The sequence below is a fragment of the Amblyomma maculatum genome, chromosome 7, assembly GCF_055883805.1.
Source record: "Amblyomma maculatum isolate TAMU_Amacu chromosome 7, ASM5588380v1, whole genome shotgun sequence".
Taxonomy (NCBI): Eukaryota; Metazoa; Arthropoda; class Arachnida; order Ixodida; family Ixodidae; genus Amblyomma; species Amblyomma maculatum.
Window position 1 is genome coordinate 26,817,622 of NC_139350.1, and position 72,089 is coordinate 26,889,710.

The 72,089-nt window shown below is 46.2% G+C and overlaps 1 long non-coding RNA gene and 1 pseudogene across 1 annotated transcript; one reads left to right on the forward strand and one right to left on the reverse strand.

Annotated features, from left to right (window-relative positions):
- Positions 1-4,606: 4,606 nt before the first annotated feature.
- Positions 4,607-28,493, reverse strand: LOC146182853 (uncharacterized). The gene is made up of 4 exons (XR_014708433.1): positions 28,105-28,493; positions 22,811-22,945; positions 12,324-12,494; positions 4,607-4,691 (listed from the first exon to the last, which is right to left on the reverse strand). It is a non-coding gene; the product is annotated as an uncharacterized LOC146182853 (long non-coding RNA).
- A 15,044-nt stretch (positions 28,494-43,537) lies between these two features.
- On the forward strand, positions 43,538-55,562 carry LOC146182854 (protein argonaute-4-like; annotated as a pseudogene).
- Positions 55,563-72,089: the final 16,527 nt, after the last annotated feature.

Sequence of the window (72,089 nt, forward strand, 5' to 3'; positions counted from 1 at the left end):
CCGAACCATGAAAAGGAAATAACAAGAATAAGATTGGGATGGAGCGCATTTGGCAAGCACCCGCAGATTACGACTAGCAGCTTACCGGTATCGCTCAAGAGGAAAGTATACAACAGTTGCATCTTGCCTGTACTCATCTATGGGGCTGAAACGTGGAGGCTAACCAAGAGAGTTCTACTTAAGTTGAGGACAACCCAGAGGACTATGGAACGAAAAATGGTAGGGGTAACATTAAGAGATAGAAAGCATGCAGAGTGGCTCAGAGAAATAACTCAAGTTACCAACATTCTAGTAGAAAAATTAGGAAGAAATGGACATGGGCAGGACATGTAGTGCGAAGAGAGGATAACCGATGGTTGCTGAGGGTAACAAACTGGATTCCAAGGGAAGGAAAGCGTAGCAGGGGGCGGCAGAAAGTTAGGTGGGCAGATGAGATTAAGACGCTCGCAGGGGTCAAGTGGATGCAGCTAGCACAGAATTGGGTTAAGTGGAGAAATATGGGAGAGGCCTTCGCCCTGCAGTGGGTATAATCAGGCTGATGATGATGATGATGAGTCCCAAGTGCACATAATCGGGGATCGCTGCTGTTCGGTGTGCAGCCATCTGTGAATGTTTGCGGAGGGTCGGTAGTCTTGGACAGTTGGAAAACGGCAGCGGCAGTATCTAGCAATATGGCCTGCAATGCCACACCTATAGCACACAGGTTGAGGGCGCCAGCGATCAGCATAAGAGTCCTCACTAACAAAGTCGCGACGTTGGTTGTAGCCAGGCTCTCGCTGCTGATGGACCATGTTTCCAGAGTAGGCAGGCCTCCTTTCCATCGGCTGGTGGTCGTAACGCTGAGTAGAGCTGCGCCGATCGTCCATATGCGAAGTGCCAATAAGTTGAACCCACGGAGTTGACAGGGCGGCAACATTTGCCTGCAGTGCACAACTCTGCCGCACATATTCATCACCCCAGATGGTGTCCCTGGATCTTGACAATTCCTCACGTACAATCTCTCATATATCAGCCATTTAAACTGAACGACAGGCTTCAACACTTGCTACAGAGGTGACATTGGCCAGTCTTCAGAATTTAGGTGTAATTCGGCACAGCTTGAGAGCCTCAAATGTTCTACAATGCTTTATAACATCAGCAGTGGTGCTCAGGATCTCCTTGCTAATAAATTATATACGTCTTCCGCTATTCCTTTCAGGAGGTGGCCGACTTTGTCTTCTTCAAGCATAGTGGGGTTGACCAGCTTGCATAACTTTAATATGGCTTCAATGTATGCTGTACAAGTTTCTCCTGGTACTTGTGCCCGGTGAAGCAAAGTCTGTTCAGCGTGCTTCTTCTTTGCAGGCTCATCCCCCAAATTTTTCTTGATCTCGCTTGTAAAAGTAGCCCATGTACTTAATGAGTCCTCGTGATTATCGAACCAGTCGAAGGCAGTGGCGGCAAGGAAGAACACTACGTTAGCCAGCTTACTAGCGGCATTCCAGCGATTGTATTTACTCACTCTTTCGTAGTGTTTCAGCAACTCATCAATGTCCTCCTCAGGTTTTCCACAGAATGTTCGCAGCTCTCGAAAATGGGGCCAGTTGTTTGCCGCGGATGATCCTGGCTGTTCGGTACTGCCGTCTTCAGTCATGTCTGATGGCATTGGTGGTAAGCCAGCGAGTCTATGGCTTCTTCGCTGGATGGAACGGTCCATGGTTGCTACCCAAGCACCTCCTTCTCACCAAGATGTTATGTGCCTTGTATACACGGGGGGTTTATTTACAGGGATCGGTCCAAACAGGACTGCTGCGAAGCGTACAAACGTCCCTCTGCCCTTGCTCTTCCTCTTTCTTCACCGATCTACCCGACCGTTCATCTTCTGTCGACGTTTTTCGAAGGCGCATGACAATATTATTTCTTTCAATTTACAAAATGAACTGTCTCGATGGCACCATTATACTGCCTTACGCAGCTCGTGCGCGTCGCCAGCACTTGAATTTTTTTTTTACTTCCACCATGCAAATGATGTCGGCACGCGGTACAAGATGTTCACAAAAAAAAAAAAAAAAAACATTTGGGCTACTCGCCTTAGACGTGGGGGTTCATTTGGAAATGCGCCACCCATATTTATATTCATTCATAAATATGGTTTACAGAGATGTCAGGTGCGAATTGCTGTTGCATACATATATTCATTGTCTTAGAGTATTGCACCAGCTAAATATTAAAGGATGACTGCTTTCGTAGGTGCAAAGTCAGTTTCTTTGAGAACCGTTCTCTACATTACTTTGGGCCGCGCTACCACTGTGCATTTCTAACTCAGATTTTAGACGAGGAGTTTTAAAAGTAGACTGCCTCCGCAGTGACAGCACACTTTGTCACGCAGTTCTTTAAAGCACTGGCTAACGTTTCACGACCAGCTATTACTTCTGGTGCGCTGCGAAACGAGAAAAATGTTGCGGTAAGTTGTATTTAGATGTGTTTATATAGGTCGCCCCCAACCCATACCCCCATACATTTCCCGCTGTTTTAGAAATACTTTGCTCAGTAATGAGATTTCCTACTTTCACGATCTGTTCTAAAATGTTCATGGTTGCTCTGTACCAAATGACATCATAGGTGCTTCGTGAAATGAGAAAACTGCTTTAAAATCTTTCGGTTCTATGTATTCCTCTGGGCACTAACCCTAATTTTCACCCCCAGTCGTCCACGCCTGGCGATAGAAGTGCCACCGCATCGTGCTTACGTCAGATATCAGTGTTGGTATATATGCACAAATCACCTGGTGACGTCATGACCACTCGTGACCGTACATCGCGCGCCCCTTGTTGAACACAATCATTCCATTGAATGCATCAAAGTTCATTGGCATTCTATAATCTGTTTACGGGAAAGGCACTGTATCTGTCACTTGCGGAATCCCACTATCATCCTCACGGTAGACAAGGGGAATTATGATGAGCGTTTCATGATCCATGGCGTGGTGCAGTTGGTTAAAGTGCTTGGCTTGGGATCCAAGTGATGGAGGTCCGGTTCGCGATGGAGTCAAGGTTTATTCATTTTTATGATTGACTAAAAACATTATAAGGGTTCGACGCTGCTGAACCGAATATGGAGCGAAAGCTTTAGATGTGGTTGACAGAGCGTTTTTTCCTCAGCCCTTATATAAAGCCCCGTTTTAACCAAGCCGTATGAACGTGCCTTAGTGGACTATAGGGATAACATGAATGCCAGGATCCCGGCAGGCTAATTTTGACATAACCATCCCATGTGAAACAGACCCAAGTTAGCAGCTCCTGCCAGGGGACAACGGACACGGACACGGCACTCAGCAACGAGCGGTTAGATCTGGCGTACTATTGCTTTCGCAATAAAGCTTTACTGAGCAGAGTAAGGGAGGGGGATGTGTAGTTGGTGCACTCTCGAAAAAATGACACCCTCTGCCGACAGCTCCGTCTGACAAAGATGAGGTATTAAATACTTTCGCCTTATTAAATAAGTACCATACAACAGTGCCACCTACGACCAAACTCAACTATTCTTACTTCTCTCAATAAAGATTTATGATTTAATGAATGACGAGAGCTTCCAAAAATTTTAGTTAACTATATTGCCTCGGGTGGCAGTTTTAACTCGCAAATTGACTCTTCAGCGCTAGAAGGAACCAGTGACCTTATAATTTATAAGCTGCTGCACGCACACAGAAACACACAAAGTATGCATTAGCATAAGCGAGGGCGTGCACATGGTTTCTTTGTGTCTACTTGACAGTGGTAGAACTGTAAAGAACATGCGTGTCCAGAGGTTTGAGCCAGTAGCTTGCACTGTAAAAAAAGCTCTACTTTACGTAAAAACCTGGTGGTAATGCGTTGCCGAAGAGTTTTTCATATGCTAATTACGGACCATGAGCAGAACATACGAGAAAATCTGTGTGCTTGGTAATGAGAGGTTTCGTATAGCGTTCACGGAACAAAATTGTTTCTCCAAAAATGCTTCTGTTTTGTTTCATATGACGATTTCTGTATGCTTGGTACTGAAGTGTTCCATATAGCATGCAATGGAGAACATTTGTTTTCGTGAAGAAGGGTGCTTCAGTTTTCTAGTCAGTGAAGATTACATAATGTGTATGTGTATTATCTCTGTAACAGTCATTTGAGCTGAAGCAGAAATGACCTGAATATTAACATGTTCACTACATAGTTGGTCACCAGTGAGTCACATAATTTATTCATGATTTTTAGCCACAAATACTGGGCATTATGATTAAGATGTAGGAGAGTTTATCGAGAGGTATACAAAGAGACCTCACAATACAACCTGCCCAAAGATTCAACATATGATCCAGTATTGTGGCAACATGGCACCAATAAATGACATGACCCACCAGTGTATATGTTAAACAGCAGGCTGTTTGTGGTCCAACTCAAATCACTTCATTAGAGATGCAATACCCATAGCATTATGTAATCTCCAGTAACTAAGCAGAAGCACCTCTCCCCCCAAAAGCTGCTGAGTGCATGCACACATCATATAAACATGTGCTGTTTCCAACAGTAACTTGCAAATCGTGAATGTTTATGGGATAAGTGTCACATGGCATATCCAAGTGCATGCACATGGGAAATAACATGAAATACCAAGCGTCTTTATTTCTAAAGATGGCATGCAATAGATATGTGTCGTGTCTTGTACTCTTCTACATGGCCAGGCTAAAAAAGAGCAGAAAAATGCTATTGTTAGTTGCATCATTTCATAAATGCATTGTAAAAACAGTTGTGATATCCAGTGCGATAAAAATTAGCGCATATAATTCACTAGGCAGAGATGAAAGCCTTCACTATATGACCATTCACTTACCTATAACACTAGTTTATACCCTCTACATGACTTGAAGGCATATATAAATATTGTACCAATAACTATAGTTGGGACTATGCTATTCTCTACACCAGGAGTGTACTATTAGCAAACAATGAGAGAAATGAATTCATGATAATAGTGCCTGACCAAAGCACATGCATCCCAGCTTAGATAAAGTGAATCAAGAACATGGCTAACAGATTTTGCAAAATCAATGTAAAGAGTATCAATCTACAATAAAAAATTCACATGAAAAACTTGTGTTGAATTTTTTTGCACAAAGCAGGATGGAAGCTGCGAACAGAAAAAAGAAATAAGTTAAAATCATGACGGGAAGAGTCATGTAGATAGATAACATCCTGAAATTGTCCATGCAAAATGCATGTTAGAAAAAATATAACTGAGGGATCCGAACAGCTCTAGGCATTAACGACACCACTTTGCAAAGCTTCAAAAAGTCGGAGGGAAAAAAATAGTGGCTGAAAATTAAAATTTGGCTAACATATTATAGCCCTTTTAAGCAGCTTAGGTTTAAATAACAGCACATAATGCATGAGCTCGCATTAAGTTCATGAGTTCGTAGATACAATGAGAAGTAATAATTGCCAGCATCCATGAAAACGAGGCCTAGGCAGTAAGTAATCATGCAAAGCTAGTTCAGTCCATGAGCACATAAAAAGTAGGTATTCATTTAAGAGCTTGGCAGTCAGATGGAAGTTAGAAACTAAAATGATTAGTGAAAAAATGCAAATGAGTGAATACCAGTGATTAGCAGATCCAAGAATTTTGAGGCTTACGTCAAATGTTGGCTAGCATGTCCTGATGAAAGAATTTTCTTCCAGAGCATTACAGTGAAAAGTTTATTTTTAAAGCATATGCAATAATCTTGTCATTAAAAGCATGACTTTTACTTCATGGAAAAGTTGCCTGATTATCTAACAAATTTCTGGCAGATAATCAAGACCTCATTGCATCACACTAAATGCAAATTGGGGCACATATATACTAAGTGGCATTTTATTCCTGACGGACTGTTCGTAACACTAACTACTGCTGTTAACTGAGACCAACAGAAGTTGCACTAGTGTTATTCCTCACATAATGTGCTTGAAGCTCCCAAAATGCTTTGTGGTCACAACATTGGCATGGGAGTGGAAAGATTGAATGGCATTGTATTAAGGCCTCTGAAGCATTGGCATTCAACCTTGTCTCGATTAGGTCTGGCTGTGAGGCAAGAACAAGGTCAACAGAGTTCATGCGCCGAGTTGGCAAGCAACCTTTTCTGCAGTTTCAACACAAGGCCTTAGTACAGCAATGACAGCAGTCACACATGCCCATCTGAGGAGGCTAATTTTTGTTCAGAGAAAACACATTTATCCCCAGTATTAATTATACCAAAAGCTTCCATTATTTGTTGCCAAGGTTTAGCTTTGGCACCAGCCAGAATTGTAGGCTTTGTACAAAGGTTCACTTTTTTTCAGGAATGTACCATTTCATATTTTTTTGCCTAGTCATGTTCATACAGTCTGCTGTTGATGCACTTCCCCATTTGTACAGTGTGCATACAACCGCAGCTCAAACAAATGCTGTGCCCAACCTAGTTAAGTTTGCGGGCTTCACCCAGAAGCAAGATTCCGAAGGGGCGACCAAGGTCAAGGGACAGCTTTGCGCGGGCTGATTTATGACGGTCGCGCAGGGGACTGCTTCTCGGAAGTGAGCCCAGAACACATGGCAGCGGGCGACACCACCGGCTCTCCGTCCCGTGCCGCCAGAGAGGCAGGGCAGTTAGAGCACACAGCGTAAGCGCAGTGGTTGTGGGTTCGGCGCCGCTAACTGCTATGTCTCTGGTTTGAGTGGAGAGGGCGCGGGGGCCATAAATCCCGAAACGCGGCGTAACACGGGCCTGGGGAGAACGCGCGGCAGAGGGAGCCGCTGTTGACATGCCTTCCCGGGAAGACACCTGTACGTCCCTTTGAATCCACCGCCCGCGCGCAACCGACCAAGGGCAGGGATCGGAGTGTTTGGGCCTGAGGTTTGCATGTGTGTGTTTATGTATTTTCGGAAGTGTAACCATCAACGCCGTTCGTCTTTGCAACTGCTTGGCGCCTTTTGCGTGGCAGGATTTTGGAGAGGGAGAAATCGCAGATGTATGTGTTTGTGTGCGCAACCACTCGCTGCTTAGTGCGTGCTTTGTGTTTGTATTACTTAAGGGGGGACGCGGGCTTTGAAAGTCGAAAAATCGCGAAAAAGCCGGCTTTTCAAAAAGTACATATCTTGGCTGTATATGTTATAAACTACCTTTCCTATAATTATAAACGCCTAATTCATCGTGGAACTGCTTTAAATTAAATATACAACTGGGTGCGGCAGCCCCAGAGTCGCGAGCGAACGGCAAAAGTACCCGAACTTCGCGCGCGCGCCATTTCTCTGCCGCTGAACTGAGCGCCGCCATCTTGGTCTTGTTTTGTTTGTGAATGCTTGGCCGTTTCCATACTGCCTTCGCCAGCGGCGTCCGCGGCGTACCAGAATCATGGCTCGCTTGTGATTGGGGGCCTCTTGGGGATTGTTGAGCTTCCCGCGCCTCGAATTCGGGCTGTGATTGGACAAAGCGCGCGCTCCGTGAGAACGCGGGGGATCGCGCGACTGCTATTGGCTGCTGCGCGCGCTGACGCGGTGGCCCCTCCCCGGCGCGTCGTCTGCTCCGGCTGCCTACCGAGCTGGCGTTCTTTGTGCGCTCGCTGAATCGCTTCACATTTCACCATTTTGAGATCGCCGTGATCATCGCTCGTTACGAATTCTGGTGGCGTGTTTTGAACGGTTATGTGCACTTTGTGGATTATTGCACGGTCGGCCACAATGCGCGCTAAGAAGTTCAAAACACTGCATACGTCGTCGTTCTGTGAATGCCGTCCGAATCGCGAAGTTAGCGAAAAGCGTTGCCAGCGGGCGCAGAGACGTTTCTATTAGTGCTGCTTCTGCTACATCACTACTAGACCAACTGCGCTGCCACTTCCAACAGCGTATCTTTCGCATCAACGTAAGGAGCCGGCGTTTGAAGCGTGCCTGCTGTGCTGACCTTATCAACCTCGGCTATCTCGGCCTCCCGTATCGCGTCTGTCATCGCAAGCGATAACGCGTCGTCAGCGTCGTCCGCTGTTCGCATGAAAATGCACTTTCCGAGGGAATCGGGGAGGTGGAGGCACAACGTGCTGCAGTGAAAAACACACTTTAGACTTGAAAATGCTGTTTTAAACTTCAAGGGCCATTTTCTCAGAATGAATTTTTTTCATGGTATGGTTGCTTATTCCCGCAGTATTTCTGGAACCGCTAGTCGGATTCCCACCTGGTTTTTTTTATTATGTGCCTGAATAAATTTCCCAGGGCGAGACAAGCTCATTTTTTCAAATTATTGAGCCTGGAATTTATAATAAACAATCAAAATTAGGCTAATGCAAGTCCAATTAGTGGCACTAACCTCAATGCACTGCTAAAATTTTTCGGCAGGGAAATTTAAAAAAAGGGCTCTGTCTTGCCCTGTGGTACCTATTCAGGAACCTTCATAAAGAATTTCATAGTGCCAACACATTTTGCAAGTTCACCAGGCATGGAACAAGGAACCCATGTTAGCCATTCTGATATACTTCTCTAACTTGAGTACCAATGTGCGCAGCTCCATGAAACTTTGCAGTTATTCAAATGGCTGTGCCATGAGTCTACCCTGAAAATTTCATTCAATTATCTCAAGAAACAACAAAGTTGGTATTCAAAGGTAGCCTCCCCCCTTAACATGCATTGGAGAGGGGTATATGTGGCATAGCGATTGGCCAGCCCATTTTGAAGGACTGCATGTTATTGGCCACAGAGTGAATAGTCATTGATTGGTCAATGGACTAAACTCGAATTATGGGTAACGCTAAAGAAGGAGCATTGGACAGTTGGACTCGGAGGAGAATGGGGCTCGGAGCAGAGTTGGGCTGAGACGAGAGTCGAGGGCAGATGGGCGGTTCGAGCAGGGAGGCTAGGCTGAGAGAGGTCTCAAGGGACTCCGGCCTAAAGTGTAGCAGGAGGCCAAGGCCTGATTCTGCTAGCCTTTGACCTCCGGTCGTTCCCTCAGGTGCAGTTAGCCCTCTATGTTTGATGTCGCATCCGACGACATTATTGTAAATATGTTGATGTAAAAAATGTAAATAAACGTGTACAGACCGAGAAGGGAAGTCGTCATCTCCGCACCAAAATGTGTCGCTGAGCCATGGACGCAGTGGTGGTCACCAACACCACTCGGCACGAACGAAGGCAGTAGAAGAAACAGCAAGAAACACCTGCTGTACAAGGAAGCCCATCGATTCCCCACACCTTCGCCCGAACTGTTTAACTGGCACAGTCGGGAGGATCAGCCCAGCGACTTCCTGCGGAGTGGCGAGAGATCGACGACGCCTCAGACTGATGTACACGGAGGGTGGCACACTACCTCGGTGAGCCAAGGCTGACCAAGGTCGAGGTGCCTCGTAAATCGACGCTACCGGCCTAGAGAGGCAGCTGCAGGGAGCGACTCCAGAGAGGCTGCGCGGATCCGGCGTAGCAAAAAAGGGCACCAAGACTGACTTTTTGAGTGGCGACGACCGATGCTGAGCCTGACGTGCTGATGGTGTCCAGGCGTTCGACGGATCAAAAGCAGTGACCGCACGGCAACCAAGTGCGACGGACTGACACTAGCTGTATACAGGTGGGTCCTTGTCCTGTTTTCTCCGAGTTCACCATGGTCGTAACTCGGTCAGACCCAAAAGTCTACAGAGACAGCTCTGATGGCACGGGGCAAAGCTCCGGCACAACAGCTTCCGATAAGCGGGGGCAGACCTTAAGCAGCACCATTACTGGCGATCATGATCAAAGTTCTAGTAGTGTGTCGGTAACCGCGGATCTTGACAGAGGTCTAACATCAGGAGGAAACGACGCAGCTGTCAGACTGCGAGAAAAAGAGCTGGAGATTGAAGCTCTGAGACTCCAGGTGGAGTTAGAGAGATTAAAGAATCAAGGCGGGCGAGGCGCTCGATCTGGATTGAGTCGACATGCAGAAGGTTTACGCGCTATTCTCGCACCAATGCCAGAGAGAGACGAGATGGCTCCAGCATGGTTCCGAAGCGCGGAAATTATGCTTCAAAGTTGCGAGATTCCCGAGGAGGTACGCGGCTTGATAATTGTCCCATTCTTAAACGAGAAAAGCCGCATGCTGATAGCAAATAGGCAGTAAGCGGAAGGCAGTCCTACGAGGAAGTGCGTGATTATATTCTGGGTGAGTTAAAGCTCACACCTGAGGAATATAGGCGCAGGTTATATGCTTTTCGGAAAGGCGGCGAAACATGGGGACAGTTTGTCACGAAACTAGAAGGGTTGCTTGATTACTACCTGCGTAGTAGAGACGTAACAAGCTTGGAAGATCTGCGGGTGCTACTGATTGCAGATCGCGTTAAACAGCTAATGGAGGAGGACATGCGCACCTATGTCTTACAGCATGAGACAGGGGAATGGCTAAAAGCGGAGGGTGTTGCCAAGTTAGCACAGGGATACGGGGAAAGCATAGCTTCCAAACGCCTAAACTCTCTAAAGGTTTCTAAGCGAGTAAGGTTGATTCACACAGCCGGCGGGACTCCGTAGGAAAAGGAAGGTTCCATGGGATCGATGGAAAGCCGTCTTTTAAGTGCTTCACCTGCGGTGAGATGGGTCACTACCAATGGCAGTGCAACCAAACGAGGCCTAAAGCAATAGTGGGTGGGCAACGCGCCAAGGACTCCGTACCGGTAAAGCTGACTGCCAGAGTTGCATGGGATGTGAACGAGTGTGCGGCAACGCCGACAGACGCCGTTTCTACGTCCAAATTAACTTGGGTTGAGCTGTCTGCGGGGCACCCATTTACGGCTTGTTTGGACTCAGGGGCTGACATTACCATCCTGAGAAGGGATGTCATCCCGGCTGAGGCAGACATTCAGGGTGCAGGTAAAGTTCGCCTTAAAGGAGCATTTGGTAAGACAGTTCCAGCCGATTTCATGTATGTCCCACTGAGCCTGTCTGCTAATGAAGAGGGCGTAGCCTCTCAGCTTATGACACTGTGCGCAGTAACGAACCATTTAACGGAAGGGATAGATGTGCTTCTAACCCCAGATGCGTTTGATGAGCTGAGGAAAATTCAGAGACAAGCCACTGAGCTAGTCGTGCACATTGTGCAGGCAGAAGAGGCCGCCCGTGAAGCGGTTGATGAGAGCGTGCGTCCTAGAGAGGTAGCCGAAGACCAAGCGATAGGAAGCAGCCCTACGGGTGTTCAGGATGAAGCGTTTGCACCAGAATCATCGGTGCCGAACGGGGAGCAATGCACGGACACGCTCGCAAAAGAGCAGAGAGAAGGGCCTCTTAGCATACTGCAAAAGACGTGGACCGGAGCGTGGGAGCCCCCTTTAGCAGGAACTAGAAGCTTTAGCAGGAACTAGTTGAGATCATATAACTTAATGTCATGAGAAATTCAGCACTGCTTCAGCTTTACTTTTGAGCAAATACCTAAGAGCCACATTTGATCTTACTGATGTCACTCCCTGTTCCAACAGTTCAGTGACTGAGGGCATGCAAAATAAATAAATAAATATGCTTTTGCATTGGCATTTTTAATGTTTGTTTTACTTGACGCAGCTTCAGTGTCAGTTATCTTTCAATCTACCTTGCTGGGGCACTTTTTAGCCAGCTGACCAGCCAATTTTCTTGTCAACAATTTTGAATTATTTTTTTTTTATTTTGCGCTTTCTGATGACAATTCTGCCACAATGAAAATTCCATATTTTACTGCCACCTGCTTTTTGCAGGTAGCTCATGAATTTTTAAATGATGCCGCAGCTGCTTCATTTGGGGTATCTTATCTCCATTACATTACACCCGGGCTTTTTGCATCCAGCAACAGGCTGCCAATTTCAATCAAGCAGGCATTCATCTTTTGCCATATTAGTGACGTATGTGCTGCAGTAATGTACCTGCTTCCTAAGAAAAATATAACTGAAAGTTGTGCTTCACATGTGCCACATGTGTTTGGTTGTCCTTGTCTTCTTTGCAGTAGTATCGACCTTCTAGAAAGAATGAATTGGCTGACAGCCAACCATATTTTCAAATCTGTGCAAGATATATCAAGAAAAGCCAAGCTAGGATGGCGTTCTGTATGAATCATAGCTGCAATAAAGGCTTTTTAGATGAACTTAAGGGAGCTGTCTTTCGAGTTCATGGTTTCAGTTGGTTGTACAATGACAGCGCTACAAAGACATATGGCATGTGCACCAAAGCAATAAAGGAATGAGTCATGAAAATCTGTGGTGGCAATCAGAAAGGCTAAAGAAACGACATTAAAACCACAAATTGAATTACTAATCTGGACACAACTGGAGCAGGGTAGGTAACAAACCTAAGTTAAAGAAGTCTATTGCATGGCCACATTCATTGTAGGTGCATACCACATTAGTCCCAGAAGAGTGTTGGCTTGTGTAGGTGGGGCAGTCTCCAAGCAGTCCCCATGCTTTGTGGATGGCCACTGGGAACAGCAAAGCAGCCATACCCAGATGATAAGTGGCGGTGGGGTTGAGGGTGCGAAGCAGCTGCAGCTAGGCAAGGCCTCAAAGCAGAACCTGCATCCAAAAGGATGACTTCAATATCTTGCCTCAAAGTAAAATATGTTTATAAAGAGCTGCTATTTAATGACATTTTACGCAATTAGTTATACATTCATCCTTAGAGCACAGCACAAGATATTACGAACAGTAGATAGCAGGTGGTCATGCCCATGCTGCAAATTAGCCATTCAGAGTATGATGTGGCAGTATTTCACACATATAGCCGTCTTTATTTGCTTTTTAATATTCTGTTAAATATTTTTTATAATTTTCACTTTTCTACAGCAATACTTAGCATAACCAAACATTTTCTTTCTATTCCGAGAAGTTTGAAACTTTGAAAGCATTTTTCATTTTTTTCAATTATTTCATGCCAATAACTAAATTTTATTATTTAGCCCCATCAAGCATTGGCTTTTCATTTTATGAAATTTGCCACCTCTGAACCCCTTTCTTTATTTTTTTACTTATTTCAACAATTACAATGATTTGATAAATTGTCAACTACAAAACAATTATTCAATTTTCTAGAACCACAAATTGCCATGACATGGTTTTTTTACGCAGCCCCCGATTATTTCTGACATACTACACTGTTGACGGCTTTTCAATCAAACGAGCAGTTTAAAAGGATGCTACAGACACTCAAATATGCTATCAAAATCTAATAAACGGCATTTGGTGACACTGTCGTCGCATATCCGGCAGCAATAAATCGAATTATTGCTGAGATATTGCAATAAAAAGTTGAGGTTTCTTTTGTTCCCGCTGGTTGAATTCAAACTTTCTCCTACTACGTAGTAGGGTAGAATGATGCACACTATGACACAAGAGGAGACTCCGTGATTGCTAGCGCGCTGGGGAGCGGAGAATACTTCGCAGGTGCGTGTCGAGTCATGATCTTCATTCGATACGCACTTAGGGTAGGCGCATCTGCAACTCCGAGCTCGTATTTCAGGCCGCAGGCGCAAACCAAACTATTCGAGCCTGCACAAAATGCGTGAGCCGGAACATAACTGAAACTGAAGTGGATGCCCATAGCATCGTGTTAGCTGAGAGGCTAGCGGCCTCTACCGACAAGCCGACAAAATGAGTATAGTTTTATATTTGCCTTGCAACATTTGCGTTGTCTTTTTGCCATCGTTTATGTGTGATAAAAGCATGTTATCATATTCGAGACAAAACCGACTACTGCGTTCAAACAGTCAACGCAATTCGCATCTGTCAGCCTCCGGGATCCCTTGCGCATCACGTGATTTGTAGTTGCAAGCCTCGGCTGTTTCAGCTGTGGCGGCGAAACCTGTATTCCTGTTCTTCCTCCTTACTACCTTATACCAGCTCTGTTTTCAGTAAGCGTGGCTTTTTTGAAACTAGGAACTGGCATTCTATGGATGCAAGCCCAAATCATTTTTCTCTTTAGTGTCCCTTTAAGCAGTCACTTAAAACATTTGCTGAAGTCGTCTCTAAGGAAGCAATATGTACTAGTGAAAAAAATTCTAAAGATGGCTTTGACCCAACCTCTTTCCTCTAATCATTCAGCCACAAGCCCTTTGAAGCCATCATGAGCAATAATAAAGATAGGGGCACGTCCATGATTCCCAAAAATTGTAGGCCTTTGTGTATTGGCAGAAAAGATAATTGCTAAATATGCGTTGAAAACTTCCTGTCCACAAGAGAGTGTGTCGCACGAAACAAATGTCATAAATCAAAGAAGAATATATGGTGTGCAGTTATGCATCTACAGACACAGAAAGCAAAAAGGGTAGCAAGAAAATGCTAACTGAATATGTATGTCGTTCGAAGTCCCAGGAATATGTCTACCATCTCAAAAATCTGGCACTGGAGCTGTAATGAAGCCTGCTTCTGGTATGAAAGATAATGAACATTAATTCGTTCCCCCTTATATCTCTGCACGATGATTTTCTTTTCAGATGTTTTGCATGCATCAAAAACAATTCTCCATCGCTTACTAATCCATGCATAAATTGATAAACCTCAGTTTGAACTCTGTGCTCTTTGTTTTCTGGCTTTGCTCACACTTTTTTAAGTCTTAAAGATCATCAACGGGGCCGAATTGCAAATGTAAGGCCTTACTGCTATGCATCACAAGTCCATAAATAGCATGCTAACAGCCAATGTTATCACTGAAAGTTAGGTCAAGAGGAATAACAGGTTTTTGCAGAAAAACATGTACTATGTATCAATTTTTCCAATAATAAAGCCAGCTAGCTATTTCTGCTTAGAAAAGCACAATGCGTGGTGAACCACCGGTTGTTTCCAGAGGAAGAAAGTTCAGACACACCTTGTGTGTGTGCAAACTGATTCATAATTGCAGATAAGTGGCTTCCTCTTACTGACCTGCTTACAGAAAACCACAGTGGAACCTTCTTAATGCTTAGTCCTTTTCCCGCAAAAAGAAAAAAATAAATAAATAAAAAGGAAAGTTCCCTTTACCTGCGGGTAGCTTTGCTCTGCATAATTGAAAGCCAACTTGTCTGGTATACTATTAACCACAGGCTATATGTCGGTACCCACAGCTACTACAAAATGGCTAATAAGGAATGCATTTCTCAAAAAGAAAGCAACACTGAGCCTCATGAAACGCTGTCAAAAAGAGTTTCAAATTATTGTGAATGCCACAAGCCTGTTCACTTCAAACTGAAGTTTAAGTATAAAAGCAATCACTGTGTTTTGCTATAATCATGGCAAGTGATTTGGTATTACGACGGATTAGAGAAGAAAAACAGTATTTCCTTAATAATTGAAAAAGGAAACAATACATAGGAGTTATCTCACTTGTCCAGTCTTTCATACATCTAGCAGTGAGCTGAATGGCAGGCCCCATATCGCAGCTTTAAACAGGTGACACGCATGTACAATAGATTCAATGTGTTTTGTTAAAACAACACCACACAATGCAACCTCACCCATGCATATACAGTCGCCGACCGATAAATCGGACGCTCATAATTCGGACATGCTCGTTTATTCGGACAGGTCTGCGGCACCGCCACTGGCCCCATAAACATGATGTGTAAGGACGACCGATATTTCGCACAGCCTCCGGCTCTATATTCGATAATCCGGACTCTAAACAGGGTGCCTCGATGCGCGCGCTTCCCCCGTCGCCGTTCCTAGTTAAAAAAAAAAAAAAGAAAGAAAGAAAGGAGACGAGCGCCTTCCTTTGGCGCCTACTCGCAATAAGCGACTGTGGCCTCCGTGATCGGCGAACGGTGCGCCGTCGGCATTGCTGGAGCTGATCACGGAGGCGGCGGTGCGACAGGACAGTCGCGACGGGAGAACAGCAGGCGGCGCTTCACTCCGCATGACTGGCCCTCGGGCATGTTTGGCCTCCCCGCGTCTTTGCCATCGGCCACCAGTTTGTGCTCGTTTGTTCAGTGCCTCGTGCGTGAGTAGCGTTAGGCTAGGTTCTTTCAAGTGACCATACGACAACGTTTCTCTTGAGTTTGACAACGACAGGCCACGGCAAATGGCGCCAACGGTGCCTTCGCGGTCCGTGCCGACGGCGGCGAAACGTGGGAAATACACGACGCTGACAATGGCGAAGGAAGCAGCCATAATACAGCAAGTGCTGAGCGGCCGTTCTCAAGTCGAAGTTGCCCGTGAGTTCAACATCTCCAAGCAAACGATATCGGACTATATGAAGAATAGGTCCAAGATTCTTGAGGCCACGGAGAAGACAACAACAGCTGAACAGAAAAGGCTGCGACAAGGCCTTTACCCGAAGTTGGAAGAAGCGTTGAACATCTGGCTTAACGCTACTGTCGCCCAGCGTGTTCCTGTTTCTGGCCACCTTTCGAAGCATAAGGCTGAGACACTCGCACTGCGGCTTGGCATCGAAGGATTTCAGTTCAGCGACGGTTGGCTCAGGAATTTTAAAAAGCGGTTCGACCTCGCCTTCAAAAAAATGTGCGGTGAAAGTGGTGCAGTGAGTAGCACACTGGTCGCAAACTACCGCAGTGAAAAACTTGAAGCGCTGCTTAGTCGCTACTCGCCAGACAACACTTTTAACGTCGGTGAGACTGGTCTCTTCTACAAGCTGCTTCCAGACAAAACACTTGCCCTGTCCGGAGAACCTTGTCACGGCGGCAAGTTTAGTAAGGAACGCCTTACTGTTGTTGTTGGAAGCAACGCTTCGGGGACGGAAAAATTGCCGCTGCTGGTAATCGGCAAGTCAAAAAACCCTAGATGCTTCAAAGGAACAAGGTCTCTGCCTGTCTGGTACGAGGCAAACTGTAAGGCATGGATCACTCAACACTTGTTTGAACGGTACCTACGCAAGTTGGACCAGAAGTTTGAGTCGCAGAAGCGCAAAATGCTGCTGTTTTTAGACAACTGCAGTGCCCATGCCCCGATAAGCAATTTGAAAGCGATTGAGCTTGAATTCTTGCCGCCCAACACTACCAGTGTACTACAGCCCATGGATCAGGGTGTGATCAAGGATTTAAAAGTGCTCTATCGTTCCCGCCTGCTGCACCGCATGGTGCTGTGCTTGGACAATCAGAAAACATACAATGTGGATTTGTTGTCGGCCATAAGCATCCTTGCCGATGCGTGGAAGGCAGTGTCGGCGGACACTATCAGGAACTGTTTCCGTCATGCAGGATTTGCCTTCGGTGCTGAGCCCGATGCCGCAATCGCAGAATCCCCGCCTGATCTGCCGCCTCCTACAATGAGCTCCAATGCAGAAACCATTGACGACCTGCGCGGCTGCGGCTTGCCCATTCCTGCCGCCGTTACATTTGAAGACTTCGCAAATGTCGACAGCGCGGTGTCGTCGTGTGCCGAACTGAGCGACGACGCAATAATTGATCAAGTGCTCCCTCCGTTGGACAGTGACTCCGACTCTGATGAGGACGTTCCGTGTGCTGTGGAGCCCTCGCACGCGGATCTGACTCGAGCTTTTGCAGTCCTCTCATCAGTGTACAGTGACAGCATGACACTAGAGGACATACAGACAGATTTGGTTGCACGTAAGCGGAAGTGCGTGCAGCAACGCATCGACAAATTCTTCCCGAAACAGGCACCCTAAAATGTAAATAAACAGGTATTTTTTGCTTCATTCGTTTTTTCGGACATTCAATATTTCGGACTGGTTTACATTCCCCGTGGAGTCCGAATTATCGGTCGTTGACTGTATTTGACACTTCATGAAATGCAACGTCTATACGGTTGGGAAAAATAGACATACTGCTCTAATTGCCACATAATGTGGAAATTCCGACCACCATTTCGCCTCCAGATAGAGGTAAATATATAGACCTTATGCAAAACTGCTGCCATCTATCGGACATTCAGCGAACCGGGCTACGCGATGACATGTTCAAGGGTTGAGTGCATCGGCTGTGCTTACGGCTGCTGCCGTCGCTTTAGCTGCGTGTTTGATTTCATTGTATTTGTTCGCATTCAAAGCAAAAAATGACGGAATAATAGACGAGTGACTTCTCCACGCTGCCGACATTCCAATTTTACTTCGTGAAGCGATACTCCATTGCCAAAACTTCTTGCGAACGGTGGTAACAGCTACAAATGGCAAAACCTTTGTTGTTGCTCTGGGGCATTCCTTGATACGCTACTCAAATACGCGTCCGTGAAAATGCAAAACATATTTATATTGCCTACGGGTGTAAAAGATGTCTGCGATGTAATTACGCGTACACGAAAGAGCTTAATGTTGTTTCTTTTTTTTTTTTAATATTGGACTGATGCCTAATAAACACTGCACTCTGATGGACCTTCACAGTTCCCAGTGAAGCGCGCGCACTACTGTTCCCATCCTCTGTCTGAATGTTTAGCAGCTGATGTATCTCGTTAGCGTGCAATCAACCATATAGCAGATGATATATTCTATATGTTAATGACTAAAACCCCCAACCACGTGAATTTGCCGGCGAAACGCGAGAGGTCAACGACGTGATTCCGTGCGCGCTGATCCTCCTCAGATATGTATAGCTCCTATTGCCCTCACATCGTGGTTCTATTTCGTGAAAATCAACATATAGCAGATACTGCTGCCTGCATGAAGTCACATAGCAGAGGTCTGCCTATACCCAGATGCAATGTCAAGCTCCTTCGTGGATGAGTATTCGAGCAGTGCTTTGTGCAATGCGCAGTCTTTGCAGCAGTCTTTCTCCTCTCTAATACCGCATTTTTTTCTTTTTCTTTCCGTAATTCTTGATGGAATTGAAATATTTCAATTGTTTATCGTTGTCCATGTCAGGGATGAGCTTAGAAAAGAAACGGGGGGGGGGGGGGGGCAAACGAGGTGTAATGGCTTTCTTTGCTTGTGAAGATATTGAATGAAAAAACTAATCGCACTGCGTTCTCATGCAAAATTTGACACTAGCGACATTCTTCACGAAATCGTTTTGCGAAAAAGTAGCCAACATATATGGGCTGTCTAATGTTAAATGGCGGGTTTCTTTCTATAGCTGCCGAATATATTTTGCAAAGTCCGAATTTATGGGGCGTCCAGTCAGTTGACACCTGAAAGAACACAAAAGTGTTTTCAGTGTGAAGCTGTGATACATGAGATTTTTTTTTGCCATAATGCAAAACAACAAACATTATTTGCCAGCAGCAATTCAGGGAAGTAGTAGAATGTAACAAGCAATGGGCATACAGAAAATGGGATTGCTACATGTATAGGGCTGCATACTTTTAGACAAAATAAAGTTGGAAAACGTGTGCGCTCATTCTTGCTTCTACTGCGATAGCCGCAGTAGCAAACCTCACTGCTAAGTGCGGTAAGGCTCACTACAAACGATATTACTCTGTGTCAAATGGTTGACAGTTCCAATCCCTACCTCGTTACACTGTTTTCATGGCACGCCATGAAGGTTAAACAAGAAAAGGCATTATTCAGTGATATGGATGGGAGAGAAGAAAACTGGCGTGGTCCAAATTAAGGCGTAACTCCTTTTCGATGCACCTCACACAACTCGTAGAAAAAAAATCTCGTTAATAAAAAAAAGCAAACAGCGCAGTGATCACCATCACTATAGCAACAACAATCATGCAAACCCACGGTAGACGAGAGCAGCTACACGGTAGGGGCAGTTGCTGCCCCGCATATACTCTGAGTCACTTCTTTTGCAGGTCGTGTTCTGGAGATGTATTTCAGCAACTGAAGCCTGGATGCAGCCGACTATATTTAATTCATCGATGAATCGAATGCGTAAAGACGTTAAAATATCTCGCTGAAGTTTGAGAGCAGTCGGACGCCTTTGAAGTGCCGAAACATGTTCTATCTGGATACCTGGACGTATACATACGGGAGAAATTTGTTGACAGCTTGTATGCATGAAACCTTAAAAGCTGGGATGAATTGGCGCGACAAGGAAATCAGGAACAACACTCTTGCACATCTTCTACGCGAAAAGGCAATGTGCAGTCCGTCTACAGGCAAATTTAACACACCGTGGGCAATATATTTCGTCTGCCTTAGCACAGAGTACTGATTTGCAATCTTCCAATGCACGCTAAATAAGATATTTTACAATTCAGGCACGCCGTTGATCGAAAGTGTGCCTAGCGTGACAATCACGCAAGAGCAGATTAACACAAGCCTCAAGAAAAAAGAAAGCTCGAGGGATGTAACTTGCCGATTCTTTTCTTCTACACCCTTATTTTAATTGTGTGTACAAGGGGCACAACAGTATGTCGATATTACCGACTACAATGAGCATTAACGCAGCCGGCTGCGCAGCCCTCCATGCCGCTTGCCGCTCCTCAATGCAGCTACCCTTGAACACGGCGGAAATGTGCGCAGCTGCCGATAGATGGCAGCAATTTTGCATAAGGTCTATAGGGATGAAGATATTTGAACAGCTTCAATCACTAGTATGTACAGCCTAGCATGTTGGTTCATAATACAGAATACAGCACAGTAGTAGCAGGGACAAGAAAGACACATGCAAACACAGGCGCTCACTAAGACCACTGTCACACAGGAAGTTTCAATGCCCATTATGTCGATGGAAATTGAACTCAGTGGGGATCGGCCACTTCCACACAGCGGTTTTCAATGACGCTTGAACGCAATCAGTATTGACTCAAGAGGTTCAATGCCAAGGAGCAGCCTCGCATTCACCCCAAGATAAAAAACAAACTACAAAATTAAATAACAAAAAAGCAAAATGTCTCCTGAATTAAATTACTGACACTAGATTAAACAGTTCGTCAACTAGTTTTTCAGGAGTTGAAGTAATCGCTCTAGATAATATGCGCTGTTCAGATGTAAACAAACTGACGATTTTCTTTTAAGGAAGCGCGGCATGCTGCAGCATTTCACTCATGTTCACCTTTTACCATGCTTTGCGATAGCTAAGACCAAGAAGAGCCCATATGTGCCTTTAACGATAGCAACTACAAATGCAGCGAAGACAACCATCGAGCAGTGTCAGCATCCTGGCACAACATGAATGCGGCAAATGCAAATCGTTTGTCGTCGTTCTGGCATTGCTCGCCTGCAGAGCATGTGGGTTATGCCGTGCTCTGATGTATTTGAATACCCTTCTCTGAACGAACTTTCATTTAAAAAAAACAGTTAGTATGATATCCACCTGTTTTATACTTTTTTACTTCATATTTTTACTAGATGTTGTTACCCACGGCTCGGTCTGTCGGATCACACGCTCACTACTCAATGACCATTGAAATTCACAGTGTGGCAGTGGTGCATCTGGACGACCATCGAAAATGTCAATTGCCATTCCCTCAATGAGCATTGATATTGCCTGTACAACAGAGGTATAAGATGGGTGTCGGCAGGTATCTTTTCTAGGGGGGGGGGGGGGGGGGGGGGGCAGGTTGTTTGGTTCAAAAGTGAGATCAAGTTTTTTGGAGTTGCTTTAAACATACTTGAACTCCACCTTTGTGAAGTGAGGTCTTGGAGAGCAGGTTATATATAATTCAAAAAACCTCAAACAGAGATCGAAATTTGGATGAGGTAAGCAAACACTGCAGCAAGTGTAAGAACTACACACATGCCTATGAAAGAACAGCTGTTCGACACAAATGCTGTGACACCAACACAAGACTGATGGCAGAAGCTCAGGCCATTTTAAAATTTTTAAGTGTGTTACCATGCCGTCCATGCACTTGTGTGGAAAAGGATTGTACTTTAATGTTCATGACCCTGTTAAACATTACAGGGAAGGAGTAGAGCAAAAAAGTAATCATGTAACAGTTGCATGACGTGTTTGTTGTTTCTTTTCTTTGTATTGTCTTGGAACTGGTGGCTCTGAGAGCCAGTTCATGTCTATTAACAGCGTTGCTAGTTCTTTTGTTTACATCAGTCTTCCTCACCTCTATCACTACTGGACTGAATTATTCTGTTTCAAGCAATAATTTTAAGAAAAAAAGAAATGCAACTCAACATTTTATGGGACCAATAAAAACAAAAGTTAAAAGAAGAAAAAGATGATGTCTATGGCACGAAAGAGCACTGAGCAAGGGTTATAGGGGAGCTCGAGTTTGCAAGCCGAGCAAACATTTCGACAAGGGCACTTGTCTTTGTCTGGGCAGCACAATCATCATGCTTAGAAAAATGTCAATGCCTGTCCAAAACCGTAGTTAGTACAAATGCAATAACAAATCTGGCATAATCAAAATGTCAGAAACTACAGTCTAGGCAATCAGACACAAGATGAGCATGAAAAAAACTTTCATGCGATGAGAAACGCAAATCCAGACGCAGAGAAATTTACCTTTCTTTGTAATACCAATCGGTTTCGCAATCCTAGATTGGATGGATCCAGCAGTCAAAAGACAGCCAATAAGTGCATGCTTATAAAGTGATCTGAATACCTGCATCCACAAAATACAGCTATTATCTTGATCACCAACCATAAATTTAAGCTAGCCCAGACGTACATGAACACACATAAACAAACACACAATACGGGAACTAGCATGAGCTGAAATGCGTAGAATGAGACACAGATGTGGGCCAATTACTGCTTAACTTCACATATTTCAATAAAAAAAAAAGACCCAACCTGCCTCCCGCTGAAGCTAAAGTCACAAAAAGCATTGCACACACACGGTAGCATTTTTTAAAATACAACACGACCGTGTCAATACTCATGCTGCAGCCTTTTTGCACCACATCTTCTCGCAACAAATCACCGAGACTAACCCGCAGGTGCCGCGACCCCTTTAGGGCAGTTGAAATGAAGTGCTTACAACACAATTTAGAGGCTGTAAAGACATACTGCAGCAGTACGATACAATATGTCGTCTCTCTAACTTGTCTTACTTCTTAATGTGCACAAGTACTTTAAATTCAGATTGTAAAAATTGCTTACCTCTAAACACAACAGCGTAATCAGGCAGACAGCTGTTCACCTTTATCCAGGTTCAGCAAACATACTGCTTCATATATGGCAGATCCAGCTTGTAGTCGCATTGAAAAGAACTGCCCAGGCCTCCTCCTTCCGATCCTTTCAAAATGGACACAGAACACCCATCCATTAGACAGAGCACAGCGCAATGATGCTAGCAAGACTTGAAATGGCCCTTTAGGTGGAATATCGAATTTTGACAGCACTACACGAGCGAACGACCTACTACAGAATTCGCACGCTGAACACAGCAGACTTTATGACGGTTCACAATCGAAGAAGCAATTCGAACAAATATTGAAGTTTGCCGACGTCCGGCACAGTGAGTAATGACAAAGACGAGGCAATGACTAAAGTGACAGGGCACAGCACTTTAACAACAGCGTTGAAGGAATGAAAAACAAAAAGTGCATTTAGTTTCGGTTCCGATTTCACTGGGATAAAACACAATAAGACATTTTGCTTAAAATTTAGTTTTAAACTTGGGTAAAATGTCGCATCAATGCATTTAAAAACCACTCTGATTATAACCTATGTTGACAGAATCATAGTGCACGGCGCTTTTTGCAGTATGCCGCAGTAGCAATGGTGCCTCTTCGCAATTGGCTCCGTCCCATCTTGTGGACACTTCAGTGCACGAACCATTCAGTTTCACAGTGCAGAGAAGCTTCCTCAGAAATGCCCCTTTGGACCATTCTGCCGATGCCCATGATGATTAACAGCCCCTTCCTGCCAGTCTAACATAACATGCTCACAGGTGCTCAGAAACAACTCTTCTCAGGTGCATGGATGGTGTGCTGACACACTAATCAAAGAAATTTTAAAGGCCTGAGCATTTGCTATCACTCATGTGGGGGTGTCAAAGCACTTGTAGGGAACAGTTGTTCTTCCAAGGGCAAGTGTGCAGTTCTTACACATGCTGCAAATTTGGCTGAGTTCACCCAAGTTGACCTCTTTCAGATCCTTCTAGTCTCCTGCAGCCTAGCGTTTAGACACCTTCCTCTGGCTGATATAGATATTTCCACATGAAAGGGGAATGAAATACATTTTTTTATGCAGTTTAGCTGACACGGGCAATGTTTGGCCACACAGACGGGTTCTACTATGCGCTCAGAATTACCTTTTTTTGGACAACATGCTTTTTTCATGCTTTTTTTTTTCAATGTTTGAGGGGAAGCCTCAGTTTCGCAAGCCGAGCCAATATTTCGACAAGAAGACTTGTCTTTATCTGCAACCAGACTAAGACAAGTCCTCTTGTCAAAACGTTGACTTGGCTTGCAAACTGAGGTTTTCCTCAACTCCTGCTCAGTGCTTTTTTTATACTGTGTAGCTATCTTCCTCTCATTCTGCCCACTCAGTAAAGACAGCATCATAGACATCTTCTTTTGAGAGTTTTTTGCTTTGGGTTGCTTCCTAGGTTACTTTGTGATATCAGAGAGCTCTCTGCTATCGGCCTGGTGCGCTGCAGCTTTGGCCATATGTGTGGCGCCATCTGGTAGGCGCCGTCGAGAAAGACAGCTGTCTGGATCCGTGGCCGTGGGTAGCATTTACGCTGTGTTCCGATTTGTTCCTGGTTGCCCATTAGAATAAAAAAATAAACACAGACTGAAACAAGAGCCTCCACTTACTGTTGTCTTTATGGTCACTTCCAACCTGATATCGCACCCATCGCTTTTCGTTTCGGCTGCGCATTTCCAGTGTTCTTTTTTTTTGTTTTTTTTTCAGGACTGCACGCTAGGTTTTTTTTCAAGCATGCGCATGACCAATCGCTTGGTTGTATCGAGCACGCGGCATGCAAAAAACAAAAAAAGCGGGGTAGTGTTTTTTTTTTTTTCTGGACTCAGCTGAAGCCCTAAGAGTTGTACTATGCGTGCATGCTTGGAACCAGTGCTCGGCATGTCTTCGGACATGGCCTATGTGTTGTAGAGAGCGCGCAGTCTTCCTGCCCAGCCGGATGTGTTTTTTTTTTAATGACTTCGTAATGATAGTTTCCAGCTGTTCTCGGTGCTCGTTTCTGGGAAGACTAGCCTGAAGAAGTACGAGACATAGAGAGCGAAGCACATTGCAGGAGTGCACGCTCTTGCCACGCGTTTATGGCTCTCCGCAATGAGAAAACCTCCTTTAAGACTTACAGCTCGATTTACTGCTGTGTTTATGGGTGCCTTAATAGTTATCAAAAAACCGCCGGGAAGCAACCGAAAATCAAAGTGTTTTCGGTTTCCTTGGAAATCATACGAGAGCGATGTGACTCATCGTTAACAGTGGCCCCCGACCTTGCAGATGCAACTGGCCTCGGTGATATTGCGTGGGTTAATTTGCCAAAACCTACATTAAAAAAAAAACGAATTACACATGTGGTGAAGAGACGCCGAAAGGGCCGAATAAAACTAACCTCCAAGCTGGCGTCGTAGAAGGCGCGCATTTTCCGAAGATATCCGAGGGCCCCTCTGCACTATGAAGTTCCTCGAGCACTTCATACACGTGCTGGCTTCGTACAGTTTCTGACCGTGCTCCAAGCAGTTATTCTTAAAATGTCTCAAACATTCTAGGATCGCCACCTCAGAACAGCACGTGCTGCGGAGCTTGCTCAGCTATGCCTGTTTTTCTGTGCACTGCACAGTCACAAGTCACCTCTCGTATTGACGCACCGAGTAGAAAATTAAAACTACGGCAGAACTGCCAAGTGGAGAAAAAGTATGTGCACACATGGCCCGGCGCCTTAGGGCACATCTCCAAATACAACCTGGGCTCGTCCTGTCCTGCGAAAGCGCTTGCTTTTTTTTTTTTTTTTTGAAGAGCTATTCCATTGACTGACGGTGCCCAGCTGTGCTCGGCTCTCGGTTCTAGGGGGTCGAACATATGCCGTCTACACATGCACTGCCACCGATCGAGGGGAAAAGCCAGTGGTGCACATTGCACACTGGCTTGGTTTTTGTTTTATTTATCTACTTACTTTCAAACTGCCAAATAGCGCGAATTCCAAATTCCTATTTCAAAAAGAAAAAGAAGAGCCGCCGGCAGAAGCGCTAGTCAGCCGACGATGTGCTGCGCCCCAAGCGCCGGCGGCCTTCTCCCAGACGACATGAACGAGTAGCGGCTTCCTTTGCTTTGCTTTTGATTTATTTTTCAACACAAACACACGGTACACATGTCTCTTACGTGCGCACGTGGAACGAGGCAGGAAATGGCCGAAGAAAGTTTCGTTCTAACAAGTTTGCTGTCAAGAAGCGTAGACTTCGCATTCACTCCGCCGCCTCTCTCCGACGAGCAGACGTACCACATACGGGTGCGCTGGCGGGAGGTGGCGCCACTTGTTCCGGAGCAGTGGCGCCTCCATACCAGCACACTAGGCCCATAGCAAATAAAAGATTCGCTGGATACCTGGCTTCTTTGAAACGGCGCAGTTGGCTCTGAAATGCAACTTCCTGTTGGCACGTGCATGATTTTTCAGGAGCGCTCATGAGACAAGAATTTATTATGTCTCTTTACTAATTTCGAATGTGCCGAGGCATGCACTAGAACTGGCTTGTTACCCCTTAGCTCCCAGGCTCAGCATACATGTTTAGGACCAAAATGCAAGCACAAATCCAGACACTTAATGTGGCCATCAGCTGGGCACTGAAAGATTACCTTTAACATTCGAAGGCAGACAGTGAACATGGCTACAACTTGGGAAACTTATGTATTAAAACACCCTCTGACATCCTTCAGAACTGCAAGGACGGAATCCATAAACCTAAAGACCATGGCCTACATTGCACTCCGTGCACTGATCCTGAAACTTGCAGTCTCAAGAGGCATATATATCACTCAAGACTGGCGCGACACATGTATCAATACAACATCCACTTCGTTGGGAGACAATATGACCTTCACTTTATGAACAAAGATGGAGATCAAGTTCTTTGGAGTTGCTTTCAACATACTTGAACTCCACCTTTGAGAAGTGAGGTCTCGGAGAGCAGGATATATATCACTCAAGAAAAAACTCAGACACAGATCAAAACTTGGGTGAGGTAAGCGAACACTGCAGCAAGTGTAAGAACTGCGCACCTGCCTTTGAGAGAACAGCTGTTCTGCACAAATGCTGTGACACCAACACAAGACTGTTGGCAGAATTATGTAACAGTTGCATGATGTGTTCATTGTTTCTTTTCCTTGTATTGTTTTGGAACTGGTGGCTCTGAAAGCCGGTTCAAGTCTATTACCAGCGTTGTTAGTTCTTTTGTTTGCATCAGTCTTCCTTGCCCCTATCACTACTGCACTGTACTAATCTGTTTCAAGCAATAATTTTAAGAAAAAGAGAAACGTAAATCAACATTTTATGTGACCCATAAAAACAAAGGTAAAAACAAGAGACAGAAGATGTCTACGGCATGAAAGTGCACTGAGCAAGGGTTATAGGGGAGCCCGAGTTCGCCGAGCCAACATTTCGACGAGAGGACTTGTCTTTGTCTGGGCAGCACGATCATCACGCTGAGGAAAATCTGTCAATGCCTGTCCAAAAGCATAGTTACCACAAAAGCAATAACAAATCCGGCGCAATCAAAATGTCAGAAACTAGTCTAAGCAACCAGACACATGATGAGCATAAAAAAAAAAAAAAAATGTTCATGCGATGAAGATCGTAAATCCAGACGCAGAGGAATTTACATTTCTTTGTAATACCAACAGGATTGCAATTCTAGGATGGATGGATCCAGCAGTCAAAAGACAGAGCCAATAACGTCCATGCTTATAAAGTGATCTGAATACCTATGTCCACAAAATACAGCTATTATCTTGATCATCAACTATAAATTTAAGCTAGCCCAGGCGTACATGAACACACATACACAAACACACAAGAATATGGGAACTAGCATGAGCTGAAATGCGTAGAACGACACACAGAAGTGGCCAAATTACAGCTTAACTTCACTCATTTCAATTTAAAAAAAAGACCCAATCTGCCTCCCACTGAAGCTAAAGTCACAAAAAGCATTGCACACACACGGTAGCATTTTTTTAAATACAAAAAGACCGTGTATATACTCATGCTGCAGCCTTTCTGCACCACGCCTTCTCGCAACAAATCACCGAAACTAACCCACAGGTGCCGTGACCCCTCTACGGCAGTTGAAATGAAGCGCCTAGAACATTATTTAGAGGCTGTAAAGACATACTGCGGCAGTACGATACAATACGTCGTCTCTTTAACTTGTCTTACTTCGTAATGTGCACAAGTACTTTAAATTCAGATTGTAAACATTGCTTACCTCTAAAGACAACAGCGTAGCCATGCAGACAGCTGTTCGCCTTTATCCAGGTTCAGCAAAAGTACTGCTGCATATTTGGCAGATCCAACTTGTAGTCGCATTGAAAAGAACTGTACAGGCCTCCTCCTTCCGATCCTTTCAAAGTGGACACAGAACACCCATCCTTCAGACAGAGCACAGCGCAATGAAGCACACACACTGAGAAGTTAGCAAGACTCGAAATGGCCCTTTAAGTGGAATATCGCATTTCGACAGCACTACACGAGCGAACGCCCTACTACAGAATTCGCACGCAGAACACGGCAGACTGAACACGGCACGCTGAACACGGCACAATCGAAGAAGTGCTTTGAACAAACATTAAAGTTCGCCGACGTCCGGCACAGCGAGCAGTGACAAAGAGGGAATGGCTAATGCGACGGGACCCAGCAATTTAACAACGGCGGTGAACAAATGAAAGCTACAAAGCACAAAGTGTATTTAGTTTCGGTTCCGATTTCACTGGTATAAAACAGATTCAGACATTTTGTTTAAAATTTAGTTTTACACTCGGGTACAATGTCGCATCAATGCATATAAAAACCACACTGATCATAACCTACGTTGTACCCATTTGATTCTCGTAAAGATAAGGCGGACGTCGCTATACCAGGCAATACAGGCTCATGGCTAAATGCACGTCGAACGCGGCCACATTCCGCTTGCTACACGTGAATGAATCTTATCCTCTTTGATATCAGCTAGCCGCGACTCTCGATGAGGTGCTACGAAGAGTGCATCCGTTCTAACATAGATCACGGTCTTCACTCAGGATTGTGTACGGCAAGCATCGCTGTCACGCACATAGCTGCAGGCGACACGCACATTCACGAGCAGCTTTTGCTTCGCACTAAACTCTCACCTCGATCTGACCGTAATGCGAGCGAGCTATTCCTAGCATTTACGCTGTCTTAGGTCCTGCATCGACCTCCGAAGATGTAGCGCCAGCACAACACACGCACCTCGCCGTGCGGAACATTCGGCAGTCCAATCTATGTGAAATGGCATTATGCTCATTCCTCACATGCAGACCGAGGAAACAGGATGTTTCTAGCTAAATTCTTCGTTTAAATTCTACCTCAGAGCCGTGGCAAAAGACATACCGAATCTACTAGAGGCCTGCGCTGCTACTGCGGCGAGCTGCACATCGACTCGTCGAGGCGAAGACCTACTGCACCGCACCGCAAGAGTGCACAACTGGAAAGCCGGAAGCGCGTCGAATGATCCGAATTCCCTATGAACAGCAGTGTTCTTTGGTATTTACGGGAAGACTAGACTAAAGTGTTTAGTCTGCATCTTTTTCTCGTCGTTGAATTTTGCTTACATGTAGTTTAAACCCCCGCACGCTCGAGGTTAGCGTGACCCGACTGAACGGCCGCGCAGCTTTGAAATGAGCGGGAGATATGCATGCGTCGCCTGACTTAGGTACGCGGTAGAAAATGTGCGCTGCACATTTCGTTGCAGAAGCTGACTCTTGGAATTTTGCAGAGTGTGCCATGCAAGTGATCGTTGCTACAACCACGCATCCATGTTCCCACGGCTGGACGTATCAATGATCAAAGAGAGGACAGATTTTCACAATATTGGGCGCGAAATCGGTAGCTACCAGTGCTCAGTGTTAGAGAAATTCTGCCTTGATCATGCACAATTCAGTGTTTTAGGTGTGGTCAGTAGCTATAAGTTTGAACAGTTCGCCTTTCAAGTCAGCGGCGCCAGCGAAGGACAGGCGGAGCGATTTTCCACGCTACACCGCTGTCTTGCTAGAAAGCCTACCTAGGCGGCGTTTGACATTCAGCTGCTTTTTGTGGGTCCCGTAATTGAAAGCAACGCCTTCAGAAACGCGTTAAATGTTCAAAAATTTATTCTCTTCAACAGTTTCACTCCAGGCTGTCAAAGCAGGCGGACGTTGATAAAACAGTTGAGCACTCCAGTCTTTAGAGACCTGTAGAATCGCCTTCAGTTTTTAAAATTATTGGAATAGGTCACTTTCTGATCGCTGGGACATAGACCCTCATGACAGCGCTGTCACGTGAACAAGGACCACATCAGACCAAAAGCTTGTCTCATATAACATAGCTAACCAAGGTATACCTTACAGCATTGTGTTGGTTTTTATGGTGCATAAGCGACTAAGGCTACCATGCGCCAAGAACATCGTTTAATGTATTTATTTTGTGTGTAACGACTAAAATGTTCTTTAGGATGTAGCTTGTTTAGGAACATTTTAGGAAACCAAAAATGCAGGAAATTTGCACGTCTCTCCTAGGATCATGCTGGGATGGAAAAGGATCTGTTGCAAAATTGTACAAAATGTTTTCCTCTTATTTTCTTGACTGGCGCACGTGTAAGATATGTTTTATTGTTAGTTAATCTAGACACTCCTTGCATATTCGATTGTCCTCTTTCGTAAGTATGAAGCTGTGTATGAGGTGTGGGTATGTGTTTTGTGAAGATGACTTAAAATGTCCTCCATGTTGTGTATTTGATTACTGCATGATTTCCATTCCTCGATGACAGGTTTGACAAATATAGTTTGTAGTTTATTTCAACGTTTCAAAAATCCTGCCATTTCACTCTCACTTTTCTTTGTACAAGCTTCTTGGTATCTTCATGCGGCATATTCATCCTCTGTAATTTAGCATTGCGTCAAGGTAACCTGGTTATTTCTTTTCATCACCTTTCAAGACAGCTGTCCCGATTTCATAAAGTGTAGGGTTTCTGATGACAGGAACTCCTTGGCAGTCATAGAAATAAATGAGATCCACAATCATGAGCTGTCTAGGGTATGTATGCATATACATGTCCATCGCTCAGTGGAATGGTGTCAGTACGCTGTTAGAACAGGTCTTGTGGTAACAACAACCATTGTCTGAGGTGGTCCTTTAATGGGCATTGAAATGCTATGTAACTACAGGTACTGACAGAACTCTTAATCACGTTATGTGATGATGCGATCCTTGCATGCATATAGGTATACATTTCAGAATCTGCAGTGCACCACTTGACCATTTGCCACCAGTTTGTGTGAAAATGTATTTTTCATGCATGTTAACCAGTATTTAACAGATGAACCCTGTGCACAAGCCAAAAGTGCCACGAGCCAAATGTCACGAGGCCACACGACATTGCAGGAGCTGTTAAGTCAAGCTTGCAAAGTTATATTTCAAATATGTTTTGAGACATTTCAGCTCCGATTAAGAAAGGTTACTCCTAGGCCATGGAGGCATGATTGTACAGTTTGGTTAACGTGAGGATTACAGAGGTCTATGCCAGGTTGTCTACCACATAACAGGGCAGCCTATGACTGTATGCTAATGAGTATATCTGAGATAACAGACATGAATTAAAGAATTAGTAATTAAGTTTGTAGCAAAGGGCATGTCAATTAATGGGAATCCACAGTGGGATCTGTAGAAAAGAGCCAATAACGCTGCCGCACCTTACCTTTACAGGTGGAGATTAGGAGTCTCCCTAATTTTTTCGTCTGCTCAAAACATGTCATTTTCTTCATTCTTCCAGGTGAGGAAGATGTGAAAATGATAGCATCAAAAATGCCAGAGACCATCGTTAACAAGGATGCTGATCCCAGCAGCATAAAAAGGAATTTCAGAAAAGATGGGTGACTAGTAATGCTGGCAACAGTTGAAGCTAAGTGGAAAGGCATGGAATTGAAATGCAAAATATGCAGAGATATGTTGCGAGACGACCAGTCTGTGGTGTGCGACATCTGTCTCCGTTAGTTTCATTAAGTGATTGGCCAAAGCAGATGGGGCTTGTGGTTTTGTGAAAGTGCAGTGTAGTAGAATAGATGCAACCTTACCCATTAATAATTGGAGTGGAGCAAGTGCATTGTTTTGTTATTGTAAGATGTTCATTGTTTCCATGCAAACATTATGAGAAATTTCTTCCTAGAGAATGTTTGCTGAAATGTGAATATAATGTGCAATAAAACTAGTGTTTTCTTGCTATTTACTTTTTCTTGTATACATTAGTTCTGTGAAGGAAACCACAGGCTAAAAGGAAATGTAATGGCATCCATTTTGATACTTGGCCCCGTTGTGCTGGCTCAGTAGTCAGAGGGCTTGGCTGCTGAACCCATAGATGTAGATTTGGTTCCAGCCACAGCAGGGCATTTCAATAGAGGCGAAATAATAGGCCGTCATGCACAGTGCAGTGTCGGTGCATGTAAAAGAACCCTAGGTGGTCGAAATTATACCGGAGCCCTGAACTATTGTGTTCCTCATAGCCGTAGTTATTTTGGGATGCTAAACCAGATATAATATATCACATCATACTCTGAGTAAGAAGCTTTTCATGGTCAGTTAATCATACACTAAATGACCAATTTTTTTCTTCATGGTACAGCAGCTGTTGTACAATTTTACTTTAGCCTTCATGAAGAATATCACACTGGCTCCACATGGCCTTCTGTCGACCCATGCGTCACAATCACACACCCGAGTATGTATTTGTCTAAGGGCACCTATGCACGTGATTACATGCGCTTACGTGCTTGCCACCCTGCCGCGGTCCAACTAACGCAAACCTATCATCATGCCATCACGTAGTATATCACCCATTCTAGGCAGTATTCTTGCCACTGTACTATTACTTGTAATTTCACATTTCACGCATGCAGTATGTAGTACATACATCTTGCACCTCGCATCTCATACCAACTTCGATTTGGGTACATAATGTTGAGATGTCGGTAATCAACGCAGAACCTCCTGGTATTGTCCCGCACCTCCAATAAGATGATACGGGGCAGAAGGCTAGCACAGGAAACCACAACAGGTGATGGGCAAGTGTTCACAGCACAGTAGAGCAGAACACAGCAAGTGTTCAGGCAAGTCCCAACGGTTTCTTCAGCTTCGTCTTCCTTTCGCGTCACTACTGTTAATAGTCCTCTTCTTCAACATCCAGCGACGCAGGGTATATATGTAACAATATGGCTACCATGTTGTTGCTACAACCACATCTGAGGATCTCGGACAAAGTCAGTTTCTCGGATCCGTCCGGTTTTCCCGACGGATCCCAAGGCCTATATCGGAGAAAAATGCGTATTGGGTCCAAGGAGGTTATATATCCTCCTAGGTTGGGTCCGTCGAACGAACCCCACCGGTCGGGTGCGTCCGGCTTTCCCGATGACTTAAACACTTGATCGGGTCCGTCCACCGTACCTCTGAAAAATATTTCTCGGATCCGTCCGACGTATCCCGAAGAAAAACGCACCAGGTTCGTCGGACATACCTTTAAGACCATTGATCGGGCCCGTCCGACGTACCTTTAGCCACAGCCTGGCCAGAAAGGTCAGTGGATGGTGCTTTTTGCAGTACCCCGCAGTAGCAGTGGTGCCTCTTCGCAAATGGCCCCGTCACATCTTGTGGATGCTTCACTGCACGAACTTTTCTGTTGCGACCGTGCGGTTAAGACGGTGCGGTGAAGCTTTCTCAAAACGCCACTGTTCAGCGTAAGCGCAAAGGAATAGGTTAATGACCTGTTTTCACTGCTGGTGAAAATTGGGCGAAAATGACCCCATCTCAATGTTGGGGTACATATTTGCATGGTGACATGACAGGTTTTTTGTTTGTTCGTGCCCGAAAACCTTTTCCATTGAATTTGCACCGTTTTATAACATATATACAGCTGATGGAAGGAAGCCCTGCCTCGGGTGATGTACCTAAAGGAAAATTTTGTGATATCTGTCAGTTTTTTGTAATACTGCTTCGACTTAACATTATGGGAGAGAAGAGTGTACCATGTTTGCGTAATCTGCCTCTAGACAAGCCTGAAATAATAGTTACTGGATCCACAGGATGTACCTGCAAAATGTTTTTGTCAGTCCTATGCCACATCCTGTGCCACAGTTTCCTTGTTTACGGCTCTCACAATATAAATTGAAAAATAAAAGTTAAGGGGGCCTGCACCCAAATGAGTCACCACGAACTAAATCCAATTAAAAATGAAAGATCCGTGGGCCTGACACTAGAGAAAAAAGAAAATTTTAAACTGAACCAGTTCGAATAAAGGGAAACATTAGGCACGGTAGACAGTTTAATAACCCGCGCCTTATGCGTAGCGTTGGTTGGATTTCAGACCCAGAAGCACAACAAAAAATTAATGACAAGGCTCGCGCCGAGAGCGTCAAGCCATAGAGAAAAGGTGTTAGGGTGCAGGAATCCGACAGTCTCGCCGGCAACAAAAGAGATACGGTCATATGCGAAGTCGATCGAGCCAACTTTTGCTTCCTTTTTTTTGTGCCGTAGATTTCGGTTTGCGCTATAAATGCGCCTGTACTAAAGCTTAAATATCACGCTCATGCGTCTCTTACATAAGTTTACGCTTGTTAAAGCAGGCGCCGATACCGACTGTTTTTGCGAAGCAGTAATGAAATCCCGCGCATAGTCTAACAAATGATCGTTACCGCTGTTGGCTTTGAGAAACACACGGAAACCTCGATAACTCAACGATGAATGGACATACATCCCGCTAGCTAATTTCGCACTCGCGTGGTCAAGAGAAGCTGCGCATTGAACAAATTAAGTGACAGAGTTGGTTCAAATTCCTTTTACGGCAAGAAACTCTTGAGGGGATGAATGGAACAATGACTGGGGTCAACAGAATAAACAATCACCGCGCAGATCTATAGACCCTATTCACAATAAGGTTTAGCAGGCGGCAGTTGTGGCAACCCTGCATTGTGGATACACCATAACGTTGGGCGGTTCGAAACTCGGCGCCGGTCTACCAGCGTCCTCCCTGCTGCGCGCCGTTCATTTGTCGGACATTTGAGATGCCGTCTGCAACGCCATCCAACCAGAGCTCGGATTTCACCGACACCGTGTCATGATTCGCCGTAGGCCTTCTCTCTCTCTTTCTTTCCCCCTATTCAATGTTGCGTTGTTCGTGCCATGGTTGCCAGTAAAGCTGCAGTGACGTCACATGAATAATCTCTATCTTGCTCACCTGCTGACAAAAACAATGTTTTCTTTTTCTCAATCTGCGTCGCTCAGAGATCAGCATCACAATCACCCCACCACCATAGCGACCACACCACTGTTGCATAACCCTAATTTTTCAAAACCCGGAACATCATAACTCGGTAACTTCGTAAAAAGGAGAACATATAAAGGTAGATATGCTGCTTAACAGCCATTAAGGGAGGTAGGCAGTGCCGCCACGACCCGTACGCATAGCATTTGTGAATTTGAGGGCTTATCTACATTATTTCGTGAATGCAAACAACCGCACAATATATCCCAGCACTTGGTTTGCAGCGTTTCAGTCTGAAGTGAATTTTGTCGACATTATAGCAACCTCCTTCACGGATGCATTATTGTCGTTCTGTCCGCTTTTGGTCGCCCCCAACACTCTGTTCTAGAATGTTCATGGTGTCTCTGTACCAAATGGCGACATCATAGGTGCCCTGTGAAATGAGAAAACTGATATGAAATCTTTCGGTCGCATGTATTCCTCTGGGCGCTAACCCTAATTTTCACCCCCAATCGTCCAAGCCTAGCGATAGAAGCGCCACCGCGTCGTGCTCACGTCAGATATCGATGTTGGGATACATGCATGAATCACCTGGTGACGTCATGACCAGTCGTGACCGTACGTCGCGCGCCCCTTGTCGAACACAACCAGCATTTCATTGAACGCATCAAAGTTCATCGGGGTTCTTTGATTTGTTTACGGCACTGTATCTGTCACTCGCGGAATCCCACTATCATCCTCACGGTAGACAAGGGGAATTAAGATGAGCGTTTCATGATCCGTGGCGTGGCGCAGTTGGTTAAAGCGCTTGGCTTGGTATCCAAGGGATGGAGGTTCGGTTCCCGATGGAGTCAAGGTTTATTCATGTTTATGGTTGACTAAAGAAATTAGAAGGGTTCAACGCTGCTGAACCGAATATGGAGCGAAAGCTTTAGCTGCAGTTGACCGAGCGTTCTTCTTCCTCAGTCCATATATAAAGCCCCGCTTTAACCAAGCCGTATGAACGTGCCTTAGTGGCCTATAGGGGTAACATGAATGCCAGGGTCCCGGCAGGCTAATTCTGACATAACCATCCCATGTGAAACGAGAGACCCAAGTTAGCAGCTCCTGCCAGGGGACCACGGACACGGACACGGCACTCAGCGACGAGGGGTTAGACCTGGCGTAGTATTGCTTTCGCAATAAAGCTCTACTGAGCAGAGATAAGCGAGGGGGATGTGTAGGTGCTGCGCTCTCGAAAGTGAGACACCCTCTGCCGACAGCTCCGGCTGACAACGATGAGGTATTAAAGGCTTGCGCCTTAATAAATACCATATAACAATGCCACCTGCGACAAAACGCTATAACTATTCTTACCACTGTCAATAAATTTATGAATGAATAAATGACCAGAGCTTTCAAAAATTTTACTTTACTATATTGTTCGGGCGGCAGTTTATAATCTGCAAATTAACTCTGCAGCGCTAGAAGGAATCGGCGACCTTAACATTTATGAGCCCCTGCACGCACACAGAAACGCAAAAAGTATGCATTAGCACAAAGCGCGCGCACACCTTCTTCGTGTCTACTTGAAATTGGTAGAACTGGAAAGAACGTGCGTGCCCGGAGGTTTGAACCAGTAGCGTGGCGACACATGCATGTCACGAGACTAAGATATGCTACGCCATCAAAAGCAGACAAAAGGGCGTACGGTCATTTCAGTGTCATCATTATACTCTCTTTCGACAGCAGGGTGGTATCAACAGCGGCAGGCGTCCGACTCATTCGAATTGATTCTTTTCGTCAACGGCCGACCGAATTCTGTCAGTGCTCATACAAAATTCTGCATTGTTTTCTGGTTCCCAGTCTATACCCAATCTCGTATTTGTAACCTATGCTCCAACGTCTGCGGCAGTGACTGTCTCTCCTGACATCGTCTTTTATTTCGTGGAGGGCACCTCCATTGCTTGTATAGCAGGGATGAAGAAGAACCCAGCCAGAGTCCCGGCATAGTCAACGTCACCACGAGGCATTGGATTTCTTCAGCACCTACGTAGAGGGGATGTCGAAACTTAAAGTCATGCGGGGAGTTCGCAGTGAGTATATTTATTTTATTTCACTCGAGTTTTCCCTGGTGGTTCACCACGTGGCCCCTCCGAAGCGCGAGAGGACACGATGCATTTGAAATGCGCGGGTGTCGCCTTGAACCGCAAATAACCTCGCAATACAACAGCCCGACCGGTTGTCCATTATTTCGAATAATTTTGAGCCTTCTGGTCGTCAGGTTAATTAGTCGCGAGGTTAAAATTACGTACTTTGTTGCAATATTTTGACCTAGCGCGGTGGCGAGGCAGTCAACATGATTGCTGGCTTGGGCGGGTTGATCGAGAATTATCCGACGTAACGAGATCAAATGTTGAGGGAAACTTCCGCGGTATTGCTCTTTTGAAGTTTTCGTGGTGCGAATGCGTTTACGTTTGATCGAACACTCTCTCAGGTTCTTCTGACGTGGCAGTATTAGTGTTCCACCTGGAACAGCTGCTCGTGGTTTATGCTATTTCTTGCGATTCGCACTTAACTTAAACGAGGAGACGAATATATTAGTAACAAGTAGTGATTTAAAGGCATTTCTGTAAAGGTTAGCATCCTTTCGATGCTTTTTGTTACCTAGGTGGACTTGAACCTTTGCAAAAGGATACGTATCGCGCGCATATCTGATTGTTTTCGTGGCCTCACGGGGTGCTCGGTTACTTCGGCTCGAGCTATGGTGACAAATTCCGCTTATTCGTCGACGTGTAGTTTTTCAGCGCAATTGCAGATTTAAGATTCGATTTGTCACGCCGCTACTGTGGCGTATTGAAGCAGCGAATAGTTTTGCTCAAGGATAAATTGAATGGTTGATATCGGGAAATAGTTCCACTTCTGTCCTCTATTACACGTTTCTACTCGCGCACTGGACGATAAATTTTATTCTCCCGTGTGTGCGTTGCCTTGTCGCGAATTTGCTTCTTGCCTGTTCATTGAACAAAACCTTTATAGGCCGCTTTTAGTTTCGGATTTGAGGTCGTTTAGCTTGTTCTTATATATTTTTTACCACATATGTATTGTTTAATCAGTATTTTTAATTTGGCCTATTCCGTACCGCTGACCATATCTTACGCCGTGGTGAAATATGCTCTTTACATTTTAGGACTTGCCCTTAGCGGAACCTTATTTCCATCGTTTTTTTTTTCTTTCTTGCTCCTCCTAGGTTTACTTAGCATATTTACCTTCGCTGCCTGCAAATCATCGTGATCTGTCGCGTCTTCGAAATGCAGGGGCATTACAGGGAAGGCACTCACGACAGCAACGGAACAGAGCGAGCGGTTCCCGCGGATGTCGTCGGATTCCTGCGGGCCTGACGTATCAATATCGTAGCCCTGTCTCCGACTTTCTACATTTTCGACGGGCGCGTGTGTACAGACACCGCCCGCCTTTGGGGTTCAGTGGTGAGAGTGTTCGGCTACTAAGTCGGAGTTTACGGGTCCAAACCAGACCGCTATTCGATGGAGGTGAAGTGCGAGAGGAACTCGTGTGCTGCGCGATGTCAGTGCATTTTGAGGAGGAGAAAAACACTTTATTGGCGAGTGAATTTGGGCTCTTAGAGGGCCACCGCATGGCCCTCACATGTGTCCAGGCCACGTAGGTCCAAGGCACTGGCACCCCGGTTCACACAAAGAAGTTGGATGTCCAGGTCATGCGACGCAAGAAAGGCCTCCCATTCCTCCCACGATCGGACGGAGGGCTGTCCCTTACCCCAAGACACGGTTCAGGTGTCCACAATGAAGTGAAACGCTTACTGCATCCTACATTTACTAAAAATCAATTGCAGGGCTGAAAGCATTGCGTCCCGTACTCTTTATAGCGAAACAAAAAGATAAGACTCCTAAAAGCATAACATGTGGAAGTGTCCACTTTGATCTAGTTCACGGTGAGAATTTGTCCGCCTTATTGCTAATGTCAAACCCTGCAACGTCCTTAAAACCCGTTACCTTTCTTTACCAGGTGATCATCTTGTTTTATATCATAAGTTTTCCGATTATATTTCCACCCATTTACAGTGGACAAAAACTTTTTCTACATTCACAGCATCTCATGACTATTTGTTATTTCCCATAGTAACAATAAAGTATCAGTCTGTGGCGCTCTTTGGTCACCGATGCCCTTGCGCCAATAAACTCAACTAGTCATCACCACCTAGTTTCTATTCCTCTAAACGCAGCATAGGATATTTTATTCTTTCGACCACCTGCACCGTGATCCTATGAACGAAAGAGTGGAGCCAAACTTGACCGTGTCTACTACGACTAAAACCTTTGCCCAATTACCTTCGGAGGCGATCAGGACGAAGTAGCCCATGCCACGAGTAGGTGGGCGTGACCGCACACGCGCAACCCACCTTTCCTGTCTGACGTCACAGAGCGAGTTTAACACTGGCTCGCTGCCCCATTGGCCCTGCCCGGGGTCTTGCCCATCTGGGGCAGAGGCAAGGCACGAGGCACGCTCAGTCTAGCTCGCTTTAGAAGGAGCTCGTTCATCTGCCGGACACTGAAGGCACTGCTGAAGTGAGGCGCCCTGTGTTCCCACCCAACTGGCCAGAGAGCCCCTCCTCGTTGTCGCAAATCTGGGCTCCCACAAATGTGCCGTCTCCCAGATGGAGATCGTCCTGCTAGCGCAGCCGCGAGGCCGCGGGAGAGGTGAGCGCATTTCACGGCCCGCAATTTATTTCCGCGAATCGCTAGCGTTCAGTCCATCCCATAACATCCTAGTTTGCGAGGACGACAGGAGTGCACTGTGCCGCTGCTGCTCCCCTGTGTTTGGTAGGCCCAGTAAAAATATGATGATTCAGCACTTCACCCCACGTTCAGTGTGATGCCTCTTGATGCTGCTTTCAGCGAAATATTATTTCGTCATAGTATTTTCCGACCCTGATGCTCTTCCATGAGCTTTGGTCAGTGGTCCTAAAATTTATCAATCTTTATCACTTGCGTGAGCACACTAAGCCTAGCGCTAGGCTTTGCAACTGGCTTGCCATGCAGCACATTCGCAAATACAGTTTGCCGAAAACACGACTCGACTCGTAGGTCATGCTCAAACGACGAGTATTCCCAGCCCGTTTTCGTTGCAATTCCTGCCTTGAAAACTTTGTTTCTGTCGTGTTTGCGCGTCGTAAAAGGGAGTTGGACAAATTGGAGCAGCAAGGTGTCATCGAGCCGACACAACATTCGCAATGGGCCAGACCACTGGTTGTAGTTTGCAAGAAGAACGGAACCATACGCCTCTGTGGAGACTACCGGAGCACCGTAAATCTTGCGACTAAAGCATCGTCTTACCCTCTGCCAACACCTGGAGAAGTGTTCAGTGTGCTACGCGGCGCAAGAGTCTTCAGCACCCTAGACCTCACCCAGGCCTATCAACAACTGAAGGTGAGCGAAACGACGTCAGAATTACTGACAATCAACACACTGAAAGGCCTGTACAAGGTCAAGATATTGCCCTTTGGCGTAGCTGCTGCCCCGGCCATATTTCAAAAGTTCATGGAGACCGTACTTCAAGGAATCCCAGGAGTTTGTGTCTACCTAGACGATGTCATAATCAGTGGCGCTTCCACGGAAGAGCATGCAGCGTGCCTGGAACACGTTCTTGAAAGACTAGCGGACACAAATTTGCGTTTAAGCAAATAAAAATGCTGTTTTGCGGTGTCAGAGGTGCAATTTCTGGGACACCAAATTGATGCAGAAGGCATCCACCCGACCGAAGACAAAGTGCGAGCGATCACCGAAGCACGGGCACCAACGAACAAGCAGGAGCTACAGGCGTTTCTCGGACTCTTAACGTTCTACGACCGTTTCTTAGAACGAAGAGCTACTGTGGCCAACGACTTATACCAGCTGCTCCGGAAAGATGTGAAATGGACATGGTCGCCACGCCATCAGCAAGAATTCGACGCCCTGAAACACCTGCTTCGAAGGTGTACAGTCCTCAGCCACTATGATGAAAGGAAGCCACTGCTTTTGTCTTGCGACGCATCTCCGTACGGAGTCGGCGCAGTTCTTTCGCAGACTGATGACCAAGGAAGGGAGGTCCCCATTGCCTTCGCCTCACGTACGTTGTCACAAGCGGAGCGCAACTACGCGCAACTGGATAAAGAGGGGCTGGCCATCGTCTACGCGGCGACACATTTTCACCAGTACATTGCTGGCCGAAAAGTGATATTTATAACGGATCACCGACCGCTACTGTGCATTCTGGGGCCACAAAAGCCTATGCCACCGACATTGTCTCCGCGAATGACACGTTGGTGCATCAAGCTCTCAGCGTACGACTACGATCTGATCTACCGCAATGGGACTAAACATCAGAATGCCGACGCGCTAAGCCGCCTGCCACTGATCAAAACAGTTGACGAACCACCTCCGCCCTGAGACGTTCTTATGTTCGAAGCACTGCCAGAACCTGCGCTTACAGGAGGCACAGTTGCAGCATCTACGCAGAAGTGCGCAACTCTACGCCAAGTTTACACAGCTGTTCAACAAGGCAACGTGCACAAACTCAAAGGAAACAACTTCGACGCTTGCCGCAGGCGAGCTACAGAGTTGAGCACCCACCGCAACTGCATCCTATTAGGATCCCGAGTTGTGATTCCGAGAGCTACGCGCACAAGCTATCTTCCTCATCCACGCCGGACACAGGGGCATCGTTGCCATGAAAGCGTGTGCCAGAAGCTATATGTGGTGGCCTAACATCGACTACGACATTGAAACAGCAGTCCGAAACTGCAAGCCTTGCCAAAGCAGCCGGAGCAATCCGCCGAAAGCTCCTCTCCCAGAATGGGAAAAGCCACACACACCTTGGCACACCCTGCACATTGATTTTGCAGGCCCAATTGAAGGCTGCACTTTCCTTGTGCTCGTAGATGCTTACACCAAATGGCTTGAAATAAGGGAAATGCGACAGACGACTTCGGCAGCAGTCATTGACAACCTCCGATCACTGTTCGCAACGTTCGGAATTCCCCGCAAGGTAGTGTCGGACAACGGAACACCGTTTATATCTGCAGAGATTCTCAAGTTTTATCGCGACAACGGGATCTCATCAGTCACATCGGCCCCCTACCACCCAGCGACAAACGAACAAGTTGAGCGCAACGTGGCCGAACTAAAACATGCCCTTGAGAGAGACCAGACAGGGTCGCTGCAGCGCCGCCTAGCACGTTTTCTTTTCAAGCAGCACACAACAGTGCAAAACACGACAGGCCAGACCCCAGCGAAAATGATGCTCGAGCGCGAAATGCGGACGCAGCTCACAGTTATTCTCCCCGAACCAGAAACAGAGACGACCCGGGAAGAAAAACCGATTCCGCTCTGCGGGACACTTGTTGAGGGGCAGCGCGTCCTCGCCCGCCAGTTTCTCAGAAAACCACGCTGGGAGGAAGCTACTGTTGTGAGACGCATAGGCCTGCGCTCTTGGCTCGTCAGCATACGTGGAACAGTGGCACGCCGACACCTCAACCAGCTGCGTGGATTTACGACGCCTTCCGAGAGAGGTCCGGCAGCAGCGAGGACATATGAACCATCCTCTCACAGCCTGGCATCTCTCTCTGAAGGAAAGACTGCACCCAGGCCAGACCTACAAAGCACAGCGGGCAACATCCAGCCTACAAGTGGTCCTTCCCTGTGCGCACAGAGCCAGCGCGTCTCCACGCGTCCTCGCCGACCCCCTGCACGCTACCAGGCAACTTTTTAAGGGGGAAGGAAGTGTTGTGTTCCAAGTGCTGTGCTCGTCCGTTCTGTTGTGACTGGAGCAGTGCGCGCTAATGAAGAGGCCCGCACCCCTCTTAGCGCTTCGCTAGGAGGACTCGCCGCCTGCCTGCGCTCAGGGGGACGCCCCCCACGGCGGGCTCCGGTCACTCTCCTCCAGTTATGGGAAACAAGCCTCATCCCCATCTCCGGCCTCCGTTCCCTCCGTTCTTCGCCCGGCAGTTCGGCCTACGCCTCGGCCGACGCTGGTCGCACCCTCTTATCTAGTGAATAAACGAAGTTAACAGTTTAACAGTAGCGCGTACGTCTTTTCTACATCGACGACGCGTAAACACGAAAGTTTCGTCATGTCCTGCTGCAGTGCGTGTATTGGGTAACAAGTATCATTATCTGCGCACTACTACTGAGTGGTCGTTTTTCTGATCTTGGTGACGCGCATTGGTCTTTCTGCGGCGGGTCTTATTCATCGAATGGTTAGGCTCACCAGTGTTGTCGACGTCGCGAGAACGTAACTTGATTCAATCACGCTGGCAAAATACTAAGGCTCGTTTGTGAAATAGTTGTTTTGTCCTGCCATGTGTCGCAGAACTTTCCACTGAACTTACACACTGGTACGTCTAATGAACGTCAGCGATGCGTTCCTTTTTTTTCCGGGAGGACCAACCGAATGCACACAGGTCTCCCCCTCGGCGCTCCCTTTCAATGGCGCCTCGCAAAGTTCATTCGCGCAAGCCATGCAGCAGCTCGTGGTCACTGCGGCGCCTCCCCAGCTGCGTTCCTCAACCATCACCGCAGTTGCTAACGTCACCGCAGTCGCCAAAGTCACCGCCGTCACCACCGTTACCGCCGTCATCTCCCGCGGCGGGGGCGCCAACCAGGGCAACGGGACGCACTCCGTGGCTCCCACAGAGGGCTCGCCCACCAGCTCCCAGTAGCCCACGGCCACGCCCATGCGGAACGACGAGCTCAAGCTCCAGGTGAGCGGCGTCGGCCCCGCTTGCGCGCATTTGGAGCCCCCCCCTCCATGTAGCATAACCATTGGTAGTGGGCTGGAACAGTGTAGGGCCCTACAGAGGACTGCCAACAAACTCCAATATTAGACCGATGGTTTGTTCTGCCGATGCCTTCATGGGCTGAATGTTTGGTGTTATAGGTCATACGTTAGCTACTGAAAAGTGTAGCTATCTGAGGCGCAAGGCACATTGCACGTGCCAGGATATAGGCGCTTTGGGAACGCACCACATGTGGCCATAAGGTTTCAGTAGAGTGCTACGGGAAATGGTGACATGGGCACTGCCCAGCAACCTGTATTGTCCAAGCATCGCTGCTTGTGTTGTAGCTGCTCAGCTAGCTGACGAGAGGCCCTCGCATGGCTCGCATGGCGAAATCTGGCAGGCGCTGTTGAAAAGCAGTGGTTGCGCCTGCAGTCGGTTTGCTCCTCTTTCTGGACTGGGTAGACTGCGCTGCGATTGACACGAAAAACTTTCTCGGGCTGTCTATAGCTGTTGCTTCCCCTTGGAGAGCGAGGTCTCAAATTATCGAGTTTCATTCGCAATCGAAGTTATCCAAAAGTTAAAATTAAAATAAAAACAGACGGAGCGGACATCTCGATACGGTGTGCTCGCCTGTGCCACTGAGGTCATCAGCAGGTGTGATACAGTCGATTGAGCACTCAAAGACTTTGCGATGGATTCCGTGATAGCCGATAAGCCCCATGTCTAAAGGTCCATATGCACTTAATCGCCAGCTGAATCATAAACGCTCGTGCTTTCAGCTGTAACGTATCTACATTACCAGAGCATTCTCTTCAATTCGCATCAACTCGCTTTTCTGAGATCCTTTAGAAAGCCTTATGAGCAATCGGAAGCGGAAATGTGGTGATTTAGCTGAATTCTGCCACTGCCACGCTTGAGTCTGGGCGCAGAAAAATGAACAACGACGAAGCGCTTCATCCTGACGTCCGTGTTCTTATGCTTCATCTTTGTGCGCTCAGTGCCGCAAGCATCGTATCAAACCAGCTAGTCCAAGAACAAATACTGTTAGACTGCCGCGATTTGTTCCTGTGATGTCTGCAGGAAATCGAGCAGATCCTGACGTCTCACTTTCCACGCCGACTTGCTCAGGGCAGACTGGGCCGGCCGATCCAGTTGACCGCCAACCATTTCAGCTTGGAGATCCGTACCGGAAACGTGTACCACTATGACGGGGAGATCTGCTCCGAAACACGCAAGGAGGCCAAAGTCCCAGAGAAGCGCAAGTACTGCTGCATCAGCACCAAGATAAACCGCATGGTCATCGAGATGCTTGTCAAGAAGTACCGGCTCGTCCTCAGTGGCTGCTTACCCGCTTTCGACGGCCGCAAAAACCTATACACGAGGCGGAAGCTCAAGTTCCGCCAGCGTACCTTCACGGTCGATTTCGAAGAAGACCAACGGATTCAGAAGTTCTTTGTCAAGATCCAATACGCGGCCACCGTAAATCGGGACGCACTGCACGCCGTATTCGATAACCTCGTCAACCAGGTTCCCCAGGAAGGTCTCCAGGCCGTGGACATCGTTCTGCGGCACGGACCATCAATCAAATTGACGCCTGTTGGACGATCCTTCTTCGAGGCGCCTCCGCCAAATGACAACACTGTTGCAGGTGGCCGCGAAGTCTGGTTTGGCTACTACACGAGCGTCCGGCCAGCTCAGTGAAAGCCTATGCTCAATATTGAAATATCGGCCACTGCTTTTTACTAACCTCTGCCCGTTATCGACTTCATGTGCAAGCTGTTCAGCAATGGCCGGCGCGAGATGTCGGCTGGAGACTTCAGGGATCTGCGCGACTACTAGAATGTTCATCTCAACAAGGAGCTGTAGGGCCTGCGTGTGAAGGTTACACACCTTTCCTACCCGCGAAAATACAAGGTAGTGCGCGTCACGAAGGAACCGGCGAAGAAGCTCTTCTTCAGCATGGAAGACGGCTCCCGCTGCTCTGTGGCTGAATATTTTCATAGCCGCTACGGCCGCCTCTTGCACCTCAACCTACCCAGCATCTAGACTGGCAGCGCAACCCATCCGGTCTACCTGCCGCTGGAGGTCTGCACGATTGTCGAAGGCCAGAACTGCAAGAAGAAACTTGACGAGAACCAGACGTCAGAGATGATCAAGCGCATTGCGCAGCCTCCGGCCAAGCGGTTCAACGAGATCCGCCGGTCGGTGCGGAACTTGGGTAGCAACAGCGATCCGTGCCTGCGTGAGTTCGGCATTAAGATCAACACCGAGCCGACTCAGCTGACGGGCCGCGTGCTCGACCTGCCGTCCCTGGTCTTCGAGAACAACTCCGTCGACAAACCCCGTGATGGAACCTGGGACTTGCACGGCCGCTTTTACAAGCCGGCCACGCTGGCCCGCTGGACGCTGCTCTGCCTGAGTCGCTTCGCTCAGCGAGACAGCTTGGACAACTTTGTAAAAATGCTCATCCTCGTCGGCAAGGAGGTTGGCGCACGTGTCGAACTGCCGCTGGACGTACCCACGATTGACGCGAACCGCAAGCCCATGCGGAGCATTCTGCTCGAGGAACAGCGCAAGACTGCTAACCTGGAGATGGTCATCATCGTGTTCACCAAGAACTCGAACTACGCCGAGATAAAGCAGGTGGCCGAGACCGAGATCGGGTTGCGCACCCAGTGCGTGATGGACAACAATGTGATCAACAAGTGCAACGCTGCGCTCATCACCAACCTGTGCCAGAAGAACAACACCAAGCGTGGCGGCATCAATAACGGCCTATTGACTCAGGATAAGCCGGCTATCTTCCAGAAGCCGGTGATTATCATCGGCGCGGACGTGACTCACCCGGCGCCCGGAGACAAGCTCTGGCCTTCGATCGCAGCTTGCGTCGGCAGCCTCGACTTCATCCCGTCCAAATTTCATGCCACCATTCGCATGCAGATGGAGGATTCCGCCGCCACTTCGCGACTGGAGATCATCAAGGACCTCAAGGACATGATGAAAGACATGATGAAGGCTTTCTACCGAGCCATAAGGCACGAGCCGGAGCGCATCACCTACCGGGATGGTGTGAGCGATGGTCAGTTCATGGAGGTCCGCAACCGCGAGATGAGTCTGAAAAGCGAAATCATTTCGCCGAACATTGCCCCGGTATTACTGTGGCCTGAACTCACCCGTAGTTAGGGCGGCATCTTATCAGCTCATTGGTTTATCGAACATATCTACTGAGGTAGTTTATGGTTCTTAAATTAGATCCTCTTCTATGATTCTTGCTTGCGCCAGGTAAGCGCCATCCGACTGGCCTGCCAGGAGCTGTCTCCGAACGAGACGTAAGAGCCGGCGCTGGCGTTCATCGTGGTCCAAAAGCGCCATCACACACGTTTCATGCGCGTTAGCGACCGGGACGGGGTGGGAAAGTGCCGCAATGTGCCTCCCGGCACCACGGTCGACTCCGTGGTGACGCACCCGCTTGACTGACTTCTACCTCTGCAGCCACTTCGGCATTCAGGTGGGAAGTGTCGTGGCATTGAATTCCACTAGTCGGTATTTGCTTGTGGCCGTGTAGATGCTTATGGGATAGCTGAAAGAAATGCTGTTCTAAACTGTGGTCAGGCGGTGTCGCGATAATGAAATGCCATTATTATTTGTAGATGTATCGTAGAGGATAATCGGGTCGCTGAACTGTCCAACGTATAGAAAAACGAGCTGGGATAGCTCAGAACCTGCAGGTTTGTGACATTCTGTCAACTAGCACGATGCAGTGCAACCTGAACTGATGGGCTAATTGGTCAGATGTAGCTTCAGACGACGCAGCGTAACGGCAAGAGGCCAACAAACTTATGTTGTCAGTTCAACGCTGTGTTTGTCCCCTCCTCTCGACAGTCCTCGTGCCGCTATGCTGCAAAACCTGAAAGGATGCATTGGCCACGGGATATCTTAAAACGGAGCTCAGGATGTCTGTTGGTTTTTGGCGCAAAAAAAAACGTCTTTTTTTTTAAGTGAAGGGGGCTATCGCAGACGCCGCGACACACTTAGGGGTAGGCATAGAAATACCGCTCATAGAAATTCACGATAGATTTCAAAGCCGGGTTTCGTTTTCACAGGGCGCGTACAATTTTCTTGTTAACAACCATAAACATCCTAGGCGAGTTTGCGAACATTTATTTCCGGCAGTGAGTTTTCAAAATACCGCCCATATACGGGCATGAGTCGAGAGCGCGACCCATGCAGAGAAATATACGCCTAAACGGAACTTCTCGTATCCTCAAACCACCAGTGGAGATAGCCGACTGTTAAAGGCTGACAAGTGCTTTGAAGAAATGTTTGACAAAGATTCTACTTCATGCCGAGTGCTGTTTTAAAAAACGCGGCTATTGTGAAGCCATATGTACCCCGAAATCGTCTCCACTTCCGCCGGGTGTTTACATGAATTGCGCAGGCTTCTTGTGCCTGATACTCTTCCGCGTGCATTAACTTCCCTCGTAATGCTTTCGTTCAAATTATATAGCAAAGTCAGAACAGTCAGAACAGCATTAAAAGAACCTGCAAAGTCATGGCAAGGAAACAAGAATGCGGCGTACTTACTTTGTCCATGACTTGAAGACTACCGTCAACGTAAACGTTAGTAATATTTTAGCGGCAGTATATTCAAGAGATAAGGTAGCTTGCGCGGCACAATGTTCGAAATGTGGGAGGCTTGCGAGATTGAGAGAACTCAGCTTATTAATCTTTCAAGGATATATGTCACTGTTCACTATAAAATTATCGGAACACAGTAGAACGTTGAGCTAATTGGTTGGACTTCGGACATGACGAAACATGCAGCTGAATTGACAATCCACAGAACACACACACACACACACACACACACACACACACACACACACACACACACACACACACACACACACACACACACACACACACACACACACACACACACACACACACACACACACACACACACACACACACACACACACACACACACACACACACACACACACACACACACACACACACACACACACGCACACACACACACACACGCACACACACACACGCACACACACACACACACACGCACACACACACACACACACGCACACACACACACACACACGCACACACACACACACACACGCACACACACACACACGCACACACACACACACACACGCACACGCACACACACACACGCACACACACACACACGCACACACACACACACACACACGCACACACACACACACACACACACACGCACACACACACACACGCACACACACACACACACACACACACACGCACACACACACACACACACACACACACACACACACACACACACGCACACACACACACACACACGCACACACACACACACACGCACACACACACACACACACACACACACACACACACGCACACACACACGCACACACACACGCACACACACACACACGCGCACACACACACACGCACGCACACACACACACACACACACACACACACACACACACGCACACACACACACACACACACACACGCACGCACACACACACACACACGCACACACACACACACGCACACACACACACACACACACACACACACACACACACACACACACACACACACACACACACACACACACACACACACACACACACACACACACACACACACACACACACACACGCGCACACGCGCCTTCTTTCTCAACTGTTGCTATGTATGTACACATCACTTAATCCTACACGGTCCTCCCATTGACCTAAATATTCTTTCTCTTTCAATAAGAGGACCGAAAGCGTGCTAACACAATCCTCAACACCCCCAGATATCGCCCAGGCTTCAGAAATCTAAATCGTCAGCTTATCCTAATTGATGCTCAAACGAAACTGCATTATTAGGGTGGGCTGAATTCCAGACTTGTCCAATATTGCAGACCGCGTTCACTTATTCTGTCGTTGATACATCTAGCTCCACGTCTAACCAATCTGTTTCTTGTCACAGAACAGGGGAATCTGATATACTATCCCTTGATGACATTCTGAATATCTATTTCGGTGCGCTGTTTTTGCATCCTAATTTATTCCCTTTCCCGTTCACTCGCGCACACATACTTTTAACTTTTTCGGGAGTCGTAGGAATAATTTGAATGCCGTGCTTTTTACCAATTTGTGGGCAAAACCATGGAAATAGGGCGCCAGAGATGTTTTTATTCCTCTGCATCAATTGTGCTTTCTCTATCCTTTTTCGCTATATTGTGGCGCATTTTTCACGAGAGCACACTCTAGCTTTAAATTACCCACCACTTTGCTCGTTCTCTCGGAAAGCGGATCATTATTTTCTTTTCATTGCATGGCGTGCACTCGCGACTCGTACTCCTATACGTTTCCGAAGCTTATGAAAACGCTGTGCCTTTATAATTACTTTCGCAATCTGTTCTGGGATGTTCACGGTTACTGTACCCCGAGTGAAATCACGGGCGCAATGTCAAGTGAGAAAACGGCATTGAAAGATTATGGTTCCATGTATTCCAATTTGGCAGCAGCGGCAGCTCGTGTTACGCACCTCGCCAGCACTCTTCTGTGATTTTCCAGGTTGATCACTATTCTTATACCTTCAGTCCAAACCTGCCGCTGCTGCTGCTGCTGCTGCTGCTGCAAAAAAAAAATTCTTGTTGATGCATTTCTGCGTTTATCGTTCTAGTTTTTGGCATGTCCCGCTGCTGCGCGTGTAGAGGAGTGCTGTCTGAAGAGCACTCACAACTGACATGCTGCGCGTGCGACTTTTCCTTCCACTTGGGCGCTTGCTCGGGTGTGACTGATGAAACCCTCAAGGGGAAGAGAGAATCGTTTAGAAAAACATGGAAGCGTGGGTCTTGCAGGCGGAATACAAGTAATGGCGCAATCACAGGGAAAGCCGACCAGGCAGAAGTTAATATCCCTACAATTCGTTTAGACATAAACAGAAAGCTTAGCTCTCTCCTTTGCCTCCCTGAAAAAGTGGACGGAATAGAAAAGGCAATTGACTTGCTTTCGGATAAGTTCGACAAGTTCAAAGAACGACTCGGTGCCCAAGAGAAGGAAACAAAAGAGCTCAAAGTTCGAGTTACAGTGCTGGAAAGCAACTCTGCTGGGTCTGATTTGACCGAGATCAAGTCTAGTGTCAATGACCTGGAATGGCGTAGTCTGCGTTTAAACCTAGAATTTCTTGGTGTTATTCAGAGTGAACAGGAAGACCTACTGGCTAAGAATAAGGAAGTGGGGGCCGAGGTTTCTCTTGAACCACTACTGCAACAGGATATCATGACCATGCATAGACTGCCCGCGAAAAAGGGCAGAACTCCCATCATTCTTTTCCGGTGTTCTCGTCAGGGGTTGAGGGACAAATGGTTCGCGAAATGGAGCGCCTTCCGTGATGTAGACAGCTCTGTCTTTGTCAAAGAGAACATGACCAAGTATTCGCGAGACCTCCTTGGAACCGTGAAAGAGCAGGCGAAAAGATTTGGCTTCAAATTTGCTTGGCACGTCAATGGCAAAATATTGGTTAGAAGGAAAAAAGGGGACTCCGCCTTTGCCATTCGGTCAGAGAATGACCTTGCTCTGCTAGACCAATAACTCGCCGTAAAATGAAAACTAAATATGGAGTATCACGAATTACTACTTCCCCATAAAGTAAACGGTTGCCTCGACCTAAATAATTTCTCTACCTTACATATCAACGTCCGGTCTCTGCGTAACAAGTTTGATGACTTCTCATATTTTGTTGACAGTCTGCAGCACAATTTTGATGCAATTCTGCTAACTGAAACGTGGGCCGTATGCGATGCTGACTTAGTGAAACTGCCCGGCTATGATCCTTGTTTCCTGAATCGCCCCTCTCGTGGAGGGGGTGTTGCCATTTACGTAAAGAACAGTGGCCTTCATAGCGAAGTATTACCTGAGTTCTCTATAATGACTCCTGACTCTGTAATGCTTGCGCTGAAGACTGCGGACAAAATCGTTTCTGTCGTTTACAGGCCGCCGTCAGGTGACCCAGATAAGTTCTTAACACATCTCGACAAATGTCTTGATTTTGCCGCTGTTTTCCAATACTCTACTATTATTGGTGGTGACCTCCACATTAATACACTTGAACCTTCTAGTATAAATTGCCATTTGAATCACACAATTGCTTCCAATGGTTTTACAAATCTTATCACTACTCCTACAAGGATAACACCGACGTCAATCAGTACAATTGACCTTTTTATAGTAGACACAATTGTCTCCCCCGTCATTTCTGCTGGTACTATTGCTTGTGACCTCAGTGATCACTGTGCCATTTTCGTATCAGTGCCACATGGCTGCTCAGCAAGGTACGTACAACCAAATAGTTTTGCTTATCAATGTATAATTGATGTGACATTTGCCCGATTTCGCGAATCTGTACGCGTTGCAGATTGAAACTGTGTTTTTGCCTGTTCTTCCGTTGATGGATCTTATGAGCTCTTTTTAAGTACTTTGAAAGACATTTACAATACGTGTTTTCCTTGGAAAACAAAGAAATCAAACACGACACTCCGTAAACCTTGGGTGACTCCAACACACGTCAAAATGATGAATCATAAGTCTAGGCTCTTCAAACGCTTTATGTCCACTCGGAACCCTGATCCCCTTACAGCTTTCCAAAAATACCGCAACAAGTTAACTAACGTACTGCAAAGATCAACATCTGCCTATCAATCGCGTACCCTCACTAGCAGGGAAGGTCCGAAAGCATTTTGGAAACTTTTAAATGAATCGTTTCTAAAGAAGAATAAAAATACGCACTTATGTCAGCTTGTGATCGATGGCTTGCCCTATTCCCGCTCTTTGCTGGCAGAAAAATTCAATGGCTTCTTCACAAGCTTTAGACCGAGTGGTTCCGCGGTCGAAGCACTTCGGTTTCTTCAAAATACAGATTTAGGGACTTTTGCTTTTCATTTAACGACCAGCGAGGAAGTTTTTAGTGTTATAATGAACCTAAAAGCTACAAGTTGCACCGATTTCGATGGCTTCCAAATTAAACCAGTTAAATTTGTTGCGGATCTCTTAGCACCATGCTTAAGCTATATCTTTAACTTGCCGCTCACATCAGGAATATTTCCTGCACGAATGAAATATGCAAACGTAACTGTTATTTTCAAAGGAGGCGATAGAAACAAGATGACAAACTATAGGCCAATTTCTATTCTCCCTGTTTTTTCAAAGGCTCTTGAAAAAGTAATGCTTAAGAGAATCGATGCGTTCTTTTCTAAACATGCCTTAATAAATGCGAGTCAGTTTGGATTTCGAAAGGCCAAGTCCACGGACTCTGCTTTACTCTTGCAAAAGTATCGAAGCCAAAAGTTTGATCCTTGGTATTTTCATCGGCTTTACAAAAGCTTTCGACCTTCTTAATTAAGAAATACTACTCTGTAAACTTGAAAGCTATGGTGTCCGTGGTCTTTCCCTCCAACTCTTTCGTTCTTATTTAAACAGGCACCAGCAGGTCGTTTCGATCGATAATAACAAGTCTAGCTCCCTTTTCATTGAATGTGTTGTCCCGCAAGGTAGCCTTCTTGGGCTGTTCCTTTTTAATGTCTATGCTAACGACCTTCCGAGCATAGCCTATCATACAAGTTGTATTCAGTACGCTGACGACACAAGTTTATTTCTCCGGGGATCTTCTGCCGATGAACTAATCAATAGTGCAAATCTGGTTCTTTGTGCTCTCCACAAATGGTCCACAGCTAATGGTTTGGTAGTTAACTCTAACAAGACCAAAGCAGTCTTTTTTTCGTCCCCTTAGCCTGGATATTACAGTAAACAATACTCTGCATCTAGAAAATATCATTATTGAAATTGTTCAAATCACTCGGTGTTGTATTCGACTCTCGCATGAGGTGGTCTGACCATATAATGTAGTTGGAAAGCAAGCTAACTAGATCTGTTGGTTTCTTCTCGAGACTGCGTAACGAATTTTCCCCAAAGCATAAGCTCCTTATTTATCACGCTATAAATCAATCGCACATAAACTACTGTCACCGCGTTTGGGGTACAACATCCAAAACAAATCTAAACATCATACTCGGTCTCCAAAAGAAGGCAATTAGACTGATCGCTGGTGCCATGCTACACTGCCCACACAGAAATATTATTTCCGAAATATAGGATTCATCGTGTACATACCATGTTTGAGTATCGTCTACTTCACTGCCTTAAACTGTCACCTCAATGCTTAACTGACTTCTTGAAGAATATATCTGCACTTAAGCCTTACGAACAACCCTTTCACACTAGAAGTAAACAAATATGGGACGTTCCTCGAACGAGGACGTTATACGCTAACCAGAGCCTTCGTTTTACTTTACCATGCATATTAAATCATTATAGTATATACAACCCAAACATCTTTACCGCCTCAATTAAGGACTTTAAGCTATATTTTATCAATTCCGCACTGTCTCTCTGTACTTTCCGTTCCTTGCCTTAAGCATTATTACAAGAATAGTCACTTCATTTTCATTACGTTTTGCTATGTTTCGTGCATACTGTTACATTATTGTGGGCCGTTAATTTACTGTGCTGGTTTTTAACTTGCTGTTACACTTGCATATATGTGCTCTTTCTGTGCTTTATAATTTTCATGTTATATATGTATATCTTCGCCTTAATGTCAGACGTCCTGTTGCTCTGCCATTACTGGGCCTCGGGCAACTCTCAAGCTATCGTAGCTTTTCGCCCGAGGCCCATTTCCAGTATATTACTGGAAATAAAAATTTGTGCGATGTCAGTGCACGTTAAAGATCCCCAGGTGGTCGAAACTACTCCATAGCCCTCCACTACGGCTCCCCTTTCTCTCTTTCCACTTTCACTCCCACCATCATTCCTTCCCTTACGGCGCGGTTCAGGTGGCCACAGAGCAAGTGTGACAGATACTGCGCCTTTCCCTTCCTGTGAACCAATTATATTTTCAATTTTCATTTTTTTTTTCAATTCAATTTGAGCTAAGCCTTTCACTAGTAGGATCTGCATCGTGACAGAAGCACCACTGTATCTCGCTGACGTCACAGGACACATGTCGCGCATTTTTTCTTTTTGTGCTTCGTTGCGCAACAGCCATTTAAGCTACCCTGCTGAGTGCGATGTGTTTAAAAATGGCCTTACGGTTCGAAATTCCCTTCAGAGGCAGCTACGTTAGGAGTTTGTACTATTGCATGAGTCTTGGGCGTTGTGGTGCGACATGACCTGGCATGAGACATATGACTCGGATTGATCGTCTTTTTCCTATCGCCTCACCGCGGCTGTTTGTGGGGTCGCAGGGCACGAGCAAGCTTTCGCACTACTACGTCGTCTGGGACAATTCCAACTTCACGGCGGACGACGTTGAGAAGCTGAGCTATTATTACCTCTGCCACACCTACGCCCGCTGCACACGCAGCGTGAGCATCCCGGCGCCTGTGTACTACGCTCACCTGGCCGCGTACCGCGCCAAGAACCACGTGATGAGTAAGGTTGACGTGTCCAGCTCGAGCAGCGACTCGTCCGGCAGCAGTGGGGACTCGGTGTCCACCAGCCAGTACGTGGAAGCCGTCAAGGTGCTCGACTCCCTCCAGACTGCCATGTACTTCGTCTGAGGAGGACCGCTGCCCTGTGAGCGAAATTCATTGTTAACATTCCTGACACCACCTTATAAGCTTTAATGCGGCATGGTTTTAATGCTTAGGATATCAGACGTCGTAGTCCAGGGCTCTGGATTACCTTTCCACTATTTGGGGAAGATGTGGGAAGGGGGTTCTGCCTAGTGTCCGCCGCGGCTAGGATTCCATCCTGGTTGCAGGCACACGGCAGTCTACCGTCGAATGCAATGGGTTCCTTGGCAGATCAGCTGTAGAAGAAGCAATCATTACAGGACGGGAAAAGAGCCCTCGACTCGGCGTGAGGATGGTTGAACAAAGGCACAGAAGGTACTATGCAAACTGACCGATTGTGCCCACTGGCGATCCTATCTTTGGCCATGAAATATATAATAATAATATATGCCCTCGACTCGGCGTGAAGATGGTTGAACAAAGACACAGAAGGTACTATGCAAACTGACCGATTGTGCCCACTGGCGATCCTATCTTTGGCCATGAAATATATAATAATAATATATAATGAAATACAATGCAACCACCGGTATTTACGATGTTTCGGCGATGTTTCCGAAATTCCTAAAAATAAAGCCATGTGCTCGGTGCAGCATTCGAGTTCCTTCGGCTCCCATTTAGAATCAGCTGCGCTATTATGGCAGCAAGGCAATAATCACTTGACCGTCATTCATTATTGCGCTTTAAAAGAAACCTACCGGGCAGTGAGCAGTGGACTACACAGAATGTTGGTGCGCAACACTGCTGTCGTTCCCCATTGCGGCGCAATAATAAAAGTGCAGTATTAAATGACAATGAGAGCTACCGATTAGCCCGATTGTAAAGCAAGCGAGGAGCCAAACTATTGGGAGGGCACTCGAGCTCACCTGTCGGGGTATTGGGCGACTGTAAACAATGAGCGTGACAGCGTTAGGCACCCGCTTACCGGCTCACTCTGCTATTCCCCATTCGCGTATATGCACTTTGATACCCGCCCAAGTCTTTTATTCCTGTCTTACTATACACCCACACACATAACCCTTAACACACAGTCGCATAGGATAGCACATTATGTCTGACTTCGAATATCTTATTTTGTTAAACCCAGGATCCCAGGGTCGTGGAAGGCTGTATTCCAATCTTGCCCTTTCATCTCAAAGCTTGAAATGACAGCGCCTAACGATTCTGCCCTCGTGACGTCACACAGCACGACGGCCATTCATTTTGCTCTGTGAAAGCTAAGCTGCCGCAGGAAGTAAACCAAGCACTGTTTTACCACGAGTTACAATGCCTTGACAAAAGCCATGGCGGGACTTAATAGTTATGCAGGATAAACTGAAACGAAAGCTCGTGAAACTCAAGCTGTGAAACTTCTCTCGGCGAGACGAAAGTACACGTACATGCCACAATGCTTCAGAGGAATAACACGTGAGGTTAAATTTTCGTTTCACTAATTGACTTGGTTACACCTGTTTTTTCCAGTTGTTCGGCACCTTTTTTTTTTTCTTTTTGCTCATCGACGTCAAGGGCACTTTTTATTTTTTATTTATTTTAAAATAAAGTGTGTTTTCCTATTTGCATTTCTGCGTCAGTTTATTTAAAAAGCAGTAGGCCGCACACGCGAAGACAAAATTCCTTTTGAGAGCGTAATACTGTTCAAGGTATTTTGTACAGCATTTGTTTTCTATGGCTGCAGTAACGTGTGTCAGACACTAAACTCTGCATGTGGAAGGCGCCGGAGGTAGTTTTCTGCTAACTCTTAAATAGTAGACACGCCCTGCACGTGTCGGCACCGGAAATGTTTTGTGCATGGTTGATGCTTTCTGCAGCTTTATGATGCTTTTCTGGAGCACACACGCATTGACTTCCTCCTGTCGGTACTTAATAAGTTTATTCGGACATTAATCATATACATAGAACATGTCCACGGGAAGAGGCAAAAGGAAGAAGCTGGTGACATACTTCCTGACGCGGCCTCACCACGGGCAGAAGGATGGACAAGCTCAAGGCCAGTTTCACCAAGGCAACACAAAACAAAACATAACCAATGAAAAAAAAACAACTCATAGATTTTATTTGGCATTGTAAGAAATTAGATGAGAACCATGGTACCGAAAGCAAGGAAAATACATCAGTAATGCTGCAATTCGCGACACAAAATGTAAACAAAATAATAGAAGACAAGCACAACAAGTCACATAGATTCCTAAGAAGTGGAAAAAAGCAACTTCATTTTCTTTTTAAATTGAAAAATAGTTTTACTGCTTATAGCATCATCGATTATCGAAGGATAGGCATTGCATACTATACTAATTTGGTTATCTGTATGTTGGGTGCCGTGGAAACACGAGTGGCGCGAGTGGAAACAAGAGAGGTAGCACGCAGACTTGCAGGCGGTATTTCTGTTCACATATCTATTTCTAAATGATGTGATGTCTTGTTTAATTTTATGAAAAATATGTACAGCAACAGAATAGTTATGGCACACAAGAAATGGAGGAATATGTGGGGCATGAATTGAGTGGTCGCCGTTTGAAGCGTTTGTGGAACAAGAGCGTAAAGGCCTTTTTTGCAAAGAAAATAGTCTGTCTGAACAAATTTTGTTGCAAGTCCTCCAGATTAGATTACAGAATACCAGTTGAGAATGGACTAAGCTAAATACAACTGTTTTTTTTTTTTATCTGCAAGGGCAGCAGGTGTCTGATACGATTGATCACACCAACTGACCAAGCTACCTGCAGAAGAACATGATTTACATGGTCACCCCAGCCTAGGTCACTACGGAAAAATACGCCCTGGAATTTACAGGAGGTTACAGATTTAATCAGGGTATCGTTAAGCTGGAGTTGAATGGGATAATCTATAGGCTTATTTCTAGGATGGAACAATATGAGTTCAGTTTTCTTAACATTAAATTTCAGTTTATTCACAGCAACCAAAGCATCAGTTCATGTAGCCTGGAGTTGGAGCGACACGTTCGCGAAGCTTAAAACAAGAAAAGAATGTTCGCGTTATCTGCGTATAAAACAATGTTAGAATAAGTTCAAATATTTACTACGTCGTTTATATATAATATAAAAAGAAGGGGCCTCAGTATGGATCCCTGAGGAACACCGAAGTTTATTATTTCTGATTCAGATACGGCATTGTTTAGTCGTGTGCACTGAGTGCGATTGGACAAGTAGCTTAGCAATAACCTGTGAGGCGTTCCACGAATACCATATCTGTGTAATTTATGAAGTAGAATGTCGTGCTTAACCGAATCGAAGGCTTTGGATAAGTCAAGAAATACACCGACAGTGAAAAGCCTGTGCTCAATATTATTAATCAAACTTTTTTTGATTTCGCTTGTAATACTAAAATATGGAATTGACTGTCGAAATGGCGACCAGGTTGCCCTGTATGGATTGAACCGCTCTCTTGGGACAGACTAAGCACACTTGAGTTCACTACTAGGGGCCAGTACAAGACTGATTGCAAAACTGGACTTTTGCTATATACCATCCGCTAGCGGCGGGTGGAGGTGGTTATGCAATATGCAGAGCAACCTGAAAGTAGTTTCTCGACCAAGGTACAAGAATTCTCGTAGTCGCCGCACTGAGCTTAGCACCTTTGCTGCATACTAGAGTAACAAGGACAAGATACGGGCCCTTTTTTTCAACCGAAGACACAATCCTATGGCGGTCAACAAAAAGAGGCATTCTTTGCGAATTAAGAAATCGACGGCACACCTATTGAGTCGTGGGCTGCATACCGACGAATTGACCTATTTGCAAGGCATTGTGGAGTACTTCGTACCTAGACATCCAGCAACTGAAGATGCTGGCACTGACCACCATTTTCTTCCTTCGCACGGTGTGCTACAAACGACTAACTTGAATTGCAAAGTAAAATTGACGCGGGGGGGGGGGGGGGGCGGGAGGGGACTTAAGGAATCACGAAAGTCGTCGCATTCAGACACTGTTATGTAGAAGCAAGCATCCAGTTTCACACCATTGGCTTGCAGAGAAAAAGGCCCATACAGTCATTGAGGTTTTCAGTCCTTATGGGAACAAGCAGCTAGTGCGAGACAAACATGATACCACTTGTGCGGAAGACGTCCACTGAGATCGTGTTGTGCTCTGTGAAGTCGTACTTTTCTGGTGGCTCGATAGTATTCAGGAGCGCTTTCGGCTTGCGAATGTAGCATCAGAAATTGCCGCCGTCCTTTTGACGGTTTACTTTTTTTTTCAGAGCATCTTGGACGCGTAATATTGACGTCACCGTCAGCCTTAGCACCTGAGGACTTTAGTCTGTGCCACGGAAGCGTGGAATGATCGTTGAAGTAATTGTCGGGATCGATTGAATGCTGGCTGGGAGATTGCAGGAGTGATAAAGGAGTTCAAAAAAAGCCAAAATTTCCGCCGTACAAAGGAAGGTGCCAAAGGTATCAAGAATGTGATAGACGTAGCCGGTATAGCAAGCAAAACTGTTTATTTATACATCAGGTAATGGCGTCCGTTTTCGCTCTGCTTGGCGCGGTCGCCCATGCCGGGGTCTCTCGGCGGTCCGCCTGGTTAGCTTGCCGCTTGGGGTGCTGTCGTCAGTGGCGCCCACAACAAAGAAGGCGTCCCCACCAGCACGTATCACAGGCTTTCCTGCGAATAATTAGAAGATACAAGCAGGATATAAAATGATTTCTGCGAGATAAAGAGGCTGAACATACCATGTGTTGCAAAGAAGAGTGGACATCAGAAAAGAAGAAAATGACGTTAGCAACTAATATATATAAATAACTTTTGATAATTGACTTTTTAACTGTTAGGGGCAGGCATCTTGTTTCAATATTTCCAGCCGGCCATTACTAATATACCCTTATAAGCTCTTTGAATTTCGAACGCGCGATTTCCCTCGATGCTGAGGCACAGCAAATTTTCGGTATATGCCATCAAAAGACGCGATTCCAAAAAATCTGCGCTCTAAACGACGCCCTCGGCGCCGACACCACGTGACGCAATTATCACATAATCTCCTTTTTCCTGCGTAGACTTGAGAAGCTTCCTATGCAGTAAGCTGATTATTATCTGATACTTGACTATGTTAACGTTGCTCATCTGCTTCAAGATGTCTGCCAACACGAGTACAACTGCACTACCGAAACTGTTTCCGTATCTCAGAAAGGCTGCTTTGAAAAAATTTGGCATGACAGCCTTTCGAAGCTAAAACACCTTTTATACTTATGGTGCAATGTAACTATCATCGGATGTATGCAACCTCTCTTTGTTATAAGCACTTTGAACGCGCTGGAAGTCACCGAAACGGTGGGTAGGCTTTACTGGGTACTTCGGCGACGTCTATTCTTATTTAGGTAGCTCTGTTAAGCGAGGGGAGCATGTGAAACTGGACACCTTCGACGTTTAGGTGCTCTGGTTGGCTGAGGCGCAGGGGAGAAACTGGTGTTAAAATACGCTTTAAACTATTTTACCAAATTAGGCTGAAGACTGCGGGAGATGGAGCTGCGGTATACAAAGGGTGAAAGGAAAGTTTTACCTGTTATATGCATATATTTCATGCACTATGCCACAGAAGGTATACGCGTATAGAGTTTTGTGGTTCCCGAATTTCAAATTGCATACTATTTGCCAAACAAAGCCGCTCCATAGTGGCATACCTGCTGTATGCAGCAATGGCAAGCTAGTGGGATGGTCTCCATCGGGAGGCTGCCGAGCCTTCCTAGGCTTGGTTGGCGACTGAGCCCGGTGAAGACTTCGAGGAGGATGGGCTGTATGACTTGCGGGCACACCGTTGTCTCTCCTGGGGGCTTGTTAAAGGCCCACTGTACACCCTTCGGTCCAATTTTTTTTTTTCCGCGGTGACTTTGAGACTTCGTCCCCACAACTCAAGGCCGCAAGAAGTTTTTGAAAAGAGTAATTAATAACGGAATTACAGCCACCGCAATCAACCGATTTTGAGCTTCCCTTTCTTTCTGTCCCCTCTCAGAAGTTTTTCACTCTCTTGCTGGCTCGTCTAGCCTCCGTAAGCCAAATTCCCCTTCCTCTTCCGCGCTTGGCGGGAGGTGGGGCGTCTTGTGGAGAACGTCACTCGCGTACGCCTTTTAGACTTTTCTTTTTCTTCGCTTTTGCTGTCTCGTTGACGTTGGGCCGAGTCGCCAAACCTCTCTCCTAAAAGGGAGAGAAAACAAGGTCACGGCGGAGTGAAAGCTTCAGGTTGCGCGAAAGAAGGGAAGGCTGTAGAAACGGCGCAGCACACAGAACGGACTCGGAGCAGAGGGGTGGTGATGGTGGTACTCTCTGTGTGCGCGAAAACGAAACGGGCGAGGGAAAAGCGTGCAGCAGCGAGCGATGGACACAATTAGTGGTGTACGCCCATCCTAGCTTCTCCCGTCAGTCAGCGAGATGGACCAATGGACCTCGTTCGCGGCAACTACGTCATAACTGTGGCTCGCCGGGTCAGCGTAGGAAACGGGGAAGCTGGCTTCCCGAAGGAGAACATGAGAGAGCTTTGATTTGTATTTTCGTTGCTTTGCGGCGCGCGTGTCACTGTAGCACTTTGCACAGACTATCTCCGGTACCTAATCGAAACACTTGGCTCCTTTGCTTAAAAGGTCCTTCCCTGTACAGTGGCCCTTTAAGGGCGAATAGGCGGGCACAGTGGTCTGAGCGAGAAGTCGTGGGAGGCGGTAGCCGGCAGCTGACATGGCCGAACACTAACGGGACATAGGGCTCCCTGACATTACGTTTGGCAGGAGCTGACAACTCGGGCCTTCATATCGAAGGGTGATATCATAATCAGCCTGCCAAAGCCTTTGCACTCACGTTATTCCTAGGCGACGCATGCACGTTGATACCGCTCAGTTAAATCGGGCTTTATACATCACGTCGCCGCGAAGGTGGGAGCGAAAACAGAGAGAAAGAGTTGACATAATGGAGGGCTTCGGACCACCTCGCGATGGAGGCTTTCGCCTCACCGGACTTTAGTGGTAACGAGTGCCCCCTATGGTATAAAGCTGAAGCCATAAGCTACTATGTGCAAAAGCCACGTCATTACTTTGAAGCCCGAACGTATAGGCGTAGCTATGTAGATAAGCTCTCGTGTAACTCCAGGTTTAACCACAAGTTAGACCACAGCTAATTAGTTTCTTCCCTTCTCTAGTTTCTCCTCTTTCCACACGAGGTAGCGGAGGTGGCTCAGCTACAGAGCCAGTAGCAGGCCCGTGCATTTTATTAATGCGAAAGCATTACTTCGCTATGTTCACAGTTTTCTGTCCGCAGACAGCGTCCGCAGACCGTGTCAGCAGAACATGTCCGCAGAACATGTCAGCAGAACGTGTCCGCAGAATGTGCCGCCAAATCGTGTCCGCAGCAGTTGTGAGTAACTGAGATTCGGTAGAGGTCAACGAGTGGTGTCAATCGATAGAGGGTGATGTAATGTTGTGTGCGAAAAAATAATTAGGCCAATAAGTTAATTAGGTAAATAATTAGAATAACTGGTTCACAGGAAAGGAAAGGCACAGTATCTGCCACACTTGTTCTGTGGACACCTGAACCGCGCCGCAAGGGAAGGGAGGAAGGAGGTAGTGACAGCGGAAAGAGAGAAAGGGGGCCGTATTGGATATGACGTTAAGGATTTGTCGTCACGCAACCGAAAGTAGAGCCAAAAAAGGGCATAGGAAGGGATTGGCGCTCAATTTGAAAGTACCAAAGATTAAAATGGGCAACCAAGAAGTGAATTAAGCAACTAGGAGCAACCAACAGCAGCATCCGTGCTTTCGCATTACTGCAATGCAGGTTGTACAGTGCTCTTTATTTTTTTTTTCGTTCTTTCCACAGTCGCAACAACACTGACATCGCACAGCACACGTAGACCTTTGTATTTCGCCTCCATTCGGTCAATAAGGCGCAGGTTTGCTAGGCAGGTCTAGGACCTAGTTATACGAGCGAATGCAAGTCAGCGTTCATGTCTTTTCACTTCAGCGTTCCAGCGTGCAGAGATGGCGCAGCGAGGCTGCGGAGTCAGCGGCGGCGACGGAACTCTGGCTTCATGCGCGATGCACCTATTGCTTGGTGCATGCGCAGGAGCGTGACCTTGGCTTGACATGGCGTAATGAAGCCGTCGCTTAAGCAGTCGCACCGCGCATCGAAGTTGCTGTAGCGCGCACGCGTCCTCTGCGGTGGCCATCGCGGGCGGCCCAGCAGCGCTCCATGTCGACGACGTCAAGTGCAACCCCCCAGTGCTACAGCGGGGCGCGCACGCACGCACACCGTTCAAGGATGACAAGGAATGAGTCGTTAGTGTTGTCCTCATAAAATGACGCATACCCACAAGGGGGATTGGCCGCACTTTAAGTAATCAAATTATTATAGAATATCTATCTTTCACGATTAGAGTTGGAGAAATTATAACACCACTAATTTTCTACTTAACATTAAAATATGGTTCAATAATTTTAGACACAAACAGATACAGAGTACACGCATATATGCATTCAGTGTTTGGTAGCGAAAATAGTGCTGCGAAGAAGATCGGCAGTGGCGAGTGGAGCCCTCGCGCTAGGCCAGCCATAGAGTTAGAGGCCAGCCATTAAATATTTCACCCTCTCGCCATGTTGTGCCGTCTTCTAGCTTGTCGCTACGGCTACATAGAGCGTGCATCAGTCTACATGGCTTGTCGACATTGTGAAAGAAATAATGAATGAATGAATGAAACCTTTATTTCATTGAAGGGATGGCTTTCGGCTGCTGTTTGGGTAATTAAGGTATTAGGAGGGATGCGAGTGTAGCATCTAGCTTCTTCACGGTTGTTCAAACTGTTTTTCGTTGCTTGCCATACTGCTGATATGCGCGTTGTAAGTCGACCTCTCTCGCACCCCTCAAAGCAGGCCGCTCTCACTGCCATAGGTGGCACTATAGTAGGGTCACTATATTCTTACTTCTAATTATTTTTACTCTTCAGGTTATAACACGAGAAAAAGACACGATTTGACCTCAACTCTTTTGAATGCGCGAAATAACTGCTTTAAATATTCTTTTTTTTTCCTAGGACAATCACTGAGTGGAACGAACATAACAGCGAGACTGTTATTCATAATTGTGTAGTAATATTTGAAAAGTATCTCCAAATGTTATGAATTTTATGAATTTGAGTTATGTTTATATGCTTGTATTTCGTTTTTTCCCCCACCCTGCTATGATCTGTACTGGATTGCAGTATCTGTAAATAAAATAAATGGCATGTTGTATTGTGATGCTTGATAGTATCCGAAGTGCTAGGGTGGGCATGTCGCCGTGTGGAATGCGCGTAATTTTGTTTGTTCCTCATTAAAAAGATGCGCATATCCATATAAGATGTTTTAGGTCTGCTGTAAACTGTTCCTGTCAGTGGGTGCATGTGTTATGTTTGAGTGTTTCGTGTTTGCCGAGAAAACACTTGTCGATCATGTGTGGTGTGTAGGCTGCATTTGTTATTACTTTGTTGAGAAATATCTCTTGGGGTCGAGTGAGCCCTTTCGTATTACCAAACACTGGCGTTGAATTTGTTTCATATAACCTAGGCCTGCTGTCGTATTTTATTTTGATGCGTGCATAGTGCATCATCGATCAACTAGGAGAGCCTTTAATGAGAATTGTTTGGTAGGGATTGGAGTCTATCGGGTTCGACATGGAGTTGGGAAGCGCGGCATTGCACCTGTCAGCAAGCCCATCAGCTTGCGCGGCTGCCTTCCCCCCATCCGTGCCAGTATGTCCCGGTGTCCATAAAATTTTATTTCTTTTCCAACTTCCCGCATTCGCTTCAGCCTCCTTTTGATGTCATTGGCCACTGTGTCTTCTTTAGTTGGTGCCGTCAGCTCTGCAATCGCTGCGTATTAGTCGGTTAAAATTCGATAGTCATTGAAAATATCTCTTGTGGCTGTAGCTGTCGTAATGGTATTTATGGCTCCCCATATGGCAAGCAACTCGGCGTGTAAAATTGATAGTCGAGGTAGATGGCACGTGTGCTGTCCATTGTGTTGAGGCGCTGCCACACAAACCCATGCCACACGCACCCTTTCATTTCTAATTCCAGCGCCAGTGTTGATGTCTACTGTGTGCAACGGTCTTGTGAAGCCGTTTTCTGTTCTAGAAGGTGCCAGCAGCCACCGCGTTCCGCCTACTAATAGGTCGTTGTGGCCTTAGTGCGATTGCCGGTGCCTCACAGGGGTGAAGTGTTTGTCCCCAAGGGCCTCGGAGCAGTGTTGACTCGGTTGTCCCATGCTATGCTCTGCTTGTTTTGCGTCGCGTTTTCTAGTCGGAATCGCATTCGTATTTTTTGCTTCGTTGATAATGTCTCGTATGGGTGTTACATTGATCAGCTAGCATCTCTTCATTCCCCGTGTGCATAGGAAGCGCAGTAATTGTGTGAAGGGTGGCCCTGTGTAGCTTTTCGATGTCTTTTAGGTCGCGATGAGAAAACACATACAAAGGTGCCCCTTACAGAATCCTGCCGACGGCAACCGCCATAGACAGTGTTTGACACGATTTTTGCCGGGCTCCACCGTAGTTGTTTGAAATCCAGCGAATCACATGCAACATGGGAGTCCAGTTACGCTGTAGTCTACGAATTCATTTACGACGACTGTTGCAAATAGAAATCAGTGCGCCCAAGAGTTTTTTCTGCCCGTTTGCAGACGTGATGTTGTTTTCTCCAATATGCAGCGTAATCTTCTTTTTTTGGCGTTCGTGGCATTCTTGTAATCTGCACTTGAGCTGTGTCTTTTCAGGCGACAGCTGTAGTCCCAATGCTTCTAAGCTATAAGGCTAAAGATTGCTGCTTGCAGCTAGGTCTGCACGCTCTCTTCATTTGTGTAATCCACTGCTTCCATATCCATATTGCGACATCATCAGCGTAGATAATCAAGCAGGTCGAAGTGTCTCTCTCAAGAGCTTCTTCTACACGGGTCATGGCCAAGTTGAATAGCAAAGGCCCGAGGATAGAACTTTGACCCCTCTTATCCAAGCAATAGTTTGGGGCTCCATCCCGAAGCTTTGATATGAAGCCTAATAGACCTGCTTTGAAGGAAGCTGCATATCGAATTGTATGCTTTTTGGCTGGGATATCTCTTCGTTAATTCTTGCAGGATTACCCATTGTTTTACACTGCCGAATGTTGTGCGCATATCAACCACGAGGAAGTAATCTGATGTCTGTCTGCGAGACCTGCGGTTAATTATCCTGCGGAGCACCGAAAGGCAGTGATGCATGCCCATATTCGGCCGGAATTCTCCTGAGCCGGATGCAACCCACGCTGTACGTATTCGATGCAATGCTGTATTCCTGTGGCTATCATGCGCTCAATCTGTTTGCAGTTGGTTAACGTTAGAGCTATTGGCCGTAGGTTCTCTGGTTGTGTGTGGTCCTTGCCTGAGTTCGGTATGGGGTAGACCAATGATAGTTTTAATGCATCTGGCACTAGTCCAGATTCCCATGAATCGTTTATGATAGTTAAGAGCTGATATTGGTGTCACCCAAACCATAAGGTAAGACATGAAAGACTGGCCAACCTTTTTCGCGTTTTGTTTGAGGTCCTTCACTCTCTCGCTCCAGAGGTGCCAACTGGAACCCTGAAGAATATTGTTCAGCTGTCGATAGATTTCTTTTGAATGGGTGATTGTCGCTTTCACAGCAAACTTTCTTCTGCTTTATTGTGGATAGTGCCGGACCTTACGTAACTCAACACGATCGAAAAGTGGCGTTTATAATGCAACGTAACTCCGCTGGGAAAACCAGATGATTGGTTGAACTGAGATTGCATTTGAAAGAAACTCCTATTTTATTATTGACCCTCTCGGAAGCTGGTTTGCGAAGCTATATATCTTAGGGTATGTTGCCCATAAGAACTGCAGCGTAGCCTTTCCCCAATGGAAGTGCCGCCGGGAAATTAATGTGCCTTTGGACATCAAAGATCTCTCTACGGATTTCGCTGTAGTAATGCTTGTGAATATTCGAAACTCGAGAACATTGCCCGGCATCTAGCAGCCTGGGCTGAAAACTTCCGATTCAGGTCCAGAATAATAACGTGCTCTAGTTTTCAGTTACTCGTTCGCTATGAAACAGCGTCTTTCTTCTCAGTTGGTCGGGATGCCATAAGGTGAATGGCAAAAAAAGGATAAATAACGCCAAAAGAGTGTTTTTGCGTTTTGTTTTACGTGCTTTCTCTCTGAAAAGTTCGCACTATGCATTTTGTCATTTCCTAAGGTGAGAGAGCGGCCTGCCCCGAACCACCCTATGAAAAAAAAAAAGGCACTCGAAAAAAGTGATTGCGACGTCGGTTGTTTGTTTGAACGATTTCACTCGAGATGACTTCTTCCTTCACGGCGATCGTCAACGTGTCTCGTAATAACTCATTTGTAACGTCCCACGATCATGTTGTGATCGCCTGTTTTCGTTTTGCGCAGGCACACTTGCATTTACAACTGAATTTGTTCCAGAACTTAAGGTAGTATCTGAAGTTGCCTTTACGTAATTATAATAATTGATGGTTGCCCTCGACAACTAAACTATGCGGATAACATTTGAGGGCTCAAGCTGCTGATGGTCTCTCATTCAGCATGGCAGTATGTCAAAGTGACGGTGCACTTAGCACTGGGCCGACATGATGCACAACTATAGACGATGAAGCGGTTCAAGGGGATGGCGCAGAGAGTGCATGTTTGTTAATATTTCCAGGATTAATCCTTGCCTCGTTTTCTCGACACCCGCTCACCCTATCCCCCCTCTTTCCAGCTTAATCCTGGCTTGTTTAGAACCTGCAAAAGAAATATTTAAGACTTCCCACTTTGTGTTTTTGTGCTTTTTGCTTTTCTCAAGTTCACCGCGCTTACACAGTACGTAACTGTAGCTTATCGAGCGCAGACTGCGAACAGACCTGCGACTGCAGACTAAACTCCATGCAAATCAATACGATCGCAAAGAGAATTTTCAGCAAATTTTCTTCGCCAAGCAGTCGTGTACGGGATTTTGTTGCACCACGCATTTCACTGCTATCATAAAAAAAATCAACTTTATGGAATATGTACTTGCTACTTCACAGAATGCCGTGTCATTCAATGACAGCGCGGATCGACCCCCGCCCCCCCTCACCCCCCCCACACACACACTTCGAACGTGGATCCAGAATTTCATCTTCAAAGCGTGTTTAAGGAAATGTAGATTTGTATCAAGCGCAGGCAGTTCTTCGTGTCTCATGACACCATTTCATGATGCTCAAATGAGGCAACCATAACCGCCCGTGAAGAAACGCAGAAGAACGTGAGCGCATGCGCAGTCATTTCGGTGAAACCTTTAAAGCGACTTGCCTGTCGCGCTGAATAATAACTGCCAAATGATTTAGTATCGTTCAGAAAAGCCGGTAATACATATACACTGATCTCCCGATCCGTTCGCCTGTCACTGAGCGCGATCTGTACGTCTCTACGCACGGAGATGTGCAGTGCGAAGATTTCGAAATTGTGCTTGTCCAGTCCTATCAATCGGAAGTGGCTGGCCGCTATATCTGTTCATCTACGATGAAATTCTACACCAAACACTACAAATCTAAGTCCATCATCAAGTGAAGTTCCGGCCGTGAGCCTGTATCAAACTTTCTTTATGATGTGCAGTGTTGCCAAACATGTAAAATTTTCCGGAGTTGCGAATACAGCTGGCCTCACGACGCTTTTCGGTCGCATATCTGTGTATGCTTCTTGATGTAAGAAGGTCGCATTGGATGAGTGCCTACAGCAGCTTTGTGATTCTTGTCCAGCTCCCTGCTAATCCACCGCAGCAGCGGATTAGCTTTGGGGACATTAACGCCCATCATTCAGTTTGGGGAGACAGAAACATGGATTTACCGCAGCCGACAGCGGGTAGATCCCATAGATTTTTGTGTTTCCAGTAGTGGGAACCCTAACGTCTTTCGGCCATCTGCCTCAGCCAAAACTATAGACCTGACAGTGCATTAAGCTTACGTCCGGCGGAAGCGATCAACAGCACCGGACCGCATGAGGGATGACCATTATCCAATTTCGTACTTGCTTTCGACTTCAGTCTACGTGGTTCAAATACAAGCCACGTTCTCAATTGGGGAAAAGTGCAGAGTGATCTTAGGTTGTGTCTATGGAGAGACTGTTGGAGAAATGCTTTCTAGTAAAATTTCAAAAACTTCATCGTTGAAGTTACTGGACTGTTTTCCGGTGGCGTAAGTCATGAATCTTCGCAGCACACAGGGGGACAAGGAGACAACTCATAAGCAACGAGGATGGCAGATACACGATAAGGACATTCAATCGGCGGAATTCTGCCATTCAACGAATACGAACTCTGCAGGTAGCCATGGGCTTTCTTTTATTTTATTCATTTTTTATTTATTCACACTGTAACCTTCTATATGAGGGACATTAGAGGGAGGGAAATACATACAAGTACAATTCTCTTCGCTACAATACACCCTACAGAACAGAATTACAGATTTACACTGTTATGCTCCAAGAACATGTTAACATCTATCTCAAATTTTTCTACTTCTGTTTGGTCCACAATTTCGCTTGGCAGTTGGTTCCAGATTATTACTGCATCGGGAAAAAAGGAGTAGCGATATACATCAGTATGTGTACAATAGTTTGGAATACCTTACCATGAGTTTTTCGTGGGCAACGCATCAGAGGACGTATAACATAGTGTTGTTTATTAGCTTTTACTTTATCATTCATTATCAAAAAAAAAGTTTCAATTTCTCCTTTATTCTTCTTATTCCTAGTGATTCTAATTGGCACTGTTTTAGCATTTCTGTGACTTAGTCAGTGCGGCGGTATTTAGAACATATAAAACGTGCTGAAATCCTTTGCAATCGTTCCAGTTTTCATTTTAAACCCTTTTTATGTGGACTCCACACCACACTTGCGTACTCTATGATTTGTGCAAGCTCGTGTGTATTTTCGCCTAAGCCAAGAATATGGTGAGTCATTGGTAGCGTTGCTGTAGAATCTCATCATTCGAAGAATTTTTACGCGCTCGTTTTGGATAAACAAACTTCTCCGTGCTTGGGCGAGGAGTTTACGGACATCTTTGTGTGGGCCAATCCAGTAATTGAGCCATGTACTCTAATGTCGCCGCATTTGTCATGACATCTCCGGCTTCCGGGATTTCAGGCGGGCCTGAGTGGCTGCAGCGTAGGTGCTTACCGGGACTTGGTAGTATGACAAACGAGGTGCTAAATAGCCTTACACTGAACCACTGAACCACTGAAGGCGCTCCTGAGCGTTTTATACAGCTTAGGGGACCATCGACGTTCCACCGTCATGGAAGGGGCTTGGGTGTTCTGGGTTGTTAGCCTGGTGAAAATATGACGAGCCTGGACTCGTGTGTCGCTTGCATCCTCTGTGGCTAAGCTCGTGGAAAAACCGCTGATATAAGAAAACAAGGCGTGTACTTCTATCATGCATGACTGGTTTCCGCCTAGGTTTTCAGTGCGCAAGATAGAGTCTCGGAGCCGATAAGCCACAGTAAGCATCAAAGAGCTTTTTGTCTTTCGACCCAGGCCAATTTTCTTGACGTCACAATAGCTTATGACTGCGCCCTTCAATGTCCTATACTTTATAACTAGTTTGCAAGAAATGGGCGTTCAGGGCCACCTTCAACGAATCCTCGACTTAATACAGTCAATGTCAGATATATCCTACACGGATATATTGAATTACGGCTTATATCAAACGCTCAGAAAATATTTTTGAATATACTATGGAAAAGTATATGAGTGGCTCTCGCGTTTATCGAACTCCCGTTGAGCGGAATGCTCGATATATCGAACTGCGCGCCCCGTCCCTGAAATGAAAGGGGCACTTTACCCTATAACGTCCCCAGGATCACTTTTCGCGCGTGGATCCGGACCAGCTGCACAGCATTGGGCACCGGATGGCAGTGCTGACGCTGTAAAAGCACGTGCAGAGGTGCACGTGGAGTACGATTGAAAATTCTCTTTGGCCTGACATTCTTGTTTTCAACGCGACACTGTTGACATGGAAGGAGGCCAGCCAGGTGAAGCCAGCCTTGCTGACCAAAGGCTTGCAGAGGTTTGACAGATAATTATCTGCAAGGTGTGGTACTGACTTCCTCGGCGGAAGAGTCTGACTTTGTACTGCTCCTTAGCATGAGAAAACGGCGCTGTAGGAAGACTTCGGCATCTCCCGCATTCGCCACTTAAAGCACATGTGTTTCGCGATTCCAGTGGTGACTAGCAGAGGACTCAATTGTCTCTTGTTAATTGCCGCGTGTGAATGTGATCCGCAGAATCGTTGACCAACAACAGGAAAATCATTTGTTTTTCGGAGATTACAATCCAAACCCTGAGAAATGGACATGTTGGGTATAGCTTAATTTAGAAATACTCAGCGAGCACGGACAAGGATAAACGCGAGTGACGGAACCGCTCTTGCGCGGACGATTTCAAAGAGCGCGTTTGTGTCCGTTCGTCTTTGTCCTCGTCCGTGTGCGGTGAGTACTTCCAAAAAGACCTCAAGACGCC